At 47.0% G+C, this 71,845-nt stretch overlaps 3 protein-coding genes across 7 annotated transcripts in view; 1 reads left to right on the top strand and 2 right to left on the bottom strand.

Annotated features, from left to right (window-relative positions):
• The window catches only part of plekha1b (pleckstrin homology domain containing, family A (phosphoinositide binding specific) member 1b), an 18,566-nt gene extending 17,030 nt beyond the window's left edge, over nucleotides 1–1,536 (bottom strand). For 2 of the 5 annotated variants that reach the window (XR_014117240.1, XM_035533743.2), the window contains exon 1: nucleotides 1,369–1,532. The gene's annotated coding sequence lies outside the window, so the exon portion shown is untranslated. Of the gene's footprint in view, nucleotides 1–1,368 lie in introns of all 5 variants that reach the window. The other 3 variants (XM_035533741.2, XM_035533740.2, XM_035533742.2) reach the window with 3 other exon arrangements.
• A 10,202-nt stretch (nucleotides 1,537–11,738) lies between these two features.
• On the top strand, nucleotides 11,739–33,295 carry waplb (WAPL cohesin release factor b). The gene is made up of 20 exons (XM_035533519.2): nucleotides 11,739–11,849; nucleotides 13,174–13,664; nucleotides 17,892–18,561; nucleotides 19,037–19,371; nucleotides 19,854–19,975; nucleotides 22,577–22,672; nucleotides 22,796–22,960; nucleotides 23,078–23,214; nucleotides 24,182–24,293; nucleotides 24,408–24,635; nucleotides 25,011–25,122; nucleotides 25,396–25,493; nucleotides 25,701–25,777; nucleotides 27,026–27,204; nucleotides 27,355–27,470; nucleotides 27,722–27,886; nucleotides 29,687–29,894; nucleotides 30,042–30,130; nucleotides 31,526–31,621; nucleotides 31,733–33,295. The coding sequence occupies exons 2-20, from the start codon at nucleotides 13,196–13,198 to the stop codon at nucleotides 31,796–31,798; spliced, it is 3,540 nt and encodes a 1,179-aa protein (XP_035389412.2). The 5' UTR covers nucleotides 11,739–11,849; nucleotides 13,174–13,195; the 3' UTR covers nucleotides 31,799–33,295.
• A 66-nt stretch (nucleotides 33,296–33,361) lies between these two features.
• atoh1c (atonal bHLH transcription factor 1c) lies at nucleotides 33,362–35,000 on the bottom strand. The gene has a single exon (XM_027018633.3). The coding sequence runs from the start codon at nucleotides 34,280–34,282 to the stop codon at nucleotides 33,554–33,556; it is 729 nt and encodes a 242-aa protein (XP_026874434.3). The 5' UTR covers nucleotides 34,283–35,000; the 3' UTR covers nucleotides 33,362–33,553.
• Between the last annotated feature and the right edge of the window lie 36,845 nt (nucleotides 35,001–71,845).

Below are 71,845 nucleotides of genomic sequence, written 5' to 3'. Positions count from 1 at the left end.
GACACGGGACTTGCTGAAGCACCTGCAGCTTCTGTGAGTTCACCAAGAGAGAGGTTATTAAAGGTCAGACTGAAGGCCGTGGTAAATCACAACACCCACAAGCCTTGCAGACCAGCGTGACACACAGAGAACATTCGCAATCTCTGTGGGAACATTACTCACAGGCTTTCACAAAGGCAGGAGCAAGCCTTCTAAAAACATTCCCACAAGATCCCCACGACATTTTCGGAGCATCAGCTCACTAGCAGGGATGAGGTTATGGATCCATGCAGATCTAAAAACCTGACAGCCAAACCAGAGTGTTTGTAAAAGTGCTTGGGACCACTAGTCAATTAGACCTACTGGTGGCAGTGTCAAACTCCGGACCACGAATGCAACTTTCGGCCCTGGATTTTGAAGTGACTGGTAGCTAACCGTATGGTCCATGCAACTGATTGGCCACTTTCTGATCACACCTGGCTCCTGAATAAAGGGAGGATGGGAACACATGAAGGACCCAGAGGACGGCGAGATGTTCCACGACATGAACGAGCTGCCTGTGAACACAAGATCTGGGACTGAATTCCTCTCATCTAGTAGTTTTTCCTTCTCAACCCCCACAAGCTCCATCTCTTTAGTCAACAGACACAGCTTTAACCAAGAAAAGCTCCTAATACACACACACTCATGTGTGTGTTCACAATGGGCCTTGCTGGTCTCTTAATATTTAACTAAACGAAGAGAAGTAGAGCTTGAAAATGCCACCTATTCCCGTGTCAGCTATCCTAGCGACCTTTGGGTGTGGAAGTTGAGAAGTAACTCGTTCACAGCGCTTCTATTACTTAATGGACACTATAAGCTACGACAAACAGAAGACCGTTGCAAAGCTCTCAATCCATTAATCTAGAATTTACCCAACAAAGGCTAGAATAATAACTATTTATTAAATGTCCCGACATGAGCTATATTATTGCACAAACCCAGATGCCTAATCCTATCCGAACGGAGCACTCACTCCAGACTCAGCCGGACTGGAGAAAGAGGTGACTGTAAAACCAGCCAGGGCAAAGAGATTATCATTTTGGTCTGGGTTTTTTTTTTCAAAGAATTCCAAAATTCACAAAAATCCCCATTAATTCATCCACCAAAGAGCGTAACCACAAAGTTACACTTCAGGTGACGAAGAGGCGTCCTGCCTCAACTTATCTTAGACAAGCTAGCCAACTACTTTAGCCGACAGCACGAACCGAGCCACAGGTTTCGCCTCTCACACACACACACAAACCCCAAAAACGCGTCGACACGGCTCAAAACCCGCACGTAAAACGCACACAGTTCCAAGGACGAACTCCCTCCGTGGTCCCCCGCCAAACCCTGCGGGGCACTTACGTGGTCCGAGTCCGTCGGGAAGGTCGCCAGCAGCCGCCGCCTCGCGCGGACCTTCAGCCCATTGCCCACGAACTTCCTACTCCGCGTGCGCTACCTGCCTTAGCGCGAGGGTGGAGCGCGCGCGCGCGAGAGAGAGAGAGAGAGAGAGAGAGAGAGAGAGAGAGAGAGAGAGAGAGAACGAGAGAGAGAGAGAACGAGAGAGAGAGAGAGAGAGAGAGAGAGAGAGAACGAGAGAGGGGTGCGGTTTTTTTTTTGGTGTCCGGATGTGATGACGCAAAGGATCTTGGTATATGTAGTGCTTTGCAGTTCAACAACCAATTTTATTTCCCCCACCTGTCTGGGGGAAAAAAGGACGCAAAGTGGGAAGCGACGCACCCGAAGCTCCCCGAATAAGCGCATGTTTTGTTTGTTTTTTCTTATTATTTTTTGTTGTTGTTGAGATTTCACTCGCCAATTGTGACAGTTTCACTAAGTACCGTGCCATTGGTTTTCTGCGTCCACCCTGGCACCAAAACAAAGAAATAACCAAAAAGAAAGCTACAAAACACACAAAAAAAAGGGAAACGTGCGAGGTGTGCTGCATCATTTCATAAGACAGGGAAATTCCCAAACACAAAGTCCTGCCTCACTCCCGGCCATATTCCCTCCCGGGCAGCCATATCCCGCTATTCCGTGATGTTTCTTTACGAGCATGTGGAAGTTGGGTGACTAAAGACAATTACACTCAGTACAATACACACAGTCTTTAGGCATCGCGCACATATTCGGTAGGTTCGCGCACACGCAGATCCCAGCCCCAAAACCGGTGCCACGGCCTGAATGGGAGGAATGAGGCGGAGGCCGCCGGGTCCTGTGGCGTTCGCGGTTATATTTAGAAGCCGCTCTGTTTTTAGCGTCTGTTCCTCTTTCCCGAGGCTGATTTCCTTGTTTGAAATCCGGCGCAAGTGCACCAGCTGTTCAACCGGTTGCGCGAGGCAATGTATCACCTGTTTTTAAAATGCACTGATTTAAATTCTCATTTTACAAGTTAAGAAGCCACTATGCAACCTCTGTTGCTAGTTTGGGTTTGACCGAACCAGAAAGAATTAAACAGACTTTCAATCAGAATGATGGTGATTATCTATGTGGCTAAATCACGAGGTATTATTCCTTGCTTATAATGTTCTCTGGCTTTCTGACAGGACATGTGTAAAGGCGCACCGAACCATCAGTTCTTCTGGCATCGAGAGTTCGACTGTTATCCTTTCCTACCGATCTGGGGTCAGATTCGGTGGACCGTTTCCCAAACCTGCAGATAGAGGGGGGAGGGAGGAGGGAGCGAAGTGGGTCAAGGGGACCGTGTCCCGGGGCTCGGCCCGAGAGTGCAGCTTCCCTTTCCCTGGGAAACAATGCACAAAGGCGACTCGAAGAGGCCAGGGTCTTGGCCGCCCTGCTTCTATCAGGAAGGACGTGAAGTGTCAGGCGGCGATTACAGCGCAGCACGAATAAACAATAGTCGTGGCCTAATAAACTCAGGGGTTTCTGTCCACAAAACGAATGGGCCCGCGTTAAATGGTAATGTGGAGAAACTTCTGGATATGAGTGAAACAGGAGGGAGGAAAGCCGTATTGCGTGCGGGAAAAGGACTATTAATGCTTTAATATAATACTGTATTATAGTCCTTCCGTCTGATAGACTCATACGTCCTTTAAATGGCCTTTCTAAATCTTCAGATGCTCGGCTTTAGCCCTGGAGGTGAGTGCAGAAGCCCGCACTTAAGAGTCTACGTGGGCCGTGCACACACACACACACACACACGCCCACGCCCGCCCTGCAGCATTGCTATAGGCACTAGACCTGGCCTCCACTCTTTAAATCGCTGTTCATTATTTTATCATAAGACCTCTTTAGTTAATGAACTATCGACCCAACGTCACCGTGCAATTCTTCGTCTTACCACATGAAGGGACCTGCTTCCAAAGGGAAGCCCATCTCCCGTACCGACCGCACCTGTCGGGACTCTGGTGTAATGACATTCCCACCTTCCCACAACTCAGACACACGCACGACTTCCAAATGGCCCGGTGTGTAAAATAGCGGACCGGATAATAGTTTAACGCCGTCATTAACGGGCAGACTACACGGGTGTGAAAGAAGCCTTTTAACAAAGATTCATAGTTCCACGCTCAGCTGCGGTGATAAAAATGCCTGATGTTTTATTATCCGAGGTGGGCGTGGTAGTGGAGTCGCGGCAACTGCGTCATGGCAACGGAAAGGCGCTGGCAAATGTCACAAGTATGGGCGTGGAGAGTCCATCAGCCTTAAACACCTGAAGGGAAGCTTCACAAATGCATCACTCTGTAAACTACCACTGCTGATAGCTCACTTGGCGTGTGTGTGTGTGTGTGTGTGTGTGTGTACCTCACCGATGCTTCTTCTCTAGCCGAACACATGACTGATGCGTTTGCGCCACTTTCCAGAGAACAATAACAATAGAATGCAGACACTAACTTATCAAAACTATAACGTTACTAAATATTGCACAATTAGCAAATTATATTATTATAGCAAATATATTAATTTATTATTGGGCTATTTTTATATGCTATATGTATTATAAATAGTAAGTGTCGAGTGTCGCATACTACTAGCATTATATAATTATATCTGAATTATGTCTAGCACCTTTAATTTGAGTAACTCGGGGGACATGGTGCCACCTGGTGGCGAGAGAGAGGAATGTACTGCGTGTTGTGGATTCCACCAGTCCACAGGATCACACTAACTAGGAAGTATACGGGGCTCAGTAGTTTTACTCTAAAGCCTTTGGCATATGCATCCTTACCTTCATGGAGAAGCAGAGCGAGTTGGTCTCTCTGAATGTGAATGCTTGGAGCAGGAAATAAAAGCCTTAGAGGCCAACAGATCGATTGCGGTGGTGTTGTTGTTTCTTAATCGTGGAACACACACGTGCCTGCACACATACAGTCATCACAATACTGCATTTTGTAATATTTCATGGTGTCAGAGTTCAAATGTCAGACCTCCCAGTGGTTATCATTAAGGGAAGCCTTAATGCTATTTGTTGTTATTTCTGCCCCTGTCTCTCAGCAGTCAAGTGTGAAAACTCTTTATGAGCCAGCAAGAGAACAGCTCAGAAAAGCCCTGGGGGTGGCAGAAAGGCATGTTCAGAGCTACACTCACATCTGGGTTACGATAGCTGTCCAGAAGCAGGTGAGACGTGAGTGTCACGCACCCCATCAACAATAAGCCCAGATGAACAGCCTGCTTTGAAAGGTCAGTCACATGCTTATCACCACTGCTATGGATTTGCAATCACACACACACACACACACACACACACACACACACACACACACACAAAACCCTGCTATGGATATTTCAGAGGAGGAGAGTGGCATTTAGGAACTGATTACTGCAGCACAGTTAAACACAGTACAGTACAGTAATATGCAGCACAGTTAAACACAGTACAGTACAGTAATATGCAGCACAGTTAAACACAGTACAGTACAGTAATATGCAGCACAGTTAAACACAGTACAGTACAGTAATATGCAGCACAGTTAAACACAGTACAGTACAGTAATATGCAGCACAGTTATACACAGTACAGTACAGTAATATGCAGCACAGTTAAACACAGTACAGTACAGTAATATGCAGCACAGTTAAACACAGTACAGTACAGTAATATGCAGCACAGTTAAACACAGTACAGTACAGTAATATGCAGCACAGTTAAACACAGTACAGTACAGTAATATGCAGCACAGTTAAACACAGTACAGTACAGTAATATGCAGCACAGTTAAACACAGTACAGTACAGTAATATGCAGCACAGTTAAACACAGTACAGTACAGTAATATGCAGCACAGTTATACACAGTACAGTACAGTAATATGCAGCACAGTTAAACACAGTACAGTACAGTAATATGCAGCACAGTTAAACACAGTACAGTACAGTAATATGCAGCACAGTTATACACAGTACAGTACAGTAATATGCAGCACAGTTAAACACAGTACAGTACAGTAATATGCAGCACAGTTAAACACAGTACAGTACAGTAATATGCAGCACAGTTATACACAGTACAGTACAGTAATATGCAGCACAGTTATACACAGTACAGTACAGTAATATGCAGCACAGTTAAACACAGTACAGTACAGTAATATGCAGCACAGTTATACACAGTACAGTACAGTAATATGCAGCACAGTTAAACACAGTACAGTACAGTAATATGCAGCACAGTTATACACAGTACAGTCAAGCACACCACAGTCAAACATAGCACAAACACAGCACACACCGTGTGTGTGTGTGTGTGTGTGTGTGTGTGTGTGAACCAGTAGACGGTCGTGGTTGATTTGGGAGAAGAGGAGCGGGGGTAAGGGAAACACACGTGGATCATTATTGCCCTGAGCAACACGGATGTGGAAGACAGGCAAGTGTGAACAACCGTGTGTGTGTGTGTGTGAGGTTGTGGGTGGGTGAGTGTATGTGAAGGAGGGCTTGGCAGACCATGACTGGGGGACATTAATCAGGGAATGCTGAGAGCCTCTGAAGGCAGGTGTAGAATGGGGGATTGTGGACATGACACATGTCATTCTGTGGTCCCCTGTGTTCCCAGAATCCCTGAACACACACAGCACTCGCAGCCTGAGGCAGCAAGTGCCAGTCAAACAACCCCCCCCCCCACACACACACACACACACACAAACCAGGGCCTGAGAGATAATCTATGTATCATGTAATGGTGTATATGTGTGCAAACCATATGTGAGTGATTTCGGAGGATTGTGAGAGATTGGGTTTTTAGGGGTCTGTTACTCACATTTTGTGATGCTATGCAGATAAAGAGCCTGAAACAGAGGAGCATATTTACGGCCATTGGGCTGTTCCAGAAAAACCCCTTCAGTCTTGAGACAGAGAGAGAGAGAGAGAGCGAGCGAGCGAGCGAGCAGGGGGAGGTGAAAATCCTACAACAGCCTGTCTGTGAGAATGGTACTGTCACCATGTACGCATGCAATTTCATCCTTACAAGACGAAGCTTAAAAGTGACAAAATAAAAAGGGTGTATATGCGGATGAATGTTTTACTGTGTACAGTACACACCTTGTGTGAGCGTGTGCGCATGTTTGTGTTGTGTATATCTGCCAAAGAACTCGATAACTGCTGTGTGATGGTATAGTGTTTTCACTGGTGTTAAACTGCAGGTGAATCCAATGCAGTCAAATGCAGTCTTAAGCAGATCTTATTCATTCATCACAAACAACTGGAACACAGACAAACAATTGATCATACAAAATGACCTAGATACAGCACAATGGCCCATTGCACACACACACACACACACACACACACACACACACACACACACACACAGACACACACACACACACACACCCACACAAAGCACAACGACCTGTAACGCCAAATTCAATGGTCTGTATTACAGCACTCCTTTGCTATTTTCAGGCACATACTATAAACCTAGTTTGCTTTGCAATCGAATCAGGAGTCTTGACTGCACGCAAACACACACACACACATAAACACACACACATCTGACCAGGTTATGAAGTTATCACAGAGAAGCTGTCCTGGGGCTTTGCAGTGTTTTGAGCAAGAGGTCAAAGGGCAAGTCCTTGAGTTGAATGTGGCATGAGAGCTCGCTCAAGAGAAACAGCTCCAGCCAACGTTGACACGCTCCCTGACTCTTCTGCTTATACTAAGATACACACACACACACACACACACACACACAAACACATACAGACACCAACCCTGCAACATGGCTGCTTCCCCCTGCTGGACATTTGAAAAAGCAGCTCTTCAAAGGTTTTCACATTTCACTGGCCGCCAGACCGATGCCTCCTACTCCGTCCCTTAACTCTCCTACCTTGCGAGAGGCCTGATGAACGTCGCACACCGTCAAAACGGAGAGGCCGGATATCATTCCGCACAGACACCTGTCATTCAGAATTCACCCGTCACTAAAACATACAAATCTTGCTGTCGCTCATGAAATTTTAACGAACTATTCCCTTTCCCAACCGTTTGGCCTCCTCGATCATCATATTCCAGATTACATCATACATGCACCGAGATGAAGGTGTTGCCCTAAAGGCTTGCATCGTTGCATCATAATCCAAGCTGTCTCCACACCTCCACGCCTGGCCGGCTGTCTGGGCTGTACTTTGTCTGGGCGTAGCCAGCAGGACCCAATGTGATGTAATGTGCGAGGTAATGTGCCTCCTAGGGTGGAGCGGGTGAAGCGCTTGCTGGGAATGCTCGCGGTTATGACATCAGAGGAGGAAGCACGGGGCAAGGCCCATTTGGGAGGAGGCAACTGGGTCGCGGCGGGCCAAGGCCGAGCCCTGCGCCCACGCATCTGTTGTCTGCACCGAACACTGAACTACACGCAGCTGGTGGGAAGGTGTGATCTGTGTGAGGTCATTCATCTGCGCGAAACTTTATCTGTGAGAAATGACATCCTGGCGCCCTGTGCTACAATTTCTTTTTCACTGTTTCCCTGTAAATCTACCTTGGAGGATTGTTTTTATAGTAAACAGAATTAAAACTGCACAGTTTAATAAGTTTGTAAACACTGAAATCACAGTGTCATGTACAGTTGACACTGGCTCTGTTTATGCTGCAGGAACAGAAGTTCACAAATAAGAGAGAATCGTGCTAGATATTCTTCCGAGTGGCTTACGCTCTTTCTTGATGGGAGGGGTCAGGGGTGACCAGGATAAGGTGGGCCTGGTTCTTCACCACACCCCTGCTCTCCCTCGTCCCCCCCCACCCATCCAGCCCCCCGCGTCCGGTCTTGCCAACTGAGAAACAAAGCGCGTGCTTAGCCCCATGTTACTTCTCAGAGCTACATGGACAATACCAAGGCGTCCTTCGCCTTCACCCAGAGCTACAAAAGGTTTGTGTGATTTATTTAAGAAGGTATCTCAGCCTCACTCCTGCTGACAGTCTGAAGCTGGCACACCTCCACACCCCAGTCTGGGCAGCCTGCAGATCTCTGTATAATCTGGCCAGACGTGATTACCAGCGATGTCCTGTAGCAGGTCCTGTTGCCTCTTGGCAGCGTTCTAGATCTTAGCCAGCACGTATGATTGGGACAGGAAGTGGCAGTGCAGCTTCTACGTGCTCCCCAGACACTTCAGCTCCCATCTGAACATGACCACAGAGCGTCAGTGCTACGGCCCTGATCCAGTCAGTGGGGCGCCAGGTAAGATCATCGGGGTTAGTTCCATGCAGTCTTACTTGGTTTGGAATTCTGGATGACCTGTTGGGAGATGACATCGTACAAATGTTCTGGGGACAGCCGGAGCGCTCTGCAGTCACCAAGGGGAGAGAAAAGAGTCTCACACACACACACACACACACACACACCTTCTTTTTTATCAGATCCAAACGCAGCCTTTTCAGGCCCTCTTCGACGCCTGTCTCTGGCATGTGATCCCAGCAGGGATGGCCCCGGGTACCAGACGCCCCCTTTATGATGGCTATTGTGCTCAGGGGCCCACCAAATTAAAGACCATCATCTTATAATGTGGAGAACAGCTTGCTCTAGGCCAACAGCGCGAGGCCTGGCAGACGCACCGCCCTCTCCGAGACTGCCCCCGAGGGATGACGGCCTGCCATCGTCTCCCAGGCTCAGCTAAATGACCACGCTGGAGGTGCGGGTCCCCTTGGCGGCGTGCCAGGCTCTGGCGGGCGGAAGGCAGCATCCGGGGCCACGCTGGTCGCCGGGAGCGGCGAGTCTTGGCTGGAGGTGTCACGCACAGAGCGAGTTTACTGGAACCCAAACGTGCAGAAAGGGGTGGGAGGTGTTACATTACTAACTCGTGCAGAAATGAATCAGAAATCCAAGTATTCACTCTTGAACGAAAGTTACTCGCGCTTCAGTACAGATAATAATGCAGTGGCGTAAATTAACATTTGGCTATTCATGTTCGGGTTCCTCTCTTTCCATTTGTCCCCCTGCCAGCTTGAGTTTACTGTAGCTTCACAGAGATCAGCTGGATCCTGGCAACCGTATCAAAAGCCAAACCAGCCTTTTTTCTATTTTGGCACGGGGGAGGTTTGTGGGATCATTTGTGCCTCTTTAAACCCCCATCCATCCACCCCCACCCCCCACCCCCACACCAGGTCCCTCCAGGTGCCAGTCTTGGCGGCATTGCTGGTTTTGTGGCACCAGGTTGGCAGGGTTGGCATGGAGAGTGTAGCCCGGGCACAGCGGGCCCGGAGCTTGGAACCGACTCTGATGCGACAGGGCCTTCTGCCAGTCACAGAGCTGCTGGCCCACAAGCTTACTGACAGGGCATGGAGTGTCACATGACCTCAAGAACAAAGGACAGAGCAGGTTGCCTTCTGGCTACAGGGTCTGAGGTCATGTTAGATATGAAATGAGAGATTCAAAAGAAACATGCATATATAAGATTAGTGATTAGATGTACAGAAACGTTTTGAACTCAACATGCATGACAAGAAACCCAGCTAAACTATTTTCTAATTCATTAATATATTTTACTTGAAGAGATGGTTAAACGATATCCAAAGCCTTATTTTAATATTTCAACTATCATTTTTAGAGTTAACATTCTAACTTAAGTCAGTGAAAACTTGCTTCAAGTTATGTTCTCAAGCAAACCTGTCCGAAGGAATCATACCATCTATGTTATCAGCGTTTTACACTTCCAGTCAGTGCCTGTAAATATCCTGAGGTCTCCCCTATCCAAACCCTCTCTGAGTAACTAGGTACTATGCATGGTCAGCCTGAGTTATTAAACTTCTATGGACCTTTTATCTATTCCTTTTGCCTCTTATCTGGAGCCTGAGAAATTTGTTGTTGATTCATGGAGAGAAGTGGGTGCTTAGTCACTAAATTACTCTTTTTCTGGTGACAGGACAAACCAATAACAAAACTTCAACGTGCATTCGGATATGGACAATACAGAAATAAAGGACATCTCAAGACGATGGACGTATCTCACCCGATTTCGCTGACTTGAGGGAGGAACTTAGCGTTGACCTACAATAATGTACAACAGGTCAATTAGTTAAACATAAAAGAAGAAAGTGGTGTGCCCTTCTACTTGCGTTAAGACTGTTTAGTCTGCATAGTGTTAAGCGTTTAGACGGAGTCTCTAGGAGGCTGCAGAATGCTGTGGGAGCCGTTTACATTGAGTGATTTATAAACTTGGGTCTTAATTTTTAACCTGTATTGAGTGAAGCTGAAATGATCGCTTCGTGATGCCACCATGGAAAAGTTCCTAAAAATACTCATTCGGTCTGGGTGCGTAGATACCGACAGTGAAGCACACATTCTCAGAGTAGCTATACAGATGGCGATAAATGCAATCCTCATTTCTCAATCATTGTAACTTGTTTAGCTTGACTCACAGCAGTTGCAAGAACCAAAAAATTCAAATTTAGTGAAATTTAACAAACATGTGCATTATATATAATATTATTCTATATAATAATATATTATTTATATGATCATAGATATATTATCATATGGCCTAAAATAAAAGTTTAATTAAAGTGTGTATACCTTGCCCTTGCAGTCTTATAGCTTCAATGACTAAAATTCAGTTACTAAATACAAAAACAAACAAAAATTTAAGTCAAACTGTCATGACTGGCTCCAATCTTTTAATGAGGCCATTTTTGAAGTCGACATAATTGATGGAATATTTAATCTTGTTCATAAAAACGTGTGACGCTTTACGATCCAACAATAGTCCTTTCTCCTGCCTGCCTCTCTCTTTAGCCCTTAGAATTAAACAGGCCATTTCTGTTACTATGTTCGTTTCCTAAGACGAACACAGGATAAGTGAGATCTGTTCTGATCGGCTGCCTCTTTCAAACATCACTCTTTGCTGAAATCACGCTTTCCCCTGATGTGAAATTATGGCACAGTGTTATTAAGAGTGGGTAACACTTAACTTCAAGAAATACATTTTTAGTATGGCATCATACACACGTTTCAAGAAATGTATTTGTACAGATCTTATTGGTTATTTCGAAGCGTTTACAACAGTTAAATACCCGGTTTTAGGTATGTTCGGGGAGGAAGATAATCAACATGTGTTGGACTCTGACAGTGTTCGGCACCGTTGTTCAAAGAATGTGAAAAGAAACCCGGAGATCCGTCCAGATAAAATATGATGCCTGAGCGTTTAAGCGACCTTTGAATATAAACTACATCTCCCAGCATGCAATGCCCACTAGGCGTTCACGTTGCAGACGTTCAAGTTTGACTGGCATCTTTTCTAACCAGTCGTAGCACTTGTTTACGACACTTTCTAATACCGTGGTGGCCAATTGGTCAACACTCGACGGCCAGCGGCGTCACGGAATGCTGGTAGCAAAAGCGCGAGGGAGGGGGAACGCGAATGGAGGCCGTCGGTGTTGTAGATCCGAAACAATCGAGGGAGAAAAATGTACGTGGGAAACTGAAATACTCTGTTTTAATGTCTCGATACCGAGTCACGTCGCTGCGCAGACATCGCCGGACTCGCAGTTCCGTTCGAGGAGCCTGTAGTTTACTCCGCCGGGGAGTAATCTCTACTTGTTTATATTGTGCGCCCGAGATTTGGCTCGAGGAAGGCCCAGCGGCGCGGGTTGTGGCGGAGTGCGAGCGGCCGCCTCGCGCGGAGAGGAGTTTGTCGCTAGGCGAGTAGCTAGCTTAGCATGCTAACCTAGCTATCTCGGTCACGAAACAATGTCTCCCCCCACCCCCCCATAAGCTCACACAGCCTGGCTAAGACGGCGAGATTAGAATGGTGGTCGTATATCGAACGAGACCGTTTCCCGGTCGATATGCCGGTGTTTGAATCGTTTTAGCTGGCTGTAACGTAAATCGGATGAAGTAACGGCTCGTCCGTTGGTTGACGGCGCTAGCCAGGCAGGACCGCGGTGGCTAGGCTGTTATGGGAGCTGGTGTGTTTGCGGTGTGGTGTTTTTTAGTCAGTGCCGAACGGGTTGAAATGCACATTAGTTAGCAACCCGATGCGGGATCAATAGATAACGGGTTAGTGATTACGGAGAAGTTTAAACGGGCGAAGTGGAGATAGTGGGCTAGCTGCTAACTCATCAGATGGTGTTAGCGGTCCAGTCAGCACCCTGCTAATTTACAGTTGTCGATGGCTGTTAACTAGCTTAGCTAGCACAGCAGGTGACTTTGTAATCAGTGCGTTGTGTTGTCTACGGATCTTGAGGAAATTGTTGGTGATATGGATGACCTTAACGTTGATTCTAGTGGTAGAGAGTGAAACCAGCCGTTGTGAACTGTATCAGAGGTGGCTAATTTTGCTAGTTGACTGTCTCGTTAGCAAACACCATAAATTGCAATTAGCTTGTTTGTTATCCAGCTAAGTTTTCGAGCTCGTCGATACTGAGTGCAAGTTTTGTGCTTGTGTGTCACCACGCTATCTAAATCCGTGGTTTTATTTTTATATGAAGATTTTCATTGTGTTTCTTCGTTTATCTTGTTTACATTGATGTTCTGGAGGACGTCGTGAGATGTTTACGTCAGCGGCATCTGTCAGCCAAGGAACCGAAGCGAATATTGCTTATTCTTGATGTTTTTCCTGCGTTGTATTGTATTTGCCATTTATATGTACGGTTTCCTAGTTTGTCCATACTGACAGCTACACTTTATCCTGTCTCTTGTTCACATAGTTGAATGTTCTCTGACAGATTAATTGAAGGGTCTGCCTGTATGATGTTATACATGTGTTCATTCGTGCCGTTTCTCCTTTACAGAGAATATGAAACGAATGCTACAATGACATCAAGATTCGGGAAAACCTACAGCCGAAAGGGAGGAGACGGGACCTCCAAATTCGACGAGGTCTTGTCGAACAAAAGAGCCACTCTCAGCACCAAATGGGGTGAGACAACTTACAAAGCCCAGCTGGGTTCCAAGAGACCTGGCCTGAAAACTGACCTTGCTGATCGGACCAAAAGGCCCAAGCTCGCGGTAGACGACAACTCCGAAGACCCCTTCGGCTTCGACAGCGACGAGGAGTCCAAACCTGTCTCCTCCCGCAACGCCGCCCAGATGAAGGTGTCCTCTGCCAAGCCGGCCTCCGCGCAAGCACCCAGAGCCAGCCTGACTCTGGAACCCAACAGCAGGGTCAGCCAGCCGGCTAGCGTGGAGGCTGTGGCCCCCAGCCGGGCTATTTCCACCCTCGGCAGTAACACCCATCGGGTGCCCGAGGACCCAGGGAGGTTTTTTGCCACCTCCACAGCAGGTGAGCTGGCCCTTGTGGTGGGGCTGTTTGGTGGGAAAATTCAAATCTCACCATTTCCCCATTTGGTATTTAAGAGCATGTGTCAGATTTTGCTTCACACCCCACCCCAGAGATGCAACATTTGTCATTATTGTTTCTCAATTTCCCTGGCTTTTTTTGATAGAATTGGAGTTTGTTATATGGGTCTCACTGAACATTGATCTGTGACCTGTCTATTTTTGGTTCCAACTGTCAATATTGTGTACTGGTGTAATTGACTTGGTCTCCCAAAAAAAGGTTTCTCTTATCTTTGTCTCAGTGTAGTCTGTTGCAGTCTGCTGATGCTTTATTTTTAACATCAGATTTATAGATTAGATCGATCGTATTCCTCTTCAGAGCTTTTTATGCTATGTTTTTATGAATATTTCTGCATTTGATCATTTTCTGCAGCTTCTCTTTTAACAGTGACACTTGAATAAGTTAGTGCCAGTGTCATTTCCTGTTTGACCTTGAGGTCCTAGTCTAGAATAACAGCACCATGCAAGCATGTCTATGGGAGATAAGATCCGCGTGTTGGAGACCTGAAGGTTTCGGACGTCCTATCTGTGAGCCTTTCGCTGCATCTCTGAAGCCTGCTCGGCACGGGTGGATGCACCCGCCCCCGCTTGGCCCTGCGTGAGCAGGAGGGGCCTCAACGTGGTGACTCGTAGCGGTGGAGGTGGGGTGACAGGTCGGTCAGCTTCGTGCTGCTTTGAAAGGAGCAGAGACAGCGCTGGATGTTAGCAGCAGGGGGTTGGGTTATGCCTTTGGTGTGGAGTACTGAACGTGATGATGACCTGACCGCTCTCTCCCAGACGAGCTGTCAGCACGTGGCCGTCTGCCGTAGTGAGTGGGGCATCCCACGGAGGGTCCCTCTGTGCTGCCAGGGTGCGCGTCTGCTTTAATGGTGTAGCGGGAAGCCGGGGTCTCGACTGGGTTTGGCGCTCGCAATTTCTATGACATTTATGGAATGTTGTTGATAATTTCCAAACGGTAATGCAAGGTAGCCATCCTGAATGCCCGCTAACAGCTCTTGTCAAAGGATGCGCAGTCTGGATGCGCGCTCACAGTTCGCAGCCGCGGATGGACGTGAGCCTTTGGATCTCCGGCCTTGCTGATTAAGATGCTTTAAATTGTCCTGACCTGCAGAAGGCTCGGGAAGCCCAGTGGGTCTGGAAGTGGACCTCCCCAGACCTTGCTTTCCATTTTCACTTCATAACCAGGCATTCCTGACAGCTCCTCCTTTGGGGACTGCTGTAATTATCTTGTTGATTGAGTCATTGGTTAGCCTGAGCCCAGTTTCAGGACACTGGCGCAGGTGGAAAAGTGTTTAGACACCAGCCGAGCTTGGTGTCTGGCCCAGCCCTCTGGGTAAGCACTTGACTCAAGGCTTAGAGCAGTACTCTCTTTTGCTTAGGGCTGTACTTCTGGCATAAAATTGATGTGCTCCTATTAAATACATGTCGCTTTTTTTCCAGGATTCTTGATCGATTGTTCAAATAGGCTGTAATATTACCTTTTACATAGTGGATTTTAAGGAAATTTCAAAGCAGCTGAATTATAAGCTCTCGGAGGAGAGATGACGTATCTAAGCGATCAGTAACTAGATAACGTCGGTTCCACATTTACTATAAATTGTTCTAAAGGGGGAAACGTCTTCTTTAGAGCTGCAGCGTCTTATCATGGTGTTTCCATTTCAAGAAACATGCCATGCGCGTGTATGACAGCAGCGCTCACTGACGAGCCACTGTTGAGGGGCACAGGTACCTGATCCCAGATCAGCCTCGATCATTCACAATGTTCAAATCTGGCATGTGGCATTGAGTCACTGAAATGGCAATAGAATTTCTATAAGCAACCAGATGCGCTTTGTAGGGAAGTGGGTGCTCAGTGCACTGTTTGTACCAGATTCGTTACAGGAGCTGCGCAGCCACTCCATGGGGGTTTTGGGGAATGCTCTGTACATGGCAAGCACGCGTCGGGGGTTGGATGACGTAAGGGGTTGTGGCCTCATACTTATAGGGACAGATAGCTCTGTGCTGGAACGTTGACTGTGCCAGCGGACTCCATGCTTTTTGTTTTGCGGCGTCCGAGGTTGCGGCGTTCAAACAGCTCTCCCCGTACCAGCGGGAAACAAGCCCACGGTCCAGATTTGAGCTGCTCTGTTTGCACTGGCAGTCGATAATGGCGAGTAATGGACACGTACATTACAGTTTGGGCTCCTGTCTCAAATGCCGGTGCGACTCCACACTCACATCGGGGTCCAATTGATCTCTGTTCTGAGCAGAGCACTGCACGCAGGATGAATTGCTGAGCTCTGCTCTAATTGCAAAACCAGTGGCTGCTTTTTTTTTTTTTTAAAGAGAGAATTGCAAATCAAAAGAAACGGTCTGTCGTCTGCCGATTGCATCAGCGCTTTTCTAATCGTGAGTCCAGGATCTTTCACCACAGAGCCAAAAAAAAAAAGTCAGACCTGTAGAGTTGGTGTGTTTTTGAAGCATGAAGATCACACATCCTTTTTACTTGCTTGTTTCTAAGCTTAGTTGTTCTCTTTTGAGTCCCCGGAATCATGACATTTGTCCCCAGGATCGATAGAAAGCCCAAGAGAACATTTTTTGATATTCGGAGAAGTGAGACGGCTTCCTTTTTTTTTTTTTGCTGGCCTGCGTCCTTAGAAGCCTTGAGCCTTTCTATCATCGTAAAATCTTCAGTGCAGTGAAGAGAGGGCTAAAAGCAACCTGTAACTCTGAGCAGCACCACCCCCACCCCCCCCCAATCCCAGACAGCAGCGTTTATGTATGTGCAAGAGAGAACCAACACAGGAGTGCATTTTGGATCAGAAGGCACAGTGGGTTTAGAAGAAGCCTGAGAGTGTGTGTGAGGGAGAGAGAGTAGGAGAAGAGAGTTTGCCTTACTTATTTGTGTCTGAGCAGATGGGAGCTTTTCTGACTCAAAATGTGTGATGTTCTGCAAGAAGCCGTTTTCGCACTGGGTGTAAACTCTCCGGAGTTTACCCGGGCTGCTTTCCCGTGAGGCTGTTGTCTTGATTTTTTTTATTGTTCGGGAAGTACTAATTTGGAGACGGCTTTGAGATCATCATTATTCATGGTTTAAAAAAAAATCGTGAAATGTGGAATGTACTGTGAGACCTATCCTAATTTAGAAACGACCCACATCACAAGGCATTAACAGTAGAAGCTCCGTTCAGACAGTCAACCTCGCCTCCCCCGAGTCCTGAGGGTTGTTTGGTGGCCATCTTTTTGAAGGCTGTCCCTAGCTCCACCCCCTTTCCTAGATCTGCCCCTGTGTGTAGCTCCACCCTGCTGCCTGGGAATGAGCCAGGCGGCAGGGGCCAGACCAATACCAGCACAACTTGATGCCCTCAGTGGGTGTGTCCTGGTTTGACCCTTGTATGGACAGCTGCCACACTAATTATTGTTTGGGTCTGTTGGGGGATTGCTAGCACAGGCGGCGAGGTACCTGACTGTTCCCTAACAACACTGCAGGTTTGATTACCACACAGCGACGACCTTATTTTTTATTTATTTTATTTATTTTTCATCCAGATAGTCATTGGCTGTTTTTGGTATGTGCATAGGTTAACAGTGATCAAAACTGTATGAAGGGATGTAACCGATGAACAGCTTATGGTGTGTAAGAAGTTTACAGTATCTAGCCAGTGTCTGTTTGTAGACTTTGTGGAGATCTGTCCTGTGTAAAGACAAGTCTAGTAGAGGTGGGCGTATGGCAATGAATGTACACATTCCTTACATGCATGAATGTGCGTGACAGACCGATGGTGGGAGCACAGGGCTTCATTCCTTGAAGTACCGAGACTGCGCCTTTCTGTCTCTGGCTCTGTGTTCGTGTGTTTGTTTCTGTCTTCGGTCTGTGTCTGTGTGTGTCTGTCTGTGTGGTAGTGCAGTCTGCTGATAATGCCGGCTGGTGTGGGAGCCCCTGCCATGCGCTTTTTCATTCAGGATGTTTTGTAAGCCTTATGGGTAGAGAAAACTCCCCACTTTAAGAACACCAAATTAGGACGCAGAGCAAGTGACTTAATTAAAAGGGTTGGTGTGTCAACTCGGTGTGCAGGTCACAAGCAGTTTAATATAAGTTTAATTCATCACTCTCTATGGATAGGGTTATAGGCGGAGGTATAGATAGTCATTTGCTATAGTCCAGTCTAACCAGTCTGCTTTCTTCTTCCAGGTAAAACTCACAGTTGGTCCAGTGAGAGTACAGACCGCCACAGCTATTCTTGGTACAAAAACGCATCAGAGAGTGACCGCAGGCCTCTGGCCCAGACCACCACTCTCAAGTCCGAGAAATCGGAGGACAAGGACTCGTTTGATGCCTGGGGCGCCGTGGTGGGGCTATGCTCTCGCACCACGTCCCCTCTCCCTCCCCCCAGAGACCCCCCATCCAGCACGTGGACCTCCAGCAGTGGGGGCAGCAGCAGCCGGAACAAGCCCCCCGCCGAGACCCGCCTTGAGGAGGTGGGCCAGGGGGACTCGGAAGTTCCCGCCGAGCCCTCGGAGTTGGAAGACCACTCGCAGTCCCTCCTCAGGGCGTCCAACTGCAGGACGTACTGCAGACCCTACAGGGGCAAGCAGGCGGGGCCGGCGGACGCCTCCGGGAGCGCGTTCGGCTCGGCCGGCCACCTGAAGGGCGGCGCCTGCGGTGAGGGGAAGGCGACTGGCCCGGGCAGGACCAGGGACCACACAGTTCTACACCCGTCCAGCGTCTCGGCGTGCAACGTCACCATCCAGGACTCGTTGGACCGCGGAGCGGATGACTACGCGCCCGGCGCGCCTCAGACGGACCCCGGAGATGCCGGGAGGCTGAAGAAGAAAGGGGAGGACGAGGCCAAGCCCGTCAGGTGACCTACCGCACGTTGGCCTTGTTAAGAGCTGCTGGGATTGGGTTTCTTTTCCGATACACTCTTCAAATGCAGCTTTCGCGAGGCGGGCTTAAACCGCGGCGCCGCCGGAGCGGTCAGGTCAGAAACGAGCTGCGTGAAGCCTCATAGATGACTTTTAGATCAGCCAAGCAGTTGCATGCAGGTTGCGTGGGCGCACAGAGATTTGATTGGCTGCACGTGTCGGAGAGGATGGAGAGCCCAACCGTGTTTTAGTGTTGTCTGATCAGTTGTCCCAATTGGCTTTTCTGTATTATCGATAATGTGGCATCTGGAAAGAAACCTGTGCAAACAATAAACCATTTATTAAATATGTAATTCATAAAAGCATACTTATTGCGCATTGTGAAAACGGTATCGTAATAATATCGCCCGCCCCTTAACACCGTGGTCTGGCTACACTGATTGCTCAGCGCTGGTTTCTGCGTGCCCGCAGGTCCAGGCCCACTCAAAGCAAATCCAAGAGGGACAGCAAGCTGGAGCTGTTCGGCTTCGAGGACGGCGAGCCCCTCGCCGAGGAGGGAGACTCCGCCCCCCCGGGCCGTTCCAGCTACAAGATCAAATACTTTGGCTTCGACGACCTGAGTGAGAGCGACAGCGAGGGGGAGGAGGAGAGGGGCCCAGGGGGTGGGGCCGGGCGGCGGAGACCCAAGCGGGAAGGCGCGGCCGTGGCAGCCCCGGCTGAGGTCTCCGTGGAAGTCGGGGCGGACGGCCCTTGGCCGAGAGCATCTCAGGAAAGCAGCACAGGTCAGAGACCCGGCCTCGGGCGAGGTCAGTATAAGCTCCGGACACACACACACACACACACACCCCTCATAGGGGTTACGCAAGTTTGTTTAGGATTCTGAACTCTTGGGTGAAATTACAGCTCTTCCTGCCTAGCCAATGGGTGCGTTCTTCTTTAGTTGTTTTTTTTTAGTTGTCTTGTTTTTTAGTTGTCTGTTGGCTCTGAATTAATTACTTATTCTCCTCCTGTGATTCATGAGTCACAGGAGTCCTCACCTCGTTTGACTCAACGTTATTTGACTCTTGCACTAAATAGTGTGGTTTTTTTTGGTTTTTTTTACGTAAATGTCAGAAAAGCATAAAAAATATACAAACCTGATCTGTTTTGTTTAAAACGTGGCACGCGTCTCTAGTGCCCGCTGTCTTACGCTTACGTTCCCGGCATTTAGCGGAAGCTCTAGTCCAGACTGGCCGGGCTGGAGTCTGCTCTTCTTAGCGCGCACTTCTTGTTGACCCCCTGTGCCCAGGTCGGCCAGCGGCGACCGAGCTCAAATCTCACACAGCGACAGAGGCGGACAAGAAGCCTCCCGTCAAACCTCAGGACAAAGCCAAGGAGGGAAGCAGGAAGATCTTCAGCGGACCAAAACGCGTAAGACCTTCTCACTTTTTAAATACATGGCGGTGGGGGGGCTAGTTTGGGCGGGACTTGGGCATCACACGCCCCTTTTGTAGCCTTCTGACTTCTGCGTGTAGTTGAGTGTGGGGTTCTGTCCACACGTTTTCACTTCCCCTCAGAGCCTCAGTGGTTTCTCCCATCGATAACCAAACATCCTATATTCCCAAATTGCGTTCTTGAGTTTTTATAGCTTCTTCTCTGGTTTCCTTCAGACGCAAAACCCAAATGTGCCCTCGGGTTCGGCTGCCAAACCACTGTGAGGTTCCCGACAGCGCTGCCGAGTGGCACGGCCCCGCCCCCCTCGTTTGCGTACTGTGCGAGGTTATCGCAGGGCTGGAGTTAGCGCTGTGGCATCAGGGCGGCTCCTGGGGTTTCCGTGCCCCAGCGTAAGAGTCAAGCGTAGTGAGATTGCTGTGTGTCTGTAGGCAAGAAAAGGTGTACAGGTTTGAGCGTTGCAGGGTTGTAACGGCTCTCTGAGATGAGCTGTCGGCTGTCCAGGTGCCTAACGCCCCCCGTGTTGTCCCTGACGATCACCCCGTGCGTCTGTCCGACCTGTGGTCTAGGTCGTTCTGCTGTGCCTCCAGCTGATGCTCTTAGCCAGTTTTCCCTAATGTGTGATGACTCAGGGAGAGGCTTGACTGCTGGAGGGAGGAGACTCACACGCAAGCAAGCAAGCAAGCATGTGTCGCTTCCTGCCACACTGGTGATAGGTGGGTGTGGGTGTGTGTGGGGTGTTAATCAAATAACAGACCAAGGGCAAAACTACTTGCCTTTTTCTGAAACACACACACACACACACACACACACAGCATCACTGTGCCTAACTGCTTCTCATATGACTGACGTCCAGAAGCGGGGGGTAAATTAATTATACATGCAGCGTTCAGCCTATCCCTTCATCTGTCCCTTTTCTTCACAGTTCCCCCTTCACTCCCTGGCCCCACCCACTCCCCACCCCCCACTGTGCTGTAGTGCTTCTGGGATCAGGCACCCATGCCCCACCTCTACCCAGACCTCCCACGCCACTCTTCTTCAGTCTTAGTAATCGAACACGCCCCTGTCTCCCCTGACCCCAGTCAGCCTGAGCCGGCTTCTGTTGTTGTCTCTTCGCTCTCCGCTTCCGTGCAGGAAGCCGCTTATCTGGCTGGTTTCCCACATGTGGCTTCACGACCTCTGCTGAGTAATGACACATTAGCCACTAGCGGTAATCTGGTAATGACACACATCTGCCATTATCAGTGGCGAGTGGTAATCTGGTTTAAACGCCAGCCTGTGGGTTCTTGGGACCCCCCTCCCCGCTGTTGGCTACGCCTATGCCTTTAACCGCCGTGCTCCTCTAGCTCGGCCTGTGGTATTTGGGGCTTTGCGTTGTCTGATGGCGTGGCGAGCTTCCGCCCGCGTTGAGTCAGCAACCCGAGGTGCAACGCCACACTGAGTCACTGGGGGTCCACTCCGTGGAGGGGGTGGGTTGTTTTTCTTTCCTGGCGGGGCTTTTGAGGCTTGGCTTGGGCGGACGTGCTCTTCTGGTGTTTGCTCTGAGAGTAAACTCGCAGGGCTGCACGGTGTGGACTGAAAAAACAATACGGACAACAGCACACCAAATTTTAAAGTCATTACCTCACTTCATAATGTGATTTTGATACCCCTTGTAATGTAATAGAACCACACTGTTGCATTACCCTGACGTGTGGTTTTCACTGATATTTACATTTATTGGATCATATGAATGCTGTTATTTCCCACAACACCCACGTGACACGTGTTGGAACGTGTTGGAATGTATTTGATTGGCCAGGATGCTCACAGCAGCACACATTGCATTCATTTGCATATTCATGACCGCTGTGATTCCAGTATCACCAAGTCCAATATCGCGGTAAGAATAAAACGTTATATTGTGCAGCCCTCCCAGCCAGCCTATTTTATTGTCCTTCCAGCGTGTCCAAAGAACTCTGAAACCCTAATGCCTGGGGATTATAGAGGGGGCATTCCAAGTCACTGTAGCTCATTAAGGGCACTTGAGTCAGGCCCTTGCTCCCTGCTGGCCAGAGGAACACTAGTTAATTACTGTAAATGAAAACCAGCCTCCTGCTGGCCAGTGTTTTGGAGCCAGGCCGTGCCTCCCCTCCCCTCGCTTTTCATTCACATTAATAACCCTGCCCCAGGTCCACCCAGTTTACTGGGCATGGGTCCCAGGTCCGGTTGCCAGTGTGTGTTTTACCCCTCCCCAGCTCCCCCCTGACTCCTGTCTAACTTGGCTGCGGGTCCGCAGTTGAGGCCTGCTGTTTGATTGGCTCTGGCCGACTCGGCAGACTTTAATCCACCCCTCCACACCCACCCACCCCCCCACATACACACACGGCCGACGAAGCGCGTTCTCGCAGCACTAACAACCTGGGCGGCTCGGGGGAAGGGCGCCGCCAACTCACGAGCGGGGGGGCGGGGGGACGTTGACTCTGACTCTGGAACAGATGTGTTCCCATTCAGGATGTGGATTGTTGGGATATTCAGCGTTAGTCTGGAGCGAGCAAATTATTTTCAGCACGCGAGTGTGACGTGTGAATTTCTCCGCAGTCTCCCACCAAGGCCGTGTACAATGCAAGACACTGGAACCAGCCTGAGCCTGAAGAGCTTCCCGCAGCCACTCCCTCCTTGTCCAAGTCCACCCCGGTGAGTACCACAGGACCCTGCGCGTCCACCCCCCCCAGCTACGAGCTCTCCGGAGCCGCCCCCTTGGGGCCTGAGCAGGTTTGTTTCCATTACACTCTCTCTCGCACACCCCTCCCCACTTAGGCTGGTTCGTCTGGGGGTGGAAAGGAGGCGGAGCCTCCCAAGGCGGACGAGGGCGTGTTCAAGACTCCGCCGGTCCCGCCCAAGGTCATCAAATCTGTGACCATTCCCACGGAGCCTTACCAGGACGTCGTCACGGCGCTCAAGTGTCGTAAGGAACACAAAGAGGTGGGTGTGACGTGTTCTCTTCAGAGCAGCACAGTGTGTACGGACCAGCTCTGCTGGCTGCCTGGATGGTGGCGATTTACTGCGAAGACTGCGATTTACTCTTCCTCATCCACGCAGCTGTACACGGTGGTCCAGCACGTGAAGCACTTCAACGACGTGGTGGAGTTCGGCGAGAACCAGGAGTTCACCGACGACTTCGAGTACCTGGCCACAGGACTGAAGAGCGGCCAGCCTCTAAATACGCGCTGCCTTAGGTCAGAGCACAGCACAGCCCAGCACAGCACAGCTTCTAAACACGTGCTGCCTTAGGTCAGAGCACAGCCCAGCACAGCCTCTAAATACGCGCTGCCTTAGGTCAGAGCACAGCCCAGCACAGCCTCTGAATACGCGCTGCCTTAGGTCAGAGCACAGCCCAGCACAGCCTCTGAATACGCGCTGCCTTAGGTCAGAGCACAGCCCAGCACAGCCTCTGAATACGCGCTGCCTTAGGTCAGAGCACAGCCCAGCACAGCCTCTGAATACGCGCTGCCTTAGGTCAGAGCACAGCCCAGCACAGCCTCTGAATACGCGCTGCCTTAGGTCAGAGCACAGCCCAGCACAGCCTCTGAATACGCGCTGCCTTAGGTCAGAGCACAGCCCAGCAGAGCCTCTGAATACGCGCTGCCTTAGGTCAGAGCACAGTCCAGCACAGCCTCTGAATACGCGCTGCCTTAGGTCAGAGCACAGCCCAGCCTCTAAGCACATGCTGCCATAGGGTCAGAGCACAGTACAGCACAGCATCTAAATACACGCACGCATCACACTGTCTCACACGTCATGCTAGTCTACTGCATCAATGTGAACACTACGCCAAGCGCCACCTTCTGGCTGAATTGTATGATGTTGATTGGTTCTGCCTAATGAAACTGAAGCTCTCGTGCTCTCTCTCTCTCTGTCATATGCGCTCTCTAGCTCTCAGTTCAGTTCAACTGCTTTATTGGTATGACAAATTTATATTGCCAAAGCTTTGATGAAGAAATTAACATGTTAAACAAAAGATAATAGACAGCAACAATAAATAATGCAACTGCTACGAATAATAGTAACAAAAACAGCAACAATAATATAACTACAACAACAATATGCCTATTACCATTATTATTAATAGTAGTAATAATAATAATAAGGCCCTGTTTCTTGTATCTGATATGTTCACTTTGTTCTCTCTCTCTCTCTCTGCAGTGTTATTAGCCTGGCCTCGCGCTGTGCTCTACCCAGTTTTAGGATGCACCTAAGGGCCAGAGGGAAAGTGGCTCAGGTCTTTAAAACCCTCAATGATGCCCCCCAGCACCCTGTAAGCGTGTGCGCGTGTGTGCACACACATACACTCACTCACTCACTCACTCTATAGATGTATTGAGTGCCACTAACGTTTCATGTGGAATAAAACTGCCGTCCGTCTCCCCAGAATCTGGCTCTGTGCACGGCCTCCCTCATGTACATTCTGAGCCGGGACCGGCTGAACATGGACCTGGACCGGGCCAGCCTGGAGCTCATGATCCGCCTGCTGGAGCTGGAGCAGGACAAGGCGGCTGCCAGCCACCTGACGGCCAAAGAGATGAGCAAGGTGAAGGAGAAGATCCGCAAGCTCTGCGAGACGGTCCACAACAAGCATCTGGACCTGGAGAACATCACGGTAGCGCTGCCGCTCACCCCCCCCCCTTTCGTGTGACTCATAAAAACTGGGTGTTCCCAGCACACGCATGCATAAATGTGGTGGTTTGCCATTAGAAGTGTGTGTGTGTGTGTGTGTGTGTGTGCTTTCTTAGGAAAGAACTTGTGTTCTTCCTTGGAGAGTGAAACGTGTTATTGAGGAGTGTTATGGTGATGTCTTTGTACAAACCAGTTCAACAATACTGTTGCCTTCTTTATCTGTAATCATAAGTATTTGTCAGAATGCTTGAAGAAAATGTGTGTAGAATAATCTATGAATACTGGGTGGGTGGGAGTGTGTCTTCTGGCTGCGTTTTAACGCATGCGAGCGGTGCTCACCATGTTTGTTGCAATGCAGACCGGCCATCTCGCCATGGAGACGCTGTTATCGCTAACCTCGAAGAGGGCGGGAGACTGGTTCAAAGAGGAGCTCCGCTTACTGGGAGGCCTCGACCACATCGTCGATAAAGGTGTGTGTGTGTGTGTGTGTGTGTGTGTGTGTGTGTGTGTGTGTGAGAGTGCTATTATCTTCTGGCTGCACGCCTGAGCCTAATTACATGACTCATATAATTATACAGCTGAAATAACTGCAATAACTCCAACAGTTATCTAAATGGCTATATGATACAAATGACCACTGATGGTGCTCTGGGTCCTGTACTGTAAGAGATTCAGGATGGAGGGCAGCTCCCTGCGTGTGTGTGACGGCTGCGCTCTTCCCCCCCCACCCCCCACCCCCGCAGTGAAAGAGTGTGTGGAGAGTCTGGGTCGCGAGGACGACAAGGAGAACCTGGTGGCTTCCCTGTGGGGAGCTGAGCGCTGTCTGCGTGTTTTGGAGAGCGTGAGTCCCGCCCTCTCCCATGGCCCCGCTGCCTCCCACGCACCCGCCTCCACGTGGGCCTGCTCACCAGGACCACTAAAGCTTAAGTCATGATCCTGTTTGGAGTCCTTTGCCAGAACGTTTCCATTTTACCTCATTGCTTTCTCTTTCTTTCTCTTGTCTTTCTCTCCGTTCCTGCGTCCTTGTCGCTCTCATTCCTTCTACTAGGTGACAGTTCACAACCCTGAAAACCAGGCCTATCTGATTGCCTACAAAGACTCCCAGCTCATCATCTCTTCAGCAAAGTAAGGAGCTTTTAGGAGATCTCTCATGTCCGTCATGTTTTTGTGAGGTCACGTTAGTTCACTTTGGTACTAGTACTTTTCCCCCCCTCCCTCCCTCCCTCCCATGCAGTGAGAGAATGTGTTTTCAGTGGCATTTACCCAGTGGGTAAATATTAAGCTTGTCTGGCAGTGCTTTTTCTCATAATTGGTAGTGACACAATTGTGTATTTATACAGATTTCTATCACTGGCTGAACTGTGTTTTTGTTGAAACATCTTTAAATGTATTTATTTTTTTTTTGCCTGAGCTGAACAGCTAATTACAGAGTAATCTTTTTTTTTTTTCCTCTCATCTAGTTCCTAATGATCAGAATCTGTAAGCAGGTTTAAGTGTTTGCTTTTTCCAACTTTCTCTTGCCAATAGAACCCAAGAAGTGTATTAAACGCAGTTCACTTGTCCACGTCCATGCATGGACAAGGACCGGTTGAGTCCCCCTGCGCGTCACATCCCCCCCGTGTCTGTTGAAGCTTGTGTCTGGCTGTTCTTCCGACACTAATTCAGTTAACCAATTAATTAACAAAGCTGCTCTTTGGGCGGGGTCAGCCCACTGCTCTGCTCCGTGCCACCCGCAAACGCACTCCAGACAGCAGGGGAGAGGGCGGGTCAGGTCAGAGAGGCGCACACACACACGTTCTCTTCAGCTGCCACTGGTAGGGTGAGGGGGTGTGGGAGGGCAGCTTACCGCGTTCATACCAGAGCACACAGACTCCGCCCCCACTTCTGCTCTCGCGTACTAACAAGACCTTGTTATGCTAATTCGATTACTGCGATGCAAACCTGGACTCCCCACCGAACCCGACCCCGGCTGCCCTGACGACGCTCTCCCAGGCCGGCTGTGTCTCAGACAGCACGTGTGCCCTTGTGTGTACACACACACACACACACACACACACATATCTCAGTAATGACTCAGGGTCTACTGGAGGACAGCCCCCCCTCCCCCATGTCCCCCATACACAAGTTTTTTTTTTTTTGACCCCCCCCCCCCCGTCCCCACAAGTACAGTAATGTGAAGAAACATCGTGAGGTCCTTTTTCTGATGCTCATTAGTTCATGTAGATGAAGGAACAAACCCTTAAGCCAGGGGTAGTTTTGTTAGTGTGCTGGAGTCAAAGCAAGCTTGTGTGTGTGTGTGTGTGTGTGTGTGTGTGTGTGTGTGTGTGTGTGTGTGTGTGTGTGTGTGTGTGTGTGTGTGTGTGTGTGTGTTAGAGCTCTGCGCCACTGTAAGGAGATGGTCCAGCGATACAGCCGTGAGGTGAGCAGGGGCTCGTCTGGGACTCCATCGACATACAGCTCCACCAGCAGTGGAGGAGGAGGTGTGGGTAAAGCAGTGGAGGACTGCATGCGAGCCGTCATCGGTGTCCTGCTCAACCTCACGCACGACAATGGTGAGTGAGCCTGCCGGAGAACAGACCAATGGCAAAGCTGCAGAAAAACCATGGGGTGTAGGGCCTGCACAGAAGCCCACTGATGACCTCACTGTTTCCTGAATTAAAGTGAAGCATAGATTATGATTGTGTGTGTGTGTTTGTGTGTAGAATGGGGCAGCACAAAGGCAGGAGAGCAGGAGGACCTGATCATCACTGCGCTGAACTGTGTGCTGACGGTACCCCAGTATCTGCCCCAGGAGCAGCGCTTCGACATCAGAGTCCTGGTGAGCTCCTACACCCCGCCCACTGCAGGGGGTGTGTCCACGCTGTCTCCTCGATCAGTGTGGCACGCCTGACTCGTATAATGTGGACCTGGCTAGTTGAATTTGTGGTCGATTCTCCCAGTGGCTGGTTGAGTTCAGTCGCTTGGCTGCACTTGGTGGGTTTAGGAGGGCTCCCCCAGGAGGGGGTCAGCAGTCTGCAGGACATCTGTTAGACTCACTTACCAGTTCAACATTTGATTGTGTGTGTGTAGGGTCTTGGTCTGCTGATCAACCTGGTGGAGTACAGTGCAAGGAACCGACACTGTCTGGTGGAGATGGAGATGGAGGGTGGAGAGGTGTGGGACTCCATCTGTGTCTCTGGCAAGGAGGAGCTCAACACAGAGGGCTCGCTCAGTGCCATCGCTGCCCTGGTGAAGGTGGGACATGTGCACACGCATGCACACACACTGCACATACATGCGCTTACATACAAATTTGTGCACACACTCACCCACACATTGTGTTTAATATTGCAACAAAACTAATAAGCACGCATGCATGTGCGCACACATGCATTCGGACAAGTACAAAATATCACAGTGTGGAGTGTGTAATTCCACTGAGTCTCTCAGGCAGTGCTTGGCCATAGGAACAGTTCTTAAATGTTTTGAACATTATGTACTGTAAAAGTGTCCGCTTAGCTGTTCCCCTGAGCTCTCCACGCAGAGTGCCGAGTGTAGGCCTGAAACAATTCCTCGAGTAAAGCCATTACTAAAATAATCAGTGCTTCTTTTAACCCACACAACTATAACCACGATATTCCTACGACCCACCGTTCCTTGAGCGAAATGTGTGCAAAACATTCAAGCCGCTTCAGCAGCTGAATACTAGGCTCACTAACAACAGTAATGCCTAGAATGCCAAAACAATGTAAAAGCGAGTTGATGTTGTATTATTATTTTTACCGTAGAAGGGCGGGAGGATAATATGAACAAGCCAAAAGCGACTTTATCGAAATAGTCTGGCGTATTTTCTCGAATCATTAGCAAGCGATGGATAGGCAAGGAACAAGCGCCCAGATTCCGGGCTCCTCGTAGCAGCAAGGCCGAGTGGGTCCTAGTGAAGACGACAGACGAACGCGTTCGCTTGAAAGCTGACGGAGCATCTAGACACAGCTCGAGGAGCCTTCGACGTGATGTTCGTGTTGGCACTGCAGAGACAGGAAAGGTGCAGGGGAAGGATTTTATGGAAAGTTGGCAGTGTAGCTCGTTCTTTGATGAATTCTCGCCGTGTTTATTGGCAGTGATGTGGAATTTGGCATTTTTTTGGATCTGCACAGCAGACATAGTAAATGGACTGGAGTAAGTTGCGTTACGTACTGTTGTATTTCGAACAAATGACTGAATTGAACAAATGAGCAGATATGCTGTCAGGGAATCACTTTTTGTGCACTGATGGGGCAATAAACTGATCCATGTCCCAGGAAATCTGGCTACTGTTTTCAAAACCTCTTTCTGCTTTGCCACAAATGTCAAGTTCCACTGAGTTAGTGAAAGTAGCAAATTACTTGTTTTTATCCGGTTAATCATTTTCATGTGTGTAAACCAAACATTTGTGTTTTGCTGTTCATATCGACAATCACTTAGCAGCGCTACGTCAGCTTGGTCAAAATGTTTAATGACTCCTCTGTTCACAAATAAATGTTTCACACGTTGAGAAACGTGTGAAAAATAGCGTAATTATCCTTTTAAAATAATGTGAATTTTTTACATTTGTTTTTACATTTTAGGAAATGTTTATTTAAAACCCAGAATGTAATATGGCACCAAATTAAGTTTTGACAGACACTGTATGCAGTTTAAGCAATAAAAATGAGTTTTCTAAAATAGAAACCAGTTAGTTGTTAATGAGACCTGTCTTATATTTACTTTGTATTGTATTTGTGTGTATATTTATTCTTTAATATCGCAAAAGTATGCAATTACTTGATTAATCAATAATTGATAGAGCACTTGAATACTAAAATAATCTATTACTGCAGCCCTAGTTGAGTGCATTGTGCTGCATGTTGAGTGCACTGTTTGGTGCACACATGCGTGTGTGTGTGTGTGTGTGTGTTGGCTGAAGGCCTTTTAGGGATGTGATGATGACTGCAAGCATAGTTACCATGTCATCTGACCAGTGGAAGTGTGTGTGTGTGTGTGTGTGTGTGTGTGTGTGTGTGTGTGTGTGTGCAGCTGTTCCTTCAGCGGGAGCACGCGGCCATGTTGGCCGAGGCAGAGACTGATGACTTCATCAACGACGTGCCGAAGGCAACGCTGGACCAAAGCGGCGAGTGGCAGGAGACGTCGGGCGAGATCCAGTGGGTGGCGACAGAGAGCACCCCCGCTGACGATAAGACGACAAAGAAGGAGGAGGAAGAGGAAGAGCTGGACCTCAACAAAGGTTGAAAAAGAATGCACATTGCCGGAATAGAATACGCAATGTTTTGGTAGCGAGTGCGCATGTGTGCACACAATGGAGGGTGTGCTCTGTGTCTGTGTACCTGGGGGTGTGTGAGACGCTGCTTTGACCGGCTCTCTGTCTCTGTAGCTCTCCAGCACGCAGGCAAGCACATGGAGGACAGCATCGTGGCCTCGTACACGGCACTGCTGCTCGGCTGTCTTTGCCAGGGAAGCCCTGTGAGTACACGGTCATACACATACATGCACAGACACAAAAAAACACAAATACATGCATACACGCACGCACACAAAACACACATACATACATAGAGTGGAGCTTGAAAGTTTGTGAACCCTTTAGAGGTTTCTATATTTTTGCATAACTTTCACCTAAAACTTGAGATTGTCTCACATGTCCTGAAAGGAGACAAAGATAAACATAGGCAAATGATCCAACATGACACATCTGTGAGTGGCAGAAGTATGTGAACTGTTAGGATTAGCAGATAATCTGAAGATGATGTTGAGTCAGAGGGATGACGGTTGGGTGAGTTTATTTAAAGAACAGGGATCTAGCAGTCTTATCTTCACACCATGTTTGTGGAAGTGTGTCATGGCGCGACCAAAGGAGATTTCTGAGGACCTTGGAAGAGTTGTTGATGCTCATCACTCTGAAAAAGGTTACAAAACCATCTCTAAAGAGTTTGTTCTCCACCAATCCACAGTCAGACAGACTGTGTACAATTGGAAGTAGTTCAACACCAAGAGCCATGTGTGTAATAGTCCGTCAGGTCACCAACGAACAAGTCGTTCTACAAAAGAATCATTAAAGAAAAATAACGTTAAGATTTTGGACTGGCCAAGTCAAAGTCCTGACCTTGACCCAACAGAAATTTGCAAGGACCTGAAACAGGCAGTTGATGGGAGGAAACACACCAATGTAACTGAGCTGAAACTGTTTTGCACGGAGGAACGGGTAAAGATCCCTCCAAGCCTATGTGCACAACTAATTAACCAATCAACTAATCAAGGTTTAGTTGCAGTTACTACTGCACAAAGGCGGCACAGCAGATACTGAAAGCAAAGGTTCATATTCTTTTGATGCTCAGATATGTAATACTGGATCAATTTTCTCAATAAATAAAGGACAGTCTAATATTTTTGTCTGGTTTGTTTGATTTGGTTCTTTATCTGTGTTTAGGACTTGTTTGACAGTCTGACGAAGTCTTGGGTCAAATATTTGGGTCTATATTTATGCAGGAATATAGAAACTTCTAAAGGGTTCACGAACTCTCCAGCACCACTATACAAGCACTCAGAAAAAGCACATACATGCACACACAAAACACATGCATGTATGTGTGCTCAAAAACCATATATATGTATGTGTGCATACACAAAAACATGCACAAAAAACACATGGGCACACACACACACCCCTGCCAGGTCTTACATGGAGTCTTCCTTTTGTAAAAAAAATAAAATAAAAATAAGGGTGAGTTTGTGTAAGTGCACACCGGAGCCTTCCCTGCATGCAGCGTGTAATCAAGTGGGGTATGTGTTTGTTCCCTGAACGTTGTGACGGTGCTGCCGTATTGTGTGCGCGTGTGTAACGGCGTGATTTTGTTGCAGATGAACGTGAGCACCGTGCGGGAGAACCTTCCGAAAGGAGATTTCTCCATCATGACAGAAATGCTGAAGAAGTTCCTCAATTTCATGAACCTTACTGTAAGTGCTGTAAGGCTGCGTGCATGAGTGCGCTTGCGCGCGCACAGGTGTGTGTATGTTGTTGTGTCCTCAGCACTGCGTAATGGCTGATTTTGTGCGTTCTATTCACAGTGTGACGTGGGCACGGCGGGGCAGAAATCCATCTCCCGGGTCATTGATTATCTGGAGCACTGTTAGCGTGCGAGCATGTATCTGCACGCACGCACATACATACATACACGCGCCGTGCAGAGAACATGTCCACACAAACAGCTGGCCAGCTATAAGACCGGCGAGGCTGACCATCGACAAGCCCGGCTGCATGACTACCTTCGTCACCGCCGTCCTCTACCTTGAGCAACACTTCGCTCCGCTCTGCTGGACCCCGGGAGAAGCTCTTCAGCTCGACCTCTGAGGAGCTCGCTTGGCTTTCGTGTTTTTTGCTTCCTACCACCTTCCCAACATGGTTCACATAGGTGTTTATTTCTTTTTTCTTTTATTTATAATGTGGTTTTTTTTTAAACTTAAAATAAGAAATAGACAGCTGTACATCAGGGAATGGCTATTAGTTTGCTCTTTCCACACTTTTGGGTAGGGGCGGGGGAACCCTGTTTTCTGATGGCATCCTGCATCTGTACTGTTCTGCAAGTCTAGTTCACTTTCTGAAAGATCTGTTTTCCTTCCAGCCTCAATAGTGTTCACTCTCATGGCTCATGGACGAGGGGCGAATAACTTGCGCTCACATCACCGCTTCGGTGGAAGGCGCGAGCCTGTTCCAATTCGCCGCTCCACGGGCCGAGTGGCCGGTGTGCGCGCGTCGGTCGCGCAGTAATAAGCTAAAGTGCTCAGCTCCAAGTTTGCTTCCCTTTACCAACTTCCTTTTGTCGTCTTATTGTCGGTCTTATTTATTCAGATTCAGGGGCACGGCACGGTTTTACGACGCTTGTATGTTTCCACAAAGCGCGAGGTTTCGTGTGCAGCAGATAGTCCGACGTACGGCGGTGTCGATAAGTCACAAGCTCCGGCTTTGTGGATGCAAAATGGCCTTCAAAGACGAGCTCCTCGCTGCTTGGCTTTTGATGAACTGCTGGTTGGTTCGGTGCAGTGAAGCCCTCAGACAACCCACGACACCAAACCCTCATCCGTCATGTCCTCACGAAAAGCGCATCGCGTTTGTTGAAATAGTGACACGCGAGATCATCGTTTTTGGTTTGAAATATTTCCGGAATTAGGATCCGTTTTGCCTCCCCCATTTTCTTGCTATTTGCGACCTGGCTGCTCCAGAAGCTACGGTTTCGAGTGCGTGTGCGTGGGTGCGCGCGTGTGTGCATGGCCAGTGAGTGTCTGCATGTGGGTGTGTGCGCGTGTGGGTGTGCGTATTCCGTCATATATGTGTTAAATGTGCTAAACATCCCAATGTTTTCAAGTTCATGGTTCTTGAAATAAATGGAACTACAAACTGTACATATTTCTGTAAATATTGACTAATGGAAATCTAGAATGATAGACTACTTTTCAGAATCCAATCTTATTTTTTATTTTATACAACATTTTTCTCAGTTGTGTTGAGGTCAAATTAAAGATCCGTCAAAAAGCCAACTGCAGGAACCTGAACTTTGTACCAATTTAAAAAATAATGTCTTTGGTTACTTGTACATAATTTTAACTCGAATAAAAATTGCTACTTTCAGTACACTGGTGTTTGCCGATATTACAGCTCATTTTGAGGAACGTGCTAAATTCACCAGAAATAGAACTAAAGGAGTTTTCCCATTTACATTTTTATTTTATTTAGTTTACATCATTTTAGTCACAAATGGCTTCATCGTTTACTCGGCATTAAATTAACACTACAAAAGTGCAATAAAAAAAAAAATACAGCCTACGTTTAGAAAACAAAATGAAAAGGTTATGAACATGGGCAGCGTGGGTAAGTGGAAACAACTTCTTTAGTTACTTCGCGCCACTGCTCCTCGCCCAAAAGTTCGCTGGTCCTGTGATCTCCGTTTTTGAATGAGACAGTGGGCTGAAGTCCGTAGCTTTGCTGTCCGGACCGTCGACCGACCCTCCGCAGTCCCGGTCCGTCCGTTGCCCCGCGTGCTCCATCTCGCGCCTTTCTACCGCGGCCCGCCGCTCGTGTGCTCCGGCCGTCGCGCCGTGACGGCGGCCGTGTCCCGGGCCGCGGCCTCTGTCCCGCAGGAGTCCGCTGAGCGTCGCGATGTAGATTTGCGCCATCTGGAGCGTCTCGGATTTGGACAGCTTCTTGTCGCTCTCCAGGTTCGGGATGACGCTCCGGAGTCTGTCGAAAGCCACGTTCAAACCGAGCATCCGCCTGCGCTCGCGGGCGTTGGCGGCCAGTCGGCGGCGCCTCCGCGCCCCAGCGAGAGCGCTCTGCTCTTGCTCGGCTCGTCGGCACGTCGCCGGAAGGCGCAACTCGACCACAGCGCACGGGTCACGGCCTGCCCCGGCTCCAATACCGTCCTCGCTCCAGCTGGCACGCAAGAGCGCGTGCACCGAGGCCCCGTCCTCGCGCTCCAGACACCGCCGAGTCTTCGGAGGCGCGCCCTCCGCGTCCCGCAGCATGAGCGGAACGCAAGGACCGAGGCGAGGCATCGCAAGCTTGCCCAAGACGCGAAGTTGCGCACTTATTTTGGGGGGCGCAGAGGCGGCATTTATTGACATCCCCCCCTCAAATGCGGCGTGGCGTGCCGGGAGGGGCGTGGTGAGGGGTCGTGCGCGGAGAGAAATGAATAGAAATTAAGTCCGTTTGATAATGACAGCGGGATGTCCATTAACCAAGTTCATCAAAAGTGGATTAGGTCCGCCTCAGCGATCACTGGACGCAGCCAAGACTGCGGTTCCGTGACAGCTGAGGGATCACCCGCAGCGGAGGTCTGCATGGGTGATCGGGAGCAGGGTAGCGCTCCTACTTTGTTGCACCGCCGAAGTCATCACTGCGGTGTTTCGACCCCGAGTTCCGTTTGCGCAGTAACAGAAAGCAGAACGTATGCATGACGGGACAGGCGAATTGTAGAACATGCCGCTCAAACCAAGCAAACGTTTCCAAATACCAAACGCACGGCTAATTGCTTTCGATGATGAACAGCCTTTTAAAACGAGTCACAGGTTAAGCGAGCGACCCGGTAAGTGATCAAATGAATAGATTATCGCTATAAAAGCGTTTACCGATTCGTGCATCCAGTGCAGCCTTACAAGAAGGTACCGTTGTCTGCTGTCAGTAAAGAATAGCTCATTCAGTCATAACTGACAGACCGCATCCGCTGCGCTCTAAGTCTAATCCAATTACGCGCCGCACAGTCTGTAGTTGGGAAGAGTGCGGGCGGAGGGGATAACCCACGGCTACGACTTTCATCAAATTACACAAAAACCATACACACTCCAGATTCTCTAATGCCCGTGATAAACAAAAGAATATTTAATTCTCACATGTGGGCTTAGAGGGAGGGAGGGGGTAGGGGGCTTTAGCACGTGTTGCGGCCGAGCAGGTCCTGGCACACTCCGCATATTAAACCTAATGGAGCGGCTCATTGAGGCGAGGGCGCATGGCGAGATCAAACCAACGCCAGGCGGCTAGATTCGCGCCACCCCACCCCGCGTCTAGGGTAAATTGGAGGTGGATACACGCCTGTCAGAGCGAAACTAGCCGAAATGAAACCGAATTTTCCCCGGGGGGGGGGGGGGGGATTTGTGACAGGGGACACGCTGGCGAAAACGATTCTTTTCACAGGATGCCAGCAAAGCCACGTTTTGCCGAGCGCTCATGCCAAAACGAAGAAGCGCCCCGTTATGATACAAAGGCGCACATGTCACAATTTATTAAACTTACCATCGCAGAGTCTCCAACATAAATCACCGTCCTTTAAAGTTGCTTTTGACTTCTGTGTTTCTTTTTTTTAAGTGGAAGACTTTGATGTTTTGAACTTAAGAGGAATTGCAATGATTTTCATGTGGGGGTAAGTATGAAGTCTTACAAATGCTGATTCATTTTTTTGTCATTAAATTTCTTTACAGAGTTTCAGGAGAGTGTAAGCTTTCAGTAACTATTGTGCTCTGTGTTTAGCTAGCTACTATCTCTCTGGACTTGAAAACGTCCTTTAAAATCACATTCATCAGCTATGCAAGATGATGGACCGCTGTGCAAAACTTTGTTTCTCTAGAAACTCTGTGTACTTTACTACAATTTAGAATATATATATATATATATATATATATATATATATATATATATATATATATATATATATATATATATATATATATATATGCATGTAAACAGGTCTCAGAATTTCACAAATAAAACAAATTTCTACAAATCATTAAAGAAGTATCTAATTTCTTCTGCTTTTGGCTAACCACGCATCCCTTCTTTCTGACGTCTTTCAGAATTCAGCATTCTCAGGCTGCTTTTCCATGTACTTCTTTCTCCCTCTTTCCTCTTTTCTCTACGACGTGCTGCGACAGCACCTGTGTCCGCTGCTCAGCGATCATCTGAAGTTGTTCCGGATTGCAGGAGCCCCAAATGGGCCTCTTGCTGGAGCTAAGGTGGAAATGGTCTCAGCCTTTGGGAAATCCAGACATCTCTGGCCTGACTGACCTTGTTTGTGTTACATAGGAGATGGAGGGAGGTGTGTGTGTGTATGGTGTGTGTGTGGTGTGTGTGTGTGTGTGTGTGTGTGTGTGTGGTGTGTGTGGTGTGTGTGTGTGTGTGTGTGTGTATGTGCATAGTCATTGTTGGTGCTCCCTTGCTATCAGTTAGGTTGGAACATAAACTGGGGTGTGTGTGTGTGTGTGTGTGTGTGTGTATGTGCGTGTTCATTGTTGGTGCTCCCTTGCTGTCAGTTAGGTTGGAACATAAACTGGGGTGTGTGTGTGTGTGTGTGTGTGTGTGTGTGTGTGTGTGTGTGTGTGTATGTGCGTGGTCATTGTTGGTGCTCCCTTGCTGTCAGTTAGGTTGGAACATAAACTGGTGTGTATGTGTGTGGTGTGTGTGTGTGTGTGTGTGTGTGTGTGTGTGTGTGTGTATGTGCGTGGTCATTGTTGGTGCTCCCTTGCTGTCAGTTAGGTTGGAACATAAACTGGTGTGTGTGTGTGTGTGTGTTTATGCATGAGGGAGTCTGTATGTGTGTTTGTGTGCACAAATTCAGTACAGAATGAGTTAGCAGTGGTAGCCATAAGATATTGTATATTAATGACATTAAAGTCCATACTGTTTTCATTTACCAGCAGCTATAATGCGTGGAGTAAAGGGGATCAGATGTTGGAGAGGCAGGGGTTGTCTATGTGAGTGTGAGTGTGTGAGAGTACAGGCCACTACTGGCTGTTCAGCGGAGAAAAACTGTCCCTGAGTTGACTGCTGCTACACTGTCTGCTCCCTCTCATCTACAGTCCCGTTGCTGGTCGTTGGTGTTGGTGGTCTACTGGGTTTGATTCCTGGTCAACCCATTGCATCTCCAGTTTCCTTTGGGATCAGTAAAGTTCCTATCCATCTATTTAATGGGCATGTACTCCCTCTCCTATCTTGTCACACGGCCAGTATTTGTACTTTGTCTCCTGCTTCATAAAAACCTCAATAAGCTTGTTGAAGCCATACCATACTAAACCCTGGCATGTCTATCTGGAGATGATTCTATAAGCTATCTATTATAAACTATTGAAAGGATAAACATTGAATGAAGAGTCCATAATGATTCTCATCTTATGTCTGCTAATCAGCTGTCATGGGCTGGTTTTTCAGTCAAAGATTAATGTTAGTCTAGTAACGATGATTTTTACCTTTAAATGCTTCCATGGGACCTGTCTTTAACCTTTAAATACTAAGACTGTACCTGAGGGTGGCATGTGTGTGTGTGTGTGTGTGTGTGTGTCAGGCACTTAAGGTGTCATCCACTTCATGGAGTCCATCATTGTTTCATTGTTCCCTCCCTAATTTATTCCTGATTGATCTTCCCAAGGATCAGGAGACGAAGGGCGTGCTCGCCTCCCCAGCCGTCTCAGGCATGATTGGACAGCCGTTGTAAACCGCCTCCATAGCTTGCTCTGAAGTGCCTTATTCTCATGATAGCTGCCGCTGAAAGACGGCCTTCGGTGTGCTGTATTTACTTATTTACCACTTTTCACGTTTATCTGCATTTCTTCGGGTTGTGTGTGCCAAAGATGTATTCATTAGCAGTGATCAGTAGTTTCAAACCAGCCTTAACCACTTCCGTCAGGGACCCCCTTACTAACATTTGATACAGGATACCCATTTAGCCGGTGCTTATGAACAGAAATGGAGGGGTTATAACTGCAGAGTGTGTACGGCCATGCTGTTAAGAGCACTTTAGCTGAAACTCCTGCCAGCCAAGGCTCTCAAATGCAAGTTATGTTAGCACAGCCGTAGAGGCTAGGCTGAAGGCTCACCTGAAGATGGTGTGGACCAATTGCCGTCTGTAGACAGGTGCTATTCCTGTCCCTCCTCCGCTTCGGGAAGTTTGCAATTTCCAGGGAGGAGCCAGTAACTGGAGATAGTTTTGTTCAAATATTGTTCAAAGATCCAAATAAAACCCATCAAATTAAAACGCTAATTTAGCTAATAACAAATGGAATCCACTAGTTACCAATTATCATTATGCAAATAAAATCATGCTAATTTGTTGGACACAATTTCTCATTTGTTTCTGAATACATTAGCATATTTGGGCACTGGAGTTTCTGTGGAGGAGACATACGGAGTACAGTAAACGTGAAATCATTCTTTCCTTGTAAATTGACACTATATATATATATATATATATATATATATATATATATATATATATATATATATATATATATATATATATATTTCTTACTACTATAAAATATTAACACATCCATTAAGTGGCAAAAACAAACAAAACGTCATAGTACGTCATATTGAGTACTGAAGAAGTATTACTACTTTGCCTAAACAGACGACTTACTGACAGGACACGGAGGAAGTATTAGAACTATTAAATACCCCTCCAAAACAATTTAAGTGTCAAGAATTCAGCCGTGAAAGCAAGCCACGAACTTAAAACGCTCTGATTTGATTTAATTAATAAACGGCGATTCATTACTTTTAAAATATTTCGGGCCGTCTTCCCCAGTACTTCAGCACATCGGTGAGGCTTCTGCGTTAGTGCGGCGTTTGATATATGCAAAAAAAAAAAAAAAAAAGGTTTCAAGGCAGTGCTGGCAATGGATGGAAGTCCGCATCTTAAAGTGCGAAGCGGCGCTCTGTGCTCTCTGAGAATAACCTACTGAATTCTACATGCGGACGGCCGCATATTGAGTAGCGCCGACTGCACAGACAAAGCTGCTTTATTTATCAGAGCATGTGCATGGCTGGGAGCTGATTAAAATCAAGATCAATAATGCCTCTAGTCTAACCTTATACCTGTTTTCTATGTGGCCAGTATACTCTTTTTACCTTGTTTACATGGCCAGAATATGTACGCTCTCTCTCTCTCTCTCTCTCTCTCTCTCTCTTGCTCTCTCTCTCCAGCGACCGCTCTCTCATCATCATCATCATCCTCCTCCTCCTCAATCTCACACGCGTTCTTCATCAGTGCTATTCCTGCTCTCTGATGTTTAGGACTGTCTCTATGGCAAAAAGTAAAAAGAATGAACCCTTCTATTGAGATGTCCGTCATCCTGAATTATTCACATGCAACCATTTCTCTTTATATATATTTTAAAATCACATCTACTTGAAGGCAAAAGATACTGTGAAAAAACCCCCATCTTTATTTGTAGCTGGTCTGCTCTGACTGATAATGTTGTTTCTCTCTGTCTCTCAATGTAGCTTCCTCCTAACAACATCACTGTGCCTCTTTGCCACCCCGCAGTAATGTGGTGGTCCACGTTTCTCGTGCATGCTGGAATACCGTGCAAAGGATGCCAAAGCACGTGACCTGTTAATGAATAATAAAGCACACAAGGCTTTGTGTGCAGATTCAGAAGATTCGCCAGACGTTTTCTGGGGCCAGCTTGTTTCATACAAAGGCGTTTTCTCTTCTTTTTTCCCCGAACATCTTTTCATGGCAAACTCATGTCGGGATGGGTGGTGATGCGTAGCTGAATTCACACGCGTGCACTGATTGAAATTTGGGGCTTTAAACAGTTCACTGCAAGTATAGACTCATCTGTGTCTCTAGTCGATCGTTTTTTTTTTCAGTAAAAGCTGTTAAGTTTCTAGGGGCGGTAAGTTTCTTTGCTCTGAGAGTCTTTCGTCGTCTTGCCTCGCGTCAGGGGATTCGGGACCTTTAGTAAGGCAATGGTGCGCAGCGGAGAGTCGCTAAACGCCGTTCCCGGGGACACGACGATGAAGCACGTCGTGCATGAATTTATCTTAAGAAGGAAATGGAAGTGCTTCAGCATGGGTCTCTGAGGAGGGTTAAAACAATAACCAAGGGCCATTTTGTCCACAAGGCCCTTTTTATCTCGCTCCACGCTTCGCTGGTGATTTCTGTTCGTGGCGTCACGCAGAAGTCGCGCGTGCGCCAACCTGCCAGCCCCACGTGTCTCCGTGTTGTATGCGGGAAGATAGAGTGATCCGTCCGAATGAACGATCTCTCTCTCTCTCTCTCTCTCTCTCTCTCTCTCTCTCTCTCTCTCTCTCTCTCTCTCTCTCTCTCCACTGCTCTCCCCTGGAGCCATTAAAAATACATTACTGTGTGGTGCATGAAAGTGATGCAGAACTACCTGTCAACAAACTGTAGCAAAGTCCATATTTACACAGGGTCATGCCTCCCATCAGGCATGAAGATCAGCATGATTTAACAGGTCTAGATTTGCTCTGATCTCATCACACAAAAGTATAGAACATCTAAAACTTGGGTGGAAGGAAGTTTGCACCCAAACAGGCATTTACTGCAGGTAAAGCACTGAAATCAAAGATAACAGGGCACCAGTTAAGCTAAAGAAAAATCTTTACTCTGTTTTAAGTATGTGCTTTGGTATCACCTTAAGTTTGTCTCACGTTCTCGTCTTCTCTTCAATCTCATCAGTGTGTGTGTGTTTGTAAAATATAATACTTGACTCTAAAGCATCCTTGAGGCTTAGAAAGGTGCTATGTAAATAATAATAATAATAATAATAATAATAATAATAATAATGCAGTTATCGTTTGGTTTCCATTTATCAGTTCTCCTCCTACCACTTTTTATTCTCACATTGTTCTTCCTTTTAGTTCATTCTCTCTCTCGTTCTCTCTCTCTCTCTCTTGTTCTCTCTCTCTCTCTCTCTCTCTGTCTCTCTCTCTCTCTCTCTCTCTCTCTCTCTCTCTCTCTCTCTCTCTCTCTCTCTCTCTCTCATTCTCACTCGCCCAACCACTCAAGTGAGGCGGGAGCTGAAGACCCAGGGGTCAACTCCAGGGGTCAACTCCAGGGGTCAACGCAACCCGTGCCTTCCCCAACCGCCACGGCCGAGGAATTTTCCCATTTGCCTGTGAAGTGCGTGGTAAGGAATGGCCATCTGGCGGGCAGAGTTCTGCACAGTGGATCGATGCTCACTGGATCAGGACACGAAGCACACCAACGTGGGGTGGATGGCGCATTCACATGCTGCTCATCACAAACCAACTGGTCACCTCTTCCTGTTGTGTAATAGGCCCCCTACCAGGCCGATACTCGAATGTGAGGTGCGGTTGATGCTACTTTTAGCCGTCAGGGTACAGACACTTTCTAAACGCTGTTCTACGTCAGCATTTTATTGCCAGTTATACTATATAAGACTATGTACGTGACAAATAAACTTTGAACGTTACATAGCAGGGGGAATTAAGTTTAGTTGGCAAAGTTCAGGAGCATTCTTTCTAAAAAATAATCAATGCAACAGCAAAGCAAAAACAAACATACGAACAAACAAAAGAACCAGGTAAAAGTAAAAAGCACATGTTGTGAGACAGGCGAATTATGAAAGTCTGTTTCTCTTTGTGTCATTAGTGCAGGAATGAAAGGGCCAAACTCATCTCGTGACACTTATCTCCATCTGTCCAATAGAGAGTACCAGAGACACCTGTATTAGCATATGCATATAAAATTTGGTGGTCATTTACATATACATGCATGATTCAGTCTGCATTTGCATGCCCACACCCAATGCAGCTGGCTTTTATGTGCATGCATAACTGAGCCTACATTTAGCCTGTTGGTAAAGCAGTGGGATGTAGCAGTATCAGTAAGTCCTGGGAGGTTGTGTGTGTGCGTGTGTGTGTTTCTGTGTGTGGGAGAGCACATTCTTAGCCGAACTTACTGCCTCATATCTCATTGTGAGTTTGAGCGTTTGTTTGTTTCGGGCAGCATATTTTCATTCTGCATGCGAACATGGAATATTTTAATAAGACTGTAATCAGTAGACTTCAGGAACAGCTCCCAGCGTCTTGCGCTTCCGGCAAGCGATTAACAGCAGGTCTGTTCAAACTAAGCTCGCAGAAAAACAGCAGCCAAAGGTAAAACAATTTGCAGCCATTTTACTTTGCCGGAGTAGAATACTTGTCACGTTTTGGAAACGGACCTTAATTTAGCTTGGCTTCACGCTATGTCTTCCGGACTTAAAAGGCTTCAATTTTGTTGTGGAAGTATTTCTTGGCCTGGACCCTGCTCTTCAGTTTCATTAGTCTTGCACCTGGTCTGATTTGCCTCGGTGTAATGTTGTGAATGTAAGCTGAATTTCGAGGCCGCCCTACTCACAGGCTCCTGTCCCACAACTGTGGTTGGAGTACCTGCTCTGCGCTTGCAGTGTTTTTACTGCGCTGATGTCATGTGTGACCACATCGCAGACCAATGGCTGGCTCAACTAATGTCCGAGAGCTGAAATTCCATCCTGCAGCCTTCGCACAAACGCTTCCATTTGATGGGCCTCGGGAATGTATTCCCGAGAGCTCACCTGATTATTTGTGCCATGTAGTTCCACTCTTCTCTGAGCTCTTTGCAGTACATGAAATCAGAGCTGAGGTGTGAACAAGCGGCGGGACCAGCCTACCGGACCTGACAGGTCGAACAGTAAACCTGCTGATGTGCGGCCAGCCCAGCCAATGGCAGCCCGACTGTGTTTAGTTCTGTGTGACCCATTGGCGAAACTTCCCTCATTGGCTCTCTTTGGCTTCCCACTCAAAATGCCACTACCTTCCAGTACTGTGAAGCCAAAGATTTGCTGAGTTCCAACTTCACCCAGCCAGTGCTGAAAAATATTAAATTTTAAAAAAGTGTCAGGACTGACATGTCTAGTCGGAAATGAGTCATGGACAACTCATCCTAGACTCAGGACTTCCTAGTTCTGAGGGTCGGGGGTGAAGCAAATGCTTGGTGGGTGGGGCAAAGCCGAGTGGGTGGGGCCTTGCGCCTCCCCAACCCTCAAATAGAAGAAGGCAGTTGCGGTAGGAAGAACAGATGAGATGCAGAACAGATGCAGCAGGGAGATTTAGAGGCGTGTATAGGAGAGGCGGGGCCTGTTACTCTTCCATGCCCCTCCCCTGGCCTGTGCTCATGCAGTATTTACTGCACTCTGTGCTGGGATAATGACCCTCTCCATCATAACCCCGCTGATTCGTGGACGCTTCGTTGGGGTTCAAAAGCCTCGTTGGCCCCCCTGCGTGCCGTGCCGCTAAATTTAACTCTGCACGTCACCCGTGCCAGTTGAGAAAGCTGGCAAGTGAGCGTTGGCTGCACCGAGCAAAACTTGCGGGGGGGGGCTTGGTGGTGTTTCACCTCATAGCCATTGGATGGCGCTGTGAACCTTAGAAGAAAGCCCATGAACAGACCACGCTGGGAAATCTACCCCTCCAGGCAAAGAAAGAGAGAGAGAGAGACAGAGAGAGAGAGAGAGAGAGAGAGAGAAATGGTTATGAATCATTGACCTCAGTGCAATACAGGGCTTTTGAATCTTATTAACCAAAACACAACACGTTGCGCAGTTTAACCAAATGTAAAGAAATTTCATATTGTTTATACCAAAGTATTTTTTGGTAGCCATTTCGCAGTGAGTTGTAGCTGTACTGTGTACCAGGTCCAGTCTCTGGAGATCCGCTACCCTGCAGAGTTTAGACCCCGGAAAGCTCTGGATATCAGAGTTGAGTGCATTAGATTAGCGCAGAATTGGACAGCCTACCCTGGCACGTACGTGATACCGACGCAAATTTCCACCATTGCTCTTTCTTTTATTGCCTGGGCGTTTTGCACCTTGAGAGACTAGTTTCACCTGTCTCTTCATTGCTCTTGAGTTTTTCTGAACCGCAACTGTGTTTGCAGGCCCGACTATTGATTCACTCATTCGCTCTGATTGGCTGCACCACCTGCAGGACGTGGGCGTAGGGGGGGGGGTGATTCTGGGTAGGAACGGTGGCGCTCGGCCTCGAGGAAAATGGACCCGGACATGCTATGCTGGCTTCCGTGGACAGGAGCGGGCCGTTATGCCGCTTGAGAGCACTAAAGGGCATGAGCTCTGGAGGCCCAGAGGTACGAGCAGGTGTCATTCTACCAGTATCATGTCGCATTTGCTTTAAATCTAAACGAAAAAAAACCTTTTGCTTGTGTGAAAATACATACTGGTTCAGTATCGCGTGTCCGCGCTACTGTCTGCGTATCGAAGGCTCGGAATGATTCAGAGGTGACATGGAGGAGTTTTAGCACAGCGTCTGTATGCGGGAACACCTGCTCCCCTCACCTCTTCTCCTCATTCATCATGAGCCCCAGAGGCCCTCCGTCAGCTCCGATCAGGACACGGCCCCCCCGCAGCCAAGCTCTAGGGCGCCTCCGCGGGACCATGCAGTTGGGAAGAGAGGAGCGGCTGCGCGGGATTTGTGAGGGGAAAGTGATGCGACGTGACAGGCAGCGCAGTGTGATGGGTGATGACGTGACGCGAATGTATAAGGGCATGGGGACATGGCCATGCCTTCACAACTCCCAAGATGCTCTGGGATTGTAGTTTTGCTTACTTAATTTGGCTCGCTCTGTCTTTTTGTCTAGGCACCAGCTTGCTTAGCCATAATGCTAATTACTTATGCCAATTAAGGGTGCCAATTACTTATGCAAATTAAGGGTGCTAATTGGTGCATTAGATCTGCATCCATGGCAATGGGAGTGGCATTCCCAGATATGCCCAGAACACCTCCACTGCCCAGGGAATCTGCTCTCAATGTGTTTGTGTGTGTGTGTGTGTGGGGTGTGTGTGTGTGTGTGTGTGTGTGTGTGTGTGTGCAGTCCATTAGCCAAGATAATTATATGCAAATTTCTATGTATTTGTGTCTATGTATTAGAGAAACAGAGTGTGTTTGTGCATATGTGTTTTAGAGAATGAGAATGTGTACGTGTGAGATTGTGTGAGTGCATGAGTGTGAAAGAGAAAAAAAAACGTGTGAGTGTACATGTGCGAGTGGGAGAAAGTAAGTGTTATTGTGTCTGTGTATGGGAGAGAAAGACTTTGTGTGTGTGTGTGAGAGGGAGAAAGAAAATGTGTGTCTGTGAGTGTGACTGTTTGTGTGTGCGTATGAAAGAGAGAGAAAGAAAGCATGTGAGTGTGTGTTTGTGTGTAAACTGTGAGCTCTAATTCCGCTGGACAAGCAGATGCACAGATGCTGTGTAAGACAGCACAGAGGGAAACCATGAGGGGACGAAGTCTGACGAAGACCTGATGGAGTTACTGCACAGGAACGTACCGTGAACACACACACGACCCAGGGATGGACAGAAATGTTACAAGCATAAATGGAGGGGTAGAACAGGAGCACGAGAGATGGGAATTAGGGTGTGTGTGTGTGTGTGTGTGTTTGGGGGGGGTGGGGGCAGTGTAAGGAGCTCAGCCCCTTCTTCACCGTGATGGTCCAAGAACGTACGGAGGGTGGAGCGGTTTCGAAAGCCGATGGGAGGATGAAGGGATTGATGGGCGATGGGCGGAGAGAGGGAGGAAGGTTGGTGTAGTACAAGCACAGTGAGGCTGGCTGCAGGCATACGTATAGTCCCGGTAAACAGAAAACTCGCAAAGGTGGTCACAGTCTCCCTGTTGCAGGGCACCACTCTTAAGTAGTACCCCTACTTGAGCGATGCTAGCGCCACCCCGTGGAGGGTCCTGTGCACGCTAGCCGTGACTGAGCGGGGCGGTGGGGAAATGAGTTAGGAGTCAGGCCATTGAGGGGCTTTGCATTGAAACAAACAGTGTAGCGATAACAGGGTGGGGAAAGGTGGAGTGAGAAGGAAAGAACCGATCTGGTTTCATGCCACTCATGGCACACGGCATATTACGGAATACATGCAACAGCATCACAGAATAATAATCCAAAAAGGTCACTGTGTGTTACAGTTACCCTACAGAAAAACTGCTGTAATTAGGTAAAAAAAAATTATTAAAAACTGCTTTTTACTTTCTTCTTTTCTCCCCTTTCTAAAATTCGAATTGAGTGATTATTGTTACGGTGCAACAGAATCAGCCCTGAATGTAGCCTGCATTTATTTAAAGGGTTCAAACGCACCTTGCGTTGTGCTTCTATCCTGGGTGCATTTGGGCTCTTTCATTCGCTTGCATTTGTGAGATCTTTCTGGTAGGCAGGGTTACCTGACCGGACTGGTTTGCTGCTTACTATGGCTCTATTTGCTGCTATGTTTGGTCTGTAACCATGGAGCCGCTCTGTTTACCTCAGTAGAGACACTACACCCATAGTGCTGCTCTGATACCTCAGTAAAGACACTTCACCCACGGTGCTACTTTGTTTACCCCAGATATACCACTCTGTTTACCTCAGATATACCGCTGTTTACCTCAGATATACCACTCTGTTTACCTCAGATATACCGCTGTTTACCTCAGATATACCACTCTGTTTACCTCAGATATACCGCTGTTTACCTCAGATATACCACTCTGTTTACCTCAGATATACCGCTGTTTACCTCAGATATACCACTCTGTTTACCTCAGATATACCGCTGTTTACCTCAGATATACCACTCTGTTTACCTCAGATATACCGCTCTGTTTACCTCAGATATACCGCTGTTTACCTCAGATATACCACTCTGTTTACCTCAGATATACCACTCTGTTTACCTCAGATATACCGCTCTGTTTACCTCAGATATACCGCTCTGTTTACCTCAGATATACCACTCTGTTTACCCCAGATATACCGCTCTGTTTACCTCAGATATACCACTCTGTTTACCCTAGATATACCACTCTGTTTACCTCAGCTATACCACTCTGTTTACCCCAGATATACCGCTCTGTTTACCTCAGAGAAATTAGTTGACTAAAATATGGAGTTATGCCATTAATTAAAGAGAAACTGCTCATCAAAAGGGAAAATGTTCTTATCTAGGCTCGGTGTGTGTGTGTGTGTGTGTGTGTGTGTCTGTGTGTGTCTGTGTGTGTGCGCGTGTGTGTGTGTGGGAAAGAGAGGGATAAAATAAAAGAAAAGTATGTAGCCTGTAGTTCAGGGTTAGACTGCCTGCCATTTTAGATTAGAGTGTGTGTGTGTATGAGTGTATGGGTGTGTAGGTTTGTCTACGCACACTTATAGCAACACATTGCTATCAGCTATGTTTGTATGCACAGTAATTGGGTAGTGTGTGCATGAGTGTCTGTGTGAGTGAGCTTGTGTGTGTGTGTGTGTGTGGGTGAGAGTGTGTGTATATATGTGTGTGTATGTTTGTGTGTGTGTGTGTGTGTATGTGCGTGCGTGTGTGTGTGTGTGTGTGTGTGTGTATGTGTGTGTGTGTGTGTGTATGTGGGAGTGTGTGCATATGTGTGTGAATGTGTGCATGAGTGTGTCTATGTTTGTATGCATCTGTGCCTGAGTGTGTGTATGTGTGCAGGAGTGTTAAAATGTGTATGTGTGAGTGTGAATTAAGCGTATGTGTGTGGGAGTGTGTGTATGAATGAGTGAGTGTGTTTGTGTGTGTGCGTGAGTGTGTGTGTTCCACCAGATGGCAGCGGAGCTGAAGGATAATGAGAGGAAATGAGATGTGGGTTTAGACGAAGCAATGGAGAGCTGGAGGTCTGTCATGTACTTAGCACTCACACACACACACACACACACACACACACACACACACACACACTCACACACTCACACACACACACACACTCACACACTCGCACACTCGCACACACGCACACGCGCACACGCACACACGCACACTCACACACACTCATACACACACACACACACACACACACTCGCACACTCGCACACACGCACACGCGCACACGCTCACATGCACACACGCACACACACACACTCACACACACTCACACACACACACACACACACACTTTCCTTTTCTCACTCTCTCTCTGTCACTATCATTCATTCACTCACACACACACACACACACACACACTCTCTCTCTCTCTCTCTCTCTCTCTCTCTCTCTCTCTCTCTCTCTCACACACACACTCACATAGACACACACTGTCTGTCTCTCTCTCACACTTGCTCAAACACACAAACAGTGAAGTGAAGGTTAATAGACTGCGTCTGGCACTGATACTCTTGGCTAACTATGACTTTGTCGAAAGGGAATGGTATTAATGTGTACAGCAGATAAACACAGATATTTGTTTTACGAGGGTCATCTTATTTTAAGTTATCAGGCAGGTTTGCATCAGTTTATTGACCAAATAAGAAGACTAATGATAACACAATATGTAAATATAGTTGTGTTTTCAGCAGTAGACATTTATTAACACACTGTTCTGCTTAAACCTTTTTGCCTTTTCTATTTGGGGAAAAGGTTTCTATGGCACTGTCAGTTTGGAATCATGGGACTTGGAGTCCAAAAGCCCTTCTTCTTGTCAAACGTGTGCTGTCATTCCAGCAAACCCTGTCAGTTATTCGTTACACCTAATAGCCAACAGTCCTTTCCAGTTAGCATCTCTGTTTAGCTAACATGACTGACAATATACGCGATTAGTATAATTACACGACTGTTAGTATTTTTCGAAAAGACCTTAAAAGAGTGTTAGTGATCTAATAGCAGTGACTCAAACAATTTTGTATTATTCTCTCTGTGTTCATTGGTGCAATATAAAGTATATAAATAGTTCATATTGTGTACTATGATATTATATATATATATATATATATATATATATATATATATATATATATATATATATATATATATATATATATATATATATATATATATTTATTTTCCCCCCCCTCATGGATACCTGCCACCAAATGTCTTCACAATGTCAAATGTTTGATGTTTTCATCCTAGAGATGTTTGACTGTAACAAATAGCTAAAACATGTTCCATAACCCCCAACCCCCATGGGAGATCCCTGGAACCCATGCTACCTGCCATAAAGATGACACTGGGATCTGGAAAATAAAATGAATCACAGTGGCATGGGAAAAACAAAAACCTACCCTCACCGAGCGCAAGAGAGGTTCTCGACTGCCTCTGTGACTGTCTGCTTGGAGAGGAGCACAATGACTGCGCAGAAAGACAGTGAGTCACACCTCCTCATCTTTACGTGATGGTGCGACTCTGTGTGTGTGTGTCTGTGGACGATCCAGGGGGACAGTATGCTGGGGTGCAGACTGAGGTCAGACTGGGCTCTGAGCAGATGCTGCTGGCGTCTGAACACTCTGGCTGGGGCCTTCCACTCCATATAGTCGTCCTCATCCTCAATGGGGCCAGTGATAAGAGCTGGACTTCGGAACTGGATCACGCTCACCCTGTGTGAATTGTGTGTGTGTGTGTGAATTGTGTGTGTTTGAGAGTGACTCTGTGGGTACAAAGTTGGCTCTCATAGTGGCCCCCAGGAGTGATGTCAAATGAAGGTTGATCTATTCCAACAGTCACACACAACCCTGGTCACATGTGTCCCTGGTCATACACGACACTGTACCATTTCAGTCAGCCACTTGCTCACTCTGTCATCCTCAGTGCCTCAGCCTCTCTGCAGTTCCATTTCGCTAGCCATTTCTCTTTCTCTGACATGTCCGAGTTGCTGGGTTGCTGGTTGTTGGGTGGTGAGACCACTGCGGACAGAGAAGCCCCCTCGAAAGACGGGCATGTCCATTACTGGGAGGAACAAGGGCACCATCCTGTGTAGTAGCAGGGGAGAGTCAGAAGGCCATCTGCCTGCTTCTCTGTGTTACATCAAGTTTCTGAAGCCTCTGATGAATTAAGCTCTGTGTTTGGGTGGGAGTGGTGAAGTTTGGCAAGAACCATGCCTGGTACACAACAACCCTGGCGTAGACTGTTCCTCCAACCTCTCATGGCCCTTGTGAATAGCAGACACACACACACACACACGCACGCACGCACGCACGCACGCACACACACACAAGCACACAAACACACACAACTACACTGGTCCTGTCTCTCTGGCATCTCGTGGCCGTGATGTGAATCGCAAAAGACTATTCTCGCACTTTAGAGGAAAAACAAAGGCCCGGCCAGACGACCTGTGCAGTTAGTTGGCACTTGGACCTCAAACAAAGACCTCAAACCAGAACTGAGACAAGAGGCAAGTCGAGTTAGCATCTGCGATACTGAGCATCTCTGAAGAACAATCATTTCACTGAACTGTTCTTTTTTTAATGCTCTTTACAAGCAAAGTGAAAATCCCAACGTTCAATGTGCGCTGATTGTATCCTCCCGGCCACGGGAGGCTTTGGCGAACGATGCACGTTTAAACGGCTGAACATCTGCAGGACTTCCATCTGCACCCTTGCTTTTATCTGCTTGTAACGAGACCAGGAATAGATCTCTCCAGAGCTCTCAGAGCACGGCTCCTCAGTAAAGCACCAGCAGATGAAATCAGGGAGTGTATTTATTAATGTAATCATTTCTCCATTTCAAAGTGCTTAGCTAAAAAAAGAAAAAAAAAGACCCACTCCAAAAAAAAAAAAAAAATCGACTGCCTGTCTTGTACTACTTCTATTTTGGCATTGGGGTTTTGCTTTTAAATTCATGTCTTTTCACTTTTCAAAGACTCTAAGTTTCATAAAACAGCATCAACATTTTCTATTTATTACTACTTTTCTTGCTCTCCACGCCTCGGGGAGAAAAACACAGAGTGTGTCTTTGCTTTCCTTTCCAAGATGTCCACTGTCTGGTCTTTTTTCCAGCCTGCATGTTGATGGGAGCCACCTTTCCTGCTGCCTCTGATTTTGTCCGGGAATATTTGCGCCAAGCTCCCGGGAATGCCAGTATTCCAGCGTTGGGTTAAAGCATTAACTCCAGCGCAGTGAGCGAAGCCTGCAGAGGGCCGTAAACCCTGTGGCAGCGGGGGTTTGGGGTTGGAACCTGTTTGAACCTGCGCAGCTGTGTTAGCTGCTGAAGGGCTTGTTAATTAGCTGATGAAATGAGTCAGGTGTGTTGGGAGCCATGACTAGTTGAGGTCCAGGCATTGGCCTGCAGAACTACAACTCAATACACACACACACACACACACACACACACACACACACACACACACACAGCCCACTGGGACACAAATAAAGAGTCCAATAGAGAATCTAGCAGAGAGTTCAGTATAGAGTCCAGTAGAATCAGTGTTGGCAGTGATAGGCCTAGTGGATAGGACTTTGGGTTCCCCATCAAAAGGTTGTGGGTTCAAGTCCTATCTCTGTCCCACAGCATGTGTTGTACCTTTGATTGAGGCCCTTTACCCTCTAAGCCCCCATGGCTGACCATGTGATTCTTGAAGAAAGTGGGATGTGCAAAAAACAAAAAAGTTTAATTGTACTGTTCACATTTACATGTAGTAGCCCTTTTGTGTGGCCTACTTCTTAATCAAGGAGGTAATGTTGTGACTACTCCTGTTCACCCTCTGTTTCTGGCTTTTCTCTTCTGGGCTAAGGACCTGGTGGTGCGAGCAGATTTTTGGGCCTCTGGAGCATCCTCACCCAAGCTGTCTGGGGATCGGGTTCCTTCTCAGTTCAGTTATTATGTTAGCCATGCACAATGCCGGGTTTACGTTAACAGAAAGTTGTACAACTGTTCAGTCTTCATTCATAATTTTCTTGCACCGTGACATCTAGAAATTTATGCAGATTTTGTAACGAGAACATTTGTACGTTGCTTACAGTTATAGTGTAATATTTGTATATTTGTAATTGTGTTTATTTTATTTCTTTTGGTATTTATTCTGAGCAGTGTAAGTGCTTGATGTGAAAACAGAACTAAGGAAAATCCCTCATATACAGTCATTCATTTGGTAAATGATGCCATTTGGGAGAAGACGTCTGTCTGATATCAAACACGCGGTAGTTGTTTTATGGCGGCAGCGGCGCTATGGAGAGGCGCGCTTTGCAAACATGGCGTTCGTCTCTGTCTCGTATCCCTGCTGAAGTGTGCTGTGGACCAGCTGGGCCACCGTCTGCTGCCTGGCAACGTCTCGTGCAAGACGGTGATCCAAACCAGGGCTTGTGCAAACAGACTTCGCCATCCTCACAAGCGTGCCACAGACCGATAGCGTCTGATGGCTGCAGGGCTCCTAAATGACTGGGCCCCGGCGCCCTGAGGCGCCAGTGTGCGCGTGAGGCTTGGTTCCCTCGTATTAGTGCTTTTCTGCTCCCTTAGTGCTTTTTTAGTGCTTGGCCATTTACTTGGCGGTGGCACACCAAAAGCGCCAAATCGTATCTGCACAGTAACATTTAACAGTATAAATATGCCTTCAGACCGCCCATTTACTAACGATCCATGAGACAAGTGGAGAGCTTTCTAGAGGGGAAGGACACAGCTAAGAGACCATAGAAGCAAGTGGGATGTTACTTAGACACCTTATAACTGGTCTCATGCACTATATCATATTCAGTATGTCTCATTCAGTATGTCTCATACATTATGAGTCTCATACAGTACATCTTATTCAGTATGTCTCATTCAGTATGTCACATGCATACACTATGTATCATTCACTATGTCTCATACAGTATGTCACATGCATTATGTCTCATACAGTATGTCTTATTCAGCATGTCTCATACAGTATGTCTCATTCAGTATGTCTCAATCAATAGATCTCATACAGTATGTCAAATGCAGTATGTCTTATACAGTATGTTTTATGCAGAATCTCACATCTCATTCAGTATGTTACAGTATGTCTCATTCAGTATGTCTCATACAGTATGTCGTTCAGTACATCACATGCATTATGTCTCATTCAGTATGTCTCATACAGTTGTGTCTCATTCAGTACATGACATGCATTCATGTCATACTGCATTTGATGTACTGAATGAGACATGAATGAGACATAATGCATGTGACATACTGAATGAGGTTGTATGAGACATACACATCAATGTGTTTTCACATCAATGTCATACTGCATTTGGCATACTGAATGAGACATGAATGAGACATACTGCATTTGACATACTGAATGAGACATGAATGAGACTTACTGAATGAGACATGAATGAGGCATAATGTATGAGACATACTGTATGAGACATACTGAATGAGACTTACTGAATGAGACATAACTGTATGTCATAAATGTGACATAATGCATGTGACACACCGAATGAGGCTGTATGAGACATGTATGAGATACTGTATGAGACTGTATGAGATATATTGATTGTATGTCTCATACAGTATGTCAAATGCAGTATATCTTATACAGTATGTTTTATGCAGAATCTCACATCTCATTCAGTATGTTACAGTATGTATGTATGTCACATGCATTATGTCTCATTCATGTCTCTGTATCTGACATACTGTATGAGACATACTGAATGAGACTGTATGAGATATATTGATTGAGACATGCTGAATGAGACCTGAATGAGACATAATGCATGTGACGTACTGAACGAGACGTACTGTATGAGACATACTAAATGAGACATACTGTATGAGACATAATTCATGAGACATACAGAATGACATGAATGAGACATACTGCATTTGACATACTGTAGGAGACATACTGAATGAGACTTACTGAATGAGACATAACTGTATGTCATAAATGTGACATAATGCATGTGACATGCATGAAGCTGTATGAGATACTGTATGAGATATATTGTACGAGATATATTGACTGAAACATACTGAATGAGACACAATGCATCTGACGTACTGTATGTGACATACTGCTTTTGACATACAGAATGAGCGCGTTTAGCGCGCTCCACATTCGTGCACAGCATGGGTGCGAATGGAAGTTATCTGGCGGGATCTCGCGGTAATTAGTGCGCAGTTGCACAGAACTTCAACCCCAAATGTACATTTAGCACAGTTCGCGCCAGGATGTAAACGCCCTGACGCCCAGAGAACTTTTATATATTTATTTGTTTGCTTAGGTGTTTCGTTGCGGTGCACCTCCGTTAATATTTTGTTCATAGCACCCATATGACATTTTCCCCTAATTAGACAATCTCCACGTCTACTCTAGCTCTGAGAGCTAGAATCTGGCGTTAATTTTGCCTGACGCGTCCTCAGACGGGAATAGCGCCGTTTTGTGTAAGCGCAAGAAACAAAAGCATAAAACCGCCACTTTAATTTGTGCGATTGAACTCGTTAAACACGCCGGCCATTAAGATGGCAAAACACTGAGCCTTTAATCAGTTGGAATTACCGGACCATAAGACGCCATATAATATTTGCCCCATGGATCTTGATAGTAAGATAATTTAGTAATTCGGGGAAAAATATAGGTATTGAAGAGCAGTTGTAATCATTCTTAAATGTAATGACTTGATGGCATGGTGAATGCGCTTTATGGTGACTTCAGCTCCATCAACAATAACTTGCTCATCAAACACTGAAGCTACTGCGCGATTCTGAGGTTAGCACATGGCTGTTCGATTCCTATGGCCATATCTTAGTGTTCAGATTCAATTGTGTTCCACCCCCTTCACACCCACTATTAAATAAATATTTTAAAAGATTTTTCTCAGCAAGAACGATCAGAACTTGTTGGCAAAGTAATCTGTTTGCAAAAATAATATGGAACGTAGCTGTCTTGAGTAATTTATGCAATACTTTATATAATAATGTCTTTCAACGGCCTTTGTACCTTTAAAAGTATGCATGTATAGAGGGACTTTGCTTTGTGATGTAGGACAAATTTCCTTCTGTTGAATATTAAGCACAGCAAGGAAAGTAGAATCGATTTCACTGTGTCAAACCAACTCAAACCTGTATTTGTATGGCAGGAACGCATTGAAACTGCATAACAGTGCAAAAACAAACAAACAAACAAACAAACAAACAAACAAACAAAAACCCCTATGAACGGCAATGGATCATAAATCGATTTGGACGCAAAAGCGGCTGCATTTTCCGCAGGAGCCGAGACGATCTGGAGACGACAGAGTTATGACTGTCGCTTTATTTATTCCTGGTTTCTAGAGACTTTTAGCTTTCTGGTTTATTGCAAGGTTTCCTCTGCGTCAGTTCATAAACAAAGACTTGTGTTTGCAGAAAGTGTTCGCTTATTATGAATTATCTGGCGAATCCTTTAAAATTTTGCTTTTATTGTAGTAAAATGATACAGATTTTTTAAATGAGTGTGAGCAGCACAGATTTTTTTATCTGTTAAAAGAGACTAAGGAAAACCATGGAAAGTTGGATCCAATCCAAAAGGAATGAAGGAACTAAGACTGCAGAGCGTCAACACTGGCTTTAAATATTTACCGTTCTTCAATCTTTTGTCTGATCAATTTCGGTGATTTAATATCCCATTAATAATTTTCCAGAATGCAGCAACACGACTGGTCTTCAATCTTCCAAAGTTCACGTTACTGCACTGCTGCGCTCCCTTCATTGGCTCCCAGTAGCTGCACGCATCAGAATTAAAACCTTGATGCTTGCCTACAAAGCCAAAATTGGACCAGCCCCTCCACACATGATGTCAACGGTCGAAGCCTGATCTGTACCTCGAGTACTTCGAACCTCAAGTACGGCTTGGCTTGAAATACCATGCTTCAAGTCTCATGGAAGACAAGCATCGAGACTATTCTCTGTTCTGACTCCTAGATGGTGGTATGAACTTCCGCTTGCTGTCCGGACAGCAGAGTCCCTTGCAGTCTTACGAACGCAGCCTAAGACCCATCTATTCATACAATATTTAAATTACCACTGACCCTGCTCCTATATTGACTAACTGAAACTAATACTTATTGTAGAGTATTGTTTATTACACTGGTATTGTCTAACAAACTCTAGTACTTATTGTTTATTACACTTATCATTGTCTAAGATAGACCTTATGTGTTTTGTACTTCTAGGCATCAGCAGTGATCCCTGTATTTCTACAATACTCTAGTTCATTGGTATATTGGACTCTAAGCTACTGTACTGGCTAGGATATATTCTATGAGTAAATGACAAAGCACTTTTGTAAGTCGCTCTGGATAAGAGCGTCTGCCAAATGCCGTAAATGTAAATGTAAAAGCAAAGGAATGGGTTAAACATCACATTTAACTGATTTATTTATTAGAGACTACATTAGAAAGCTTTATTTATGAGAAACACATTGTAGTGGTATGCAACGAACTATAGTCCAGTCCGGCATCATGTACGGTGTCATGTCTGTAGTCTCCAGCCTGCCTCATGTGGACTACATTTCCCACAATGCACCTGTTCATACCCCTACTTATTAGGACCACCTGTTTCTAGTTATCCCTAATGCTTCTGCTAATTCATACTTACCAGCATGTCTTTACTCTTCTCTTCTAGTGTTTGTGATTTATGCCAGTTTCCAGTGTTTTGGCTCTTTTGCCTGTTACCTGCCAGAATTGTTAGCCTGATCGTTTATCTTTACTGGTACTGAACCAAGCCTGTTTTTTGGTGCTGGTTTTGGACTACCCTGTGAGCGTATTCATTAAATCTTCTACGTTTAACCGGCGTGCGACTCCACTTCAGTACTCCAAACCTGTTCAGTGTCTCTCAGCTCCTCACAGACAGCTTGATTCTGAACACAGGAGCAGTGTCGCCCGGATAATTTAGGGTGGTGGAACTTCTATCCCAGCAATGACCTTAACGCGACCTTAATGTGACCTTAACACGTGTAAAAACTCCATCAACACTGCTGCTTATGTCTAGTACAGTTGTTCCAATATAACACTCACTACCATACCACTACTATGTCACTACCATGACATTACCATGCAAGTACCATGTCACTACCATGATATTACCATGCAACTTCAGTGCCAGCATCACTACTGTGTTGAGAACAGTCCAGTCTAGGTCCAATTTCTGCCAAATTCTGCATGCTGGCAGATTGGACAGGTTTAAAATGCACCTATAAGACAGGTGTCTCTAATAAAGAGTCCTGTGAGTATAGATACAGGGTATTTTTTCAAATAAAGAAGTATGTAGTTTACATTCTCCTCGAAAGCTGTGTGGTTTTGTCACCTATGATTGGGATCCCTAAACCTACACGTCGCTTTACAGAACTTACTTTGTCCACTTCAATTTCTTACAACTTAGTCAGCACCACCGGAGCTGAAGGGTCCTCGAACGCTATGGAGCTCGCTTACATTGTGCACGAAGAGGGGCTGCACTGGAGTGCATAAAGAAAGGAACGCGTTCCTGTGCACCTTTCTCGCAGGGATTTATGGGACCATCGCTCAGCGCAGTCCTCGGACCGCCTTACGCCTGACAACTCCATCCAAACATAATCTGGGTGCTAATGAGCCCCACAATAGATGAGAAGCAAACATGTTTTGTGAGGCCTCTTACAGAAGCGTGGAGTTCAGTGCAGGGTCCCCGCTGCGCCTTCTCTCTAATTCATTAGCTACCCAGCTGGCCTCTGGGGACCGGTTCTGCTTCAGCAACGGAAAAGAATACGAGCTTATTGGCTGTCACCCAGTGCCAAGACCTCTGGGTTAACGAACGCAGTCTCAACGAACTTGGTCCTGCTCTCTCTCACTCCTCGGTGGGTGAAGGACCGATGATGAATACTGAGCCCTGAAAAGTGCTTTTTGTAGCCTCTGGGAAAGAAAATTTTTTAAAAAAGGAAAACAAATGAAAACACTCTCACAATTAGTGGAATTGGTGCCCTTGAATGCAGTATCCCCTCCCTATTGGAGATTTCAACAACATTTCATCAACAACTGTGTTGTGATGCTCTCTAACATTTCATCACAGGGCATGTGTTTCACACACCCCCACACCCCCGCGCACCCCCCCCCCCCACCCCCCCCCCCCCCACAAACACACACACACTTTCCTTATTATAGAGACAGAACCCTCGCTGCAGGACAGCACAAAGGTCATTATTTGCTAACAGCACAACAGGGCATGGGCATTCAAAACACAGCTGAGACGGTAAATGTCAGTCAACACACGAGAAGCAAGACGAGAGCAGAAGGGCCAGAAGGGTTGGTGTTTAAAGTCAACGGGGACGTCGGGTGTCGCGCACCACACCGATCACGCCCGTATTGCCCGGCATCTTGGATGACGTCATGGGCCGAGGCGCCACCGTTCGGGGGAAATTTAGAGCCGTCGCGATGCGTTCGAGCCGTTCCGGTCGGTCCTGTGCTCTGTTCGAGCTGCTCATTTAGCCGGACTGCTCTCGTCTTCTGCAGATACCAAAACGCGCGTCGGCTGCACTGACATCACGGTTAAGGCGGGCAGAACTCAAGGACGGTGGACAATCCTTCACGGCACACAAACCTTCTAGCCCCAAATAGCCAAGAAGCGTAAAAATGTCATAGGATACTCACCGTGGTCAAGCTATCCAAACTTTAGCAGTCAACGCATCCGCGCTTTAAGTTATGATGCGACTATATGCCCATTTTTACGGTATTTCGCTGCTCACCGCAATCTTACGCTCCCCAAGCAAAGAGAAATGGAGTCTTGCCTATTTTTTGAAGAGCTTTGATGAAGAAACGCATTTTTACTACATTTAAAAGTACAAAATACAGTTTACTTGATTGAACTATTTTACTTACATCATTATAATAACCACAATTTGTAATATTGCTTTAAAAGCATTGTGCAAAATGCTTTTTCTAAGTAATGTTTCTCAGAAGTTTATTATAGAGCTTGACTGCCAGCTAAAACAGGCCTTATCACTACTGAAATGTTGCAAATGTGCAGGGCAGGGGAACTCCAGGGCTGACCGATTCCACTGCCATTTGAGTGGTGGCCCTTGGCCGTCACCAGATCACGTCTGAAAAGATTCTACTGCATCAGTTTTTAAGAAATCTATATTGAAGTCCTTGTATTTATAACGGTGTTTAAATGCCCATTTAATTCAGAGAAAGCATGGTTACATATTTTTTTGAATTTTAATATAATGCAAAAACAGTTCCATTAACCACATATGAGTAGGAGCCCTTGGCGCCTTTGTTCATAGAGCCATATTAAAGTTGTACTACCTTTAGGCGAATATGCATTCGTTTCGTATAGGCTGACTTTGGATATCTGTTTCTCATAATGCTAAAACATTTCCCCTACTCTTGACTATCAGCAGATTTCACTGTTCCATGTTCCCCTCATAAATCTATATTACCCTATATAATCTATATATCCTATATATTACCATAAATCCTATTATTGTTAATGGGCTTGGAGACAGTTTGGTTATCTATTTCACAGAAATGTCCCATAATGCCAAAGAAATTCCACTACCACATGAGAGTAGGAACCCTTGGCACAGTAAGACTTTCACTGTACCGTTTTTTGTTTTTTTTTAAATTTATTTCTTTTTTTTTTTTTTTAAATAAACCCATATTAAAATCGTACTACCTTTAGGCGAATATGAACTAATTATGTAAGGACTGAATTTGGATATCTATTTCTCAGAAATTTTCCAGTGATAACACTTGATAACATTTCCCAGTGATAGTTTTCAAGCTCTATAATAAACGTGAGAAACATATAGAAAAGCCTTTTACACAATGCTTTTTAAGATGTTTAAATATATTACCAATTGTGTTTATTCCAATGATACATACAAACTAGTTCAATCAAGTAAACTGTATTTTGTACTTTTAAATGTAGTAAAAAATGTCTTCTTCAAAGCTCTTCAAAAAAATAGGCAAGTCTGTTTCTCTGTTTAGGGAGCGTCAAATAGCGGTGAACAGCGAAATACAGTAAAGTCGCACATATAGGCGCACTAAAATTTAAAGCGCTGGAGGACTTGACCATGAATCACTAAAGCGCGGATTCTACAAGACTAAAATCGTGAATTTAGGTCACGTTCTGGACCTTCAGCTTCAATAAAAGCATAAATAAATGAATAAATAAAATAAGTAAGTAAATAAATTAACAGTAGTTGGTATCATGCTGTGTGGTTGTTTTTCATAAGCTGCTTTGAACAGTTCTGGTCTCTTGGTTTTACCTACAATGCATCACAGTTTAGCAGTGCTGGTGATCTTCCTACATCAGCAGTTTGCAGTCCTAGAGTGTCACTGAGTGTTTGACCTGTGCTGTGATGACTGGATGTGTGTGTGTGTGTGTGTGTGTGTGTGTGTGTGTGTGTGTGTGTGTGTGTGTGTGTGAGAGAGAGAGAGAGAGAGAGAGAGAGGGGGCCTCAAACAAGTCAACAAAACCATTGGCCCCAGGACATGACCATGTCTTGGATGATGTGGTTTAACTAAAATAAACAAACTTAGGTACATTACACATAGTTCAGCCAAAAAGTCTCTTTTGCTGTCTAGACTGTAAGAAGAAATATTCCTATTCATATTCTTGCTTAGACTGATACATGTAAGACAGTTGATTTATTAAAGAGGAATGTGTGTGTGTGTGTGTGTGTGTGTGTGTGAGAGAGAGAGAGGTAGAGAAAACAACAGGCCAGCTATGCAGAAATACAATTATTTCTTCCTGCTCAACCTTTTTTTTTTTTTTTTTTTTAAATTTTAATTTAATTTAATTTAATTGTGTTTTTAACACACTGACATCTGTCAGGCTATTTTCACATCAGTGTTGTTGCAGTTTAAAAAAAACCCATGTGAGAATGTCATTTATATTTGCTATAAGAACTCATTCTGAGGTGGTCAGGTGAGTAGAGGGAGAGCAGAGGACTGTAGGTAATAATGACCAGGAAGCTCGGCCGAATCTCCTGATTCGTCCTTCAGACTCTGAAAGAGCCGTTAGTGACAAGGCCAGGCGCAGTGCGCCTCGTTTCCATGAAGCCTTGGCAGATTGTTGAACAGAGAGCCGAGCGGTTATGTCTGAGGTTGCTTTTCTATAGCCTTGGGATATAAGACGGCAGACGCCACAAAAACATCGTGGATCACATTCCATGTTTGCTCATTTTAGTTCTTGCTTTGAGAGCATGTCTGATGTTAGAGAATGAACTCTTTCTGCATCTCTACATGGCACAGAGAAATGTACATAGACAACAATTAGGTGAAAGATGACAGATTTATTTTTATGTCACAGATGTGTTATGGTTATTAATCAGTATCTTACTTTTACTGGCACCTTTGGTTCCAGGCCAGCAGGTTTATGGGGCCAGCACGGCATCGATTTTGTCACTGATTCCAGATCAGCAGGTTTCTGGGGCCGCACAACATCGATTTCGTCACTGATTCCAGACCAGCAGGTTTATAGAGCCAACACGGCATCGATTTTGCTGGCTGAGAATCAATTCTTTTGCAGTGGAAGGACCTGTTTGAGGTTTTGGCACCAGTGCCGGTACCATGTTGGTGAAAAGTGCCATGAGGGGTTACGTGGGGTTTTCCCCCTGGAAAGAGCATGAGCTTGTTCTCTGGTTTGAACACTGAGAGCACCATACAGTACAGCTTTGCACCCTGACTCAGCAGACGCTAATCGTCCGTGCTGTTCATCACGAATGCATTAGTGCACAAATGACCACGTAGCCTGGCCTGTGAATGGTGTGGCTGGCATATCTTACCACCTTCTCTCAGCCACATCAAGCCTGCATTACATGAACCTGTGCTTCGACCAGCCCGGAAACATCGGCCATTCGGAGCAAAGGACAGGCGCGACAGGTATGGACGGCAAACGGGCAGCCAACTTGCTAACTAGCTGCCACGTTAGTCCGTACGTTAGTCCACACTGTTAATAGTGCACTTACACACTACAAGGTTGGTAATGAGGTCTGGGGAGCAGTGGTGAACCATTGGAAAACGCGCTTAAAATAGCGGAGGCCATTTGGAGCCAAATCATCAGAAACAGCTAGCGTAACGAATCCCACTCACATTCTGAGACATGCCAAGGCTGCGATATGATCCGCTATGCGGTGAGGGGCGGACTTGCTTACCCAGAGAAGGTGACGAGCTTCCGTGATGCTCCATGCTCGTCCCAATGTTCTGCTCTTTTATCTGCACCCTGAGTTCATTGCAGTCAGGAAGTGGGCTTCGGTCTAGGTGAGAGAGATCACCCACTTCACTCCTATACTCTGGCCATGTTAGCATCAAGAGACCCAGAAATAGTCAAAAAGAAATTCTAGCTTGGAGTTCAGCTGAGAGCGGTTTAGACGTTTGGCGCTGAACTGTAAGGGTGACAATTTGTGGCACAATAGTCTGCACTTATTCCTTTGACGTAATGTTCACGTCGTGTTACAGCAGTAAAAGCTGTGGAGTATGATTGTGGAGAAAAGCTTCACCCCAACCTGTGCCCTCTGCTGTGAGCATGCTTAATATTTGCTGGAATCATAATGCCGTTAATATTGCCTCTGCAGTATGTATTAGCTACGGCAGATAACCAACTGAGCCCGGCTGACCCGCTGTGCTATTGAGTTGTTCCACGCTTGGCTGTATTGTTTGGCAGAGCAGAGATGGGCTTTGCGGAGGATGCTGAGAGCTAGCCGTCAGAGCACGCATTCGTTTCAGGATGTTTCTGAGGAACCCCGCCGAGTGCCACCAGCCAGTGTAAACACCACTGCGCCTGGAGCCATAAAGGCACACGCGACATGATGGCCTGGATTAGATCACTCTGCCGCGAAACGCTGCTTCAGACAAGAGCGCGTCACAAATAAATGTGACGCTTGTTCCGGTTGCTAATCTGCCGTTCGAATCAGGAATCAATGCGGGTTTTGATTCTGCTAATTTCCGAACCAAAATCCTATCCCCCTGCTTAATATTCCCGGATAAATTTCCTGGTAGATTTGTCAACTAATGGAGTGGATCCATGGAATGGATTTCTTGACCTGGCTGCAGTGAAATTGAATTAAGCCCAACCCTGTGAAAATCCATTAGTGGCTCCAAAGTGCTTTATTGGCTCTCTTTCCTGGCTTCTAGATGTTTCTGTTTCTACAGCTCCCGTTGGCCAGAAACAGCAGTGGAACGTTTGGCTATGATGTTGCAAGACCCTTTGTCACCAGTGTGTTGTGGTGTCAGACGAGCACTTTTATTCACATACGTTCTCTCTCTCTCTCTCTGACACACACACACACACGCACATGCAATTGCGCGCCTGCATAAACGCGCGCACATTCACAGCCAAGCCGGCAAGCTGCGTGGCTAATTTCCAGTCGCCACGGTAACAAGAGTGCTTGTGGTCGTGCTCCGAACGGAGAATGTGCTGTCTGTCCACAAACATTAGCCAGCCAATCAGATGCCCCTGCCGTAGACAGTCATTTCCACACCTTTCAGAATCAACTATTCATGAAATCACAATAGCAGTGGACAATGAATGGTCCAGAGAATTTCAGCGAATCAAACAAGACCCTCTCGCTCCACCTGAGAATCACCCCAACACATCCTTTCCTGCCTCTTCTTTCATTTCCTTTGAAGACCAGTGACATTTTGCCCAAAACACCCGACGGTGCGGGCCTTTCTCATTTATATGCTCTTTTTTGGCACTTCTGTTTGAATCTTTGTGTGTGTGTGTGTGTGTGTGTGTGTGTGTGTGTGTGTTTGTGTGTTTGTGGATGTATACATGAGCTTTCATCCATACTGCAAGTCATATGGGCCTTTGTGGCTCTACTTCTAAACACACACACACACACACACACCAACACACACACACAGAGTGTGCCACCATGTGGAGCTTTCCTGCTCATAGCGCACACCCGAATATGCACTTCTCTGGGGAGAAGCCCCTCTGTGCAAATGCTAACTCTTTCCAAGTGCAGTTCGTAGTTGTATTTATTCAGCCATAACCTCCTGCAGACCTGAGATTTGGCCAGTCTCATGCCAGCCCTTCTTATTCACCTATTCAAACATGTGTGTGTGTGTGTGTGTGTGTGTGTGTGTATGTGTGTGCAGTGCGCTGCAGGTAAGCAGTGCTTCTGCTCTGAGAAAAGTAAACAGATCTGAGAGCATGAAGGGGCAGAGGTGCTCCCTCCCTCCTCCTCTCCGATGTCTTCATTCATCCCCGGCCACGTGGGCCAAACAGGCGTCTCCCATGAGGATGGTGTAAATCATGTGCTGACATCAAGCGCTAACAGCGATAGAGACTGGGGCCCCCGTGGCGGCGCAGACGTCGATGTGCCGGATAATCTACTTCCCTTGGGTGGCCAACCCTAGTAGTCGGATCAAAGCGCGCCCTGCTACCCCTGTCAAGTGCTTAGGTAGGACGGCCTTGGCTAATGGAGGCGCGTTCTGTGTCGGCCGCCGCTGCGATTTATCTTCGAGCTGTCAATGGTTCATCGGAGCTGGCTCTGGTTAAACAGGGATTAGTCTTCCAGGAGCCTCCAGAGCAGAGGAGGGTGCTTATCGCAGGCTGAGGAACACAAGGGTGTCTGGAGCTCAGCGTGGGCGCCTGGGTTATTGCCATCCAGCCATCGTGCTTAGGCTTGTAGTCGATGGCGGCTATTGCCCGACCCCTCTGCGTCCGAGCCCATACAGCTCACAAAGGCAGTTCTGTTGCAGTGTGTTGGGATGTATATTTTGCAGCTTGGAAATAATAATAATAAAAAAAGGATGAGAGCAGGAAAGAGGCAGAGGAGGAAGAGAGAGACAGTGTGAAAGACAGAGGGGGGTTCTGCGAGAGAAGGAGATAAACGAACAGACAAGATAGGAGCTTTCCTGAAATGGTGCTTGCAGGGGGAGGAGCTGAGGTAACGGAAGGCGGAGACTAGTGGGGTCAATCAGTGAGGATAGTACATGTTAATCTATTCGATCTTCCTCTATATCCATTCCCCATTCAGCTAATGCTCAAACCAGGCGACCTGTGAGACACAGCAGCCCACCTTAAAGCTGCCTGACTGCAACCGTGTGTGTGTTCTCCTAGCCATAGTCTCGAGCCTTTCACTCTGCCTTTTGCTTAAGCCCAGCTCTTATCTTCCAGGGTGTCTGGGTGAGTCGATATGAAATAGTGCCTCTCCGAGAGGCCAGAGGTTTAACTGCATGGATCAGCACTTTTGCATTTGTCCGATTTAGGAAGATCCAAAGGACTGTGTGCAGGCATGTTTCAGTTCCTGTTCAGGATGCGGTGTGGGGCGGAGCATTCAGTAACCAGAGCCATGAGGCTTAGGGAAGGTCATGAGGTCAAATGCTGCTGAACTGTGGGGGATATTGCACTGGGTGTGGGTAGATGCTATCTGTAAGGGAACAGGCATTCATTTATCACTTCAGATGCAGCAAAATCAGTCAAACAAGTCTGTCTGAAAACAAGGCCTGTGTCTTTCTGACTTACCCCATCTGTCTCATTCAGGCCGGTGTGCCAGGCTTGGGGGAGAGAAGTCTGACCTGCTGCCGGCTGCCGTTGGCAGGGGCTTCTCTGCTGAACGGGTTATGGAAGGCCGAACTTCGGCCGCCCTCTGTCGATGATCTGGTGAGAGAGCTTGCCACCTGTGCCATTTGTGTTCATTTTTCGAGTTGGACCGACAGCGGTGTTTGACTGGCTCTGTTTCTCAGGCTCCACCCCTCACGACTTTTGGGTTTTCTGATTGATTGGATGAGTCACCAACAGAGGGGCAGGAATCAGGGTAGCTTGTGCAGATTTGAGCACTCAAGCCCCGTGGGGCAGGCCTAGACCTGCAGGCCTTGATCTGCAGATCTTGATCGGGGTCAACATGGGGTCTGCACTTGATTGGGGTCAGAACGAGGTCTCCATTTGATCGGGGTCTTGTCTCGCTGATTTGATCTGCTCTGTGCGTATGTAGTAGACCTCCCAGCCATGAGTATCTGTTCCGTTCAATGCAATTCACTCCCTGCCTTCTTTTCTGAAGTGTTCTCAATTGAATTTCCCCTTTAAAAGTGCAACCACAGATATTTTGTTATTATTTTAGAAATATTGACAGAACCTTCTTTTATTATCTTCCTTATTAGACTGTATTTGTACATGTATTTATATCACCTCCAAATCAATAAGGATATTGAATAAATATAAATAAATATGAATATGCATCATCATACACACCTACAAGGCTTCATGCATAAGTATGTATTCCTTTACATGCGGTACTCTAACAGAAAACCCCAATAAAAAATATCTGCAATGCCATGGCAGGTTTGTGTGCACAACCACAACATCCCCAAGCCCTTTACTCTACAGCATATTATCTGTACCCAACACCCAATCATCTGTACTCCATACCCAATCATCCGTACCCGATACCCAATCATCCATCCCCAGTACCCAATCATCCGTCATCAATACCTGACTATCCATCTCCAATCCCCCGATACCCAATTAACTGTACCTGGCACCGGATTATCCATGCTTGAGCCATTCCCATCACTGATATGATGTGGAAGATGCTTCTCCAACTTTGGGGAACATAACCTTAAAGTGAACAAATCTGTTTCGGTTTAGATTAAGGTAGGGTCAGATTAATTAAGTTCTTGGACAGATAGAAGACCTTTTTTTGGTTATATACACGTGTACATTACAATGGAATGTTTCTCTTGACAGGCTCTTTATAAGCTGGGGTCAGAGTACAGGGCCAGCCATTGTATGGTATTCCTGGAGCCAAGAGGGTTAGAGGCCATACTTAAGGGCCCAACAGGTGCTGCATCCTCTAGGCTATCACTGTCCCAGCTAGCACTGCTATTTCACATAGGAGCTACCAAGGGGTACTGGCTAATGTGGGTGTAATACTGGTTAGTGTGGCTCTAGCCAAAGATTCAAAGTGTTCCAGGTGTATCACAGAAGACCTGGATGAGTTGGAATACCCACAGCATACAGAACACTCATCAGAGACACCAAACCAATTCTGAAACAGAGCCATCCATGCTCTGCAGGACTATTTGGAGCACGCTTCCTGGAGCACATTTAGGGAATCTACAACTGATGGTGACTCCATCAACCTGGAGGAGCATACAGCATCAGTGCATTGATGATGTTACTGTCTCCAAGATTCAAAGTCAAGTTTATTTCTATAGTGCTTTTTACAATAGCCAAGCTCACAAAGCTTTAAAAACATCCAAGTCCAAGCCCCCAGTGAGCAAGCCAAGGGTGACAGTGGAAAGGAAAAACTCCCTATAGAGTATGAGGAAGAAACCTTGAGAGGAACCAAGACTCAAATGGGGGGCCCGTCCTCCTCTGGCGAACGACAGACACTACAATAGTAACAATACAAACAATAGAGAGTAGAATGCACAGACTCCCTCAATTGTGAAAGATGTTTATAAACACACAACGTAGACAGCAATGGTAGCACTCACATATAACATTTATGGACGTTACCGCTGCACGGACGTTTAACACTACATGGCGACAGTGACCAACGGGCAGCAAACACTGACAGGGGTTGAAACAGACAGACCAACATGTAATATTAATCCCTATACTGGGAGGTGGGGGGGTGGGGTGGTTACAAACGTGAATCCCCCTGCACGCGGTGGGCCGTACCAAGTGACTCGTGGGTGGAGGAGCATTCTGTGAGGAGAATAAGTAGCAAGAGAAGAAAAAAAAACGGGAAAAAAAAAAGCAATGAATGTCCATTCACAAAGGCATGAGGCGGGGCATTCAGGACATCCCTTGTTTGTGACATCACCAGTTACAGGATAACATCCCCTGTCTGTGACAGTGATGCCTCTCTTCCCGACATGCTGACATGACTTCTATGCATGATTTGAAGCAAAGAACAACGCAGCAGAAAGATAGTCCTCTCAATGATCAGGTGCTGTGTCTGAGGTAAGAAAGACTCTTAGTCAACCCACGGAAGGTTGCTGGACCAGACCACATTCCTGGTTGAGTGCTGCGCGGACCAGCCCGTGGATGTTCTCATGGACATCTTCAACATGTCCCCGAGCAGCACCACAGTTTCTTTTTTCTTCGAGGGCACCGCCACAGTCCCGGCACCAAAGAAGTCTTTGGCATCCTGCCCCAATGACTAGCGTTCAGTCACACTCACACCCATCCTCTTGAAGTGCTTCGAGAGCCTCGTCACGAGGCACATCGAGACACAAATGTCTCCCTCCCTACAGTTTGTGTATCGTCCCGACCGTTCAACAGACAATCGCCACTACCGTTTCACCTGGCGCTTACCCATCTGGACAAAAACGATGCATATGTTTAATACGCCGTTCATGGACTTCACTTCGACATTCAACACCAGCCGTCTGATTGAAAAGCGGAGCCTGCTGAGCCTGAACATCTCGCTCCGCAAACTGGCTCCTGGACCTTCTGATTGTAAGATCCCAGTCCGTCTGCATCAGTGTGTGTGTGTGTGTGTGTGTGGGGAGGGGGCATTTACACCACCAGCACAGTGAGCACTGGGCCCCGCCCCCCCAGGGCGTAGTGCCAACCTAGTGAAGCTAAGTGGGCCTACGGTTTAGTATGGCAGGTTTGCTTTACAAACTGGGTGGACAGGCAGGAGTTGAACGGGCTAACAATGCAGAGCTGGTGTAACCGAAAATCTGAGCTGGAGTCACAGAAGATCGGCGCTGGAGTCACAGAAGATCAGCGCTGGAGTCACAGAAGATTCAAGGATGGTAGGAGCATTCAAAGCACCTCCCCCACACCTCTGGTGTAGGCTGTTCTCAGTGGGTGTGAGCTGGAAGGTGGTTAATGTCTGCATCCTATTATCTCTCATGGCTAGCATTATTTTTGCATTATTTTGCAGCATTTCTAATGGCGATGGGCCAGCCGCCTTAGTCTGTTCCTCACCAAGCTGTCTGTCCGCATCTAATTGGATGAGATGCCTGTAGTTCCAATTCAAAATAAACATGTTTGGGCCCGGGCCCTGGGCCTGCCAAATTGGTCTATTTGTTTAAGTTTTGACATTGGAACAAATTAGGTCAATTTGCCCTCTTCTAAGGTGGTTGTTTCTTTTAACCTAGATTGGGTGGGTGATTGGGTATGTCGTAACTGTACACATGCACATGAAAACACACACACACACACACACACACACACACACACACACACACTCATGTACATACGTCTCATCTTCTTAAGCCTTCGGTTGATTTAAATCACTTCTGCAGCAGCATAGCCATGTCACTGCTACCCTCCTTCTCTCTCTCTCTCTCTCTCTCTCTCTCACACACACACCCATGCACTTTCTGAGTAAACAAATTAAGATGAGGCATTTCATTGTATAACAGTGCATCAAACCACAAATCAGAACAGAGTAGAGCAGAGATGGCTGCAGGGTTTGCTGGGAGACAGGGCGTGAAAAATATCTATATATAGTCTTTGGGCGTTAGTGCTGCTAAGGGAAGCCTGCACCATGCAGAGAGCAGTGTGTGCCTGGAACACTCATCCAGATGACGCCTCTTACTCCTCTGCGTCATGTTGTTTAGCTGAGTAGTTCTTCACAAGAGCGTCTGGCCCAAAGGCCCCATCCCCCGTAAGGCCACACCTTCTCCCCCCCCCCACTGCCCTTTGACCTGCTGCCCTCTGACCTCAGTCCTTAGACTCTCTTCTCCTCCTCAGCTTCCGGATGGGCTCCACCGGTTGAGGCGTCTGCTCACTCTGCCCTCCCTCGGACATCACACGCCCCTGTCTGACAGCTCGTGAACACGAGGCCCTCCACGACAGGTGCGAGCCGCAGCCAAATTTGCAGACTCATTTAAGCATCTGTCGGCACTCGCTGAGCTAATCACTTCTGATCTTTACAGCTCTGATTATTTATTACACACCTCGGGACATCCAGTACTTGTGATGGTAATGTCATATCGAATACTAGGTGTGCAACTTCAGATAAGAGTCTCTTACTTATTAGCAGGCTATAGGAATGTGTAGGCAATTATTTTTTAATGAGCTTATAAAAGAGATAAAGGAGAGAGAGAGAGAGCATGATGTTTTATAGGGATATAGAGAGAGTATGGTGTTTATAGGGTTAGAGAGAGAGGCAAAGGTGTTTATAGGGTTACAGAGAGAGATAGAGGTGTTTATAGGGTTACAGAGAGAGTTAGAGGTGTTTATAGGGCTAAACAGAGAGAATGAGGCATTTATAGGTTTATACAGAGAGGATGAGGTGTTTATAGGATTACAGAGACAAAGTACGTGAGTGGGAGAGAGAGAGTAAGAATGTGAGGGTGTGGAGGACACTTTCAGGAGATAACCTTTGCTGTTTTATGGTGTTTGGACTGTGTCACATTCCCTGCGGCTCTGTCCGACTTTGTGGGCAGTATTTGTCAAGCGGTGAAGTTCAATTACTCGCCAGCGTTAAATCCGTACCTTTTATTTGTCCACCACAACACATCTCTTCCTCTCCGGACACCCGGGGCCTGCGGAGATACTGAACTTGACCCACGTCTCCTCAGGTAACCCCACCATTGTTGGTTGAGCTCAGCCTAATCCACAGGTTCCCCTGTTCAGGGCCGACCCGCATTGTTCAGACCATGGCAACTAGCCTTAAAGCAAAAATGTACTCAGAGTATATCAGCTGTTAATTAATATCTTAACTTATTAGCACTAGAGCATAGGTCATGGATTAAATCTGAGTTGTGATATTTTCATAAACCATCAGGAGGGAAATGAGGATCAGGGTATTTGATGGCCTGGTTGAGCTGGGAGATCTAATGGAGATTTTGACTTGTGTGGGCATTTGCTAGTCCCAGCCTTCTGCAGGAGGTCGTGGCTCAAGAGCTCGTCAGTCACCTCCTGCTCCTGCGCCATGGCTCCCTCCGCCGAGAGCCGATCCCTGCACTATGCCTGCTGGACGTGACGGCTCTTCGCTGGACCGCACCGGAAGAGGCGCTGGCGCCCACTGCAGCGCCTGCTTCCCGGTTTTTTCACGCTCTCTACCAGGACATGCATGGTATTCTAAGGCTTGGTTCGGAATTCGAATGGTGATTTGCGGACTTGGAAACACTGATGCATGGGTGATTCTGCGCTGGCTTTTGGATCAATTATGTCAGCTCTCAGAAAATATTCTTTTCTAGAAATGCTGCCCCTGTGTGTGCACTTATGACGGGATCCTTGCTCCTCCCCTGCGTCCTACGTTGAGGGTGTTAGATCCGTAGAGCCTCCCTTTAGTCCGATATGCGCCCTTCTGTTCGTGAATGAGTGTCCTGCAGGTGTGATGTAATTGCCCTCGCGCTTCCGCAGTTGCGGCGTCTGCATAGCTAAACCAGGAGTAATGCTCTCCAGGAGGTCACCGTGCCAACCCTGGGCTATAACTCCTCTCTCGAGGCACCCGCCCCCTGTGATTGTCTCGAGTGTACTGTGCTTCATCCATTATGGCTTAAGGCAGAGGGACAGTCATTGGGAGGCCTCGGTAATGATTTTTTTTCCCCCCGGTGCAGTACTGACGTGCGCCGGCAGGCATTAATGGACTCTCTGAATCTGTGCCGAGAAATCTTAGCGAAGACGAGAGGCTTTTGTCATATGGTAATGAATATGTGTTCTTCAGAGGGAGACAGTGTCTCCTATGCTCGGTGATCTCTCTGCGGCCATGGGAAGTCCTGCCAGGAGAGAGAGGTAGGGGAGAATGACACAAGGAGAGAGGAGGATGAGGAGAGGACAGATGAGGAGAGAAGGAAAAGAGAGAATAAACGGGGAGCGAGAGAGGGTGTAATTCAGCCAACTCTTTATTCTTTCAGGGCCTCTCCTCAGGCTGTAGCTCTCGTACGGTATGCCCTCCTGGCTCAACCTCTCCCTGCCAGCAGAGATGGGCAACTCAGGCCAGACGCAACGCATTCTTTCCCTGGATCTCTCTGGGGCTCTCTGATTTTCTTCCTTTCTCTCTCTCTCTCTCTCTCTCTCTCTCTCTCTCTCTCTCTCTCTCTCTCTCTCTCACACACACACAGACACACACACACTCCTTATATTCACTTCTAAACACACACACATATATATATATATATATATGCACTTTGGACTCGATGCATCCAGCGCTGTAGACCGTCCAAGGCTGTAGACACGCATGCAAATATGAACGACCAGAAAATCCCCTCCCCGACCCCACATAAACCTGAAGTGCCAGCTTGGAGGATGGAGGCTTTATTAACCATTTCTGCACATGCCTTGC

This window comes from Electrophorus electricus, chromosome 15 (genome assembly GCF_041902795.1).
Source record: "Electrophorus electricus isolate QZ-2024a chromosome 15, ASM4190279v1, whole genome shotgun sequence".
Classification (NCBI taxonomy): Eukaryota; Metazoa; Chordata; class Actinopteri; order Gymnotiformes; family Gymnotidae; genus Electrophorus; species Electrophorus electricus.
Note: the sequence above shows the minus strand (reverse complement) of the source record. Positions and strands in the feature narration are given on the sequence as shown.

What these genes read in the sequence shown, in the direction of transcription:
- waplb (XM_035533519.2), top strand. Translation starts at nt 13,196, where the DNA reads ATGACATCAAGATTCGGGAAAACCTACAGCCGAAAGGGAGGAGACGGG. An exon ending in CCTTGTCCAAGTCCACCCCG is followed by an intron (nt 22,673 to 22,795) that starts GTGAGTACCACA and finishes CTCCCCACTTAG; the next exon opens with GCTGGTTCGTCTGGGGGTGG. An exon ending in CGACCACATCGTCGATAAAG is followed by an intron (nt 25,123 to 25,395) that starts GTGTGTGTGTGT and finishes CCACCCCCGCAG; the next exon opens with TGAAAGAGTGTGTGGAGAGT.
- atoh1c (XM_027018633.3), bottom strand. Translation starts at nt 34,282, where the DNA reads ATGTCAATAAATGCCGCCTCTGCGCCCCCCAAAATAAGTGCGCAACTT.